Below are 70,892 nucleotides of genomic sequence, written 5' to 3'. Positions count from 1 at the left end.
ACAATATAGTTATAACTGTTTGAATAGTCTTCTTCTTAAACTCTAACTTTTATATAAGTTCTGAATCAGTTTCAGTTGATTGATTTTTTTCTCATTAAAAGTTCTATTTTTCTGCTTCTATACATGCCTGCTATTTTTAAAATTGCATCGTACATATTTACACTAAAAATGATTCGTTATTTATCTGAAATTTAAGTTTAGCTAGGAATCCTGTATTTCCCTGGCAGCCCTAGATCCCTGTGGCCTCTCCAAACTCTTCTCTTTGTCTCCTTGATTTGGGGAATCCTCTAGACTGTGCCTGAGTTCTCACTTACTGTGCTGCAACCTGACTCTGTCACAGCAGCAAGCTGGTGCCACTGTAGGACTCATGTTCTTTGTCCCCAGTCTCTCAGGGATGTCGTTGTATTGAAACCCAGTCTTTTGTATACTTTGTCCATTTTTTTGGTTGTTTCACCCAGGAGAGCAAGTCTGGTTCCTGTTACTCTGTCTTGGCTGAAGGTAGAAGTCTCTCTCCAGAGGTTATTATTATTAGCCAGAGGCCAAAACATGGTGCTGATGAGGGCCAAAGCTGTGTGTTTAGTCCCTTCATAGGAGAGTTTGTTGGCTTCACACCATAATTTTGTGCTATCAGCTACCTAGGAAAAGAGAATGCTTTGGATCACAAGTGGTACCTAGTGACTGTGAAGATGATTCAGCACAGTTGGGAAACTGGTTAGAAGTGCACATCTTCTAATAGGGAAATGGGGGGGGGGGGGCACGAGCTTATTACCAAATAAAAGGATAAATCAGCACACTGAATTATGTTACATTACTTGTCAGATTTTGAACCAAAAGATAGGTGTGGCTGAAGGTCAGTGCTCAAGGGATTGGATGCTAATAAGTTTGGAGGCAGGGTCAGGGAGAAAAGCCTGAGAGAGTCAGGGTAATCAAACTGGGGTCATAGAAAGGCTGTGAAAAATCTAAGCCCCCTGTTTCCCTGTCCAGCAATCAATTATGTTATTCCTAAAAGGGGCAGGGGATCTTCAGAAATAAGAAGAAAAGTATTTCCTCTCTTTTTTTCTTTGGTTTCTCTTGGTCTAGCCATATGCCGCTATCCTCTGGGCATGTCAGGAGGCCACATTCCAGATGAGGACATCACAGCTTCCAGTCAGTGGTCAGAATCCACAGCTGCCAAATACGGAAGGTGAGGATGGATACCCCAAGAAAGCCTAAATCCTGAGTTGGGTACATTTTCTGACTCAAGGGACTCGGGAAGAAGGGTGGTATTTAATGGGACCTGGGAGGTGTGAGAGAAGAACATCAAGTGGGCCTGTCCTGTTCTGTATGTTTTCAGAAAGAGAATTCAGGGCTGGGTGCCATGTGCTGGTCTGGCAACCCCATCCCAGTCACAGGGCCTTGCATGGCACTACCCACAACAGATGGGTTCATTGATATGCAGTGGATTTGCTTTACTCACCTTCTCACTGTGAGCAACTGCAGGAAGCTGGTGACAGTGGTAGGTAGGGGAAGATGAAGATGAGATGGGACACTGGGAACTAGGAGACTCAGTCCTCCTCTCAGTGGGTGTCTGTGAAACATCACTCACAGTGCAAAACATGAAGGCTTTCAGCATATGATGAGGCCTCCAATAAATTCTTCCCTTCTCTTAAGGGAAGAATTGGCCCTTATAGAAGGGCCATCCTCATCCATAAAGATTATGGTGGGTTCCTAGTGGCCTAAGCAGGGGTCCTCTAAAGCAATGAACTCCCTTGTCAAAAACTAGTCTGCTTGTTAGGGCATAATCCTCCTCTTCCTGGAATCTAATTCTTTTGGTGTAAAGTGTTGATTTCTGTTAAAATGGAATTACCCATAAGAAAAGCAACCTCAATAAACCTTCCCCATAATTTCTTGGTATGTGAAAGAGGAGAGTGATGGTTGGTGGGGTTGGAAGAGAACAGTGATGAGTAGGTGACATCTGTGAGAAAAGGGACATTTTAGGGAAGAGGGAAAGTGGTAAGAGGCTCCCAAAATAAACCTTATACTGATTTCACAATTTTGTTCACTGGTAGCTCAGCTTGGAGGTAATAAAATGAAAGCAGATTATTTACTGCTCCCCTGACACACTCCTGCCCCTCACTCTCATCATGGGTTCCCATGGCTTTTTGCTGGGCTGCCGTGCCCATCCCGTTGGTTAAAATTCCACTGCATTACATAACCCACACTGGGGATCTTATGATCCCTCCCTCCTCCTTCCTATAACTTGATATCCAAGCAAGGAGTGGCCACCCTTGTTATGCTGGGACTGAAAGTGGAAGGGGGTGGTAAAATGACTCATGGGGGAGTATAGGGTAGAAAGGGTTTCATTTCCCTTGAGGTCTTTAAATCAGGATGAGAAATAAAGACTAAATCTGATCTGAAGGTCTCTAGGCCCTGATGGTAAGCGTCTTTCTCAGTTTCATAGTGCCCCAGGGCCAGGGGACTGACCACAGGTGGTAGCAGTCAGGCTTGAGGGGAGACCCGAAGAATCTTTTTAAAGTGGGGCTGCAGCCTTTTCTCTCCCCTCAGGACAGGGCAGCTGCTTGCTGTGGATTGGTAAACAACCCTGGTTTCATGGTTTCTCTTTGTCTTCCCTACCCTGTGTCTCAAGGCTGGACTCAGAAGAAGGGGATGGAGCCTGGTGCCCTGAGATTCCGGTGGAACCCGATGACCTGAAGGAGTTCCTACAGATTGACTTGCACACCCTGCACTTTATTACTCTGGTGGGGACCCAAGGGCGCCATGCCGGGGGCCATGGCATTGAATTTGCCCCCATGTACAAGATCAATTACAGTCGGGATGGCACTCGCTGGATCTCTTGGCGGAATCGGCATGGGAAACAGGTAGGAAGAAGAGACATCCAGACCCTGAGATGTCCAGGACCATATTTTGACTTAGGCTAGAAGAGGAAGTACACAGGCTGTCTTGTAGGTATGTGCACACACAGACCTGGCATGCCCTTGTCCATGTGGGACCAAGGATGAGGGAGGGCAAGGTGGGAGGACCAGGAGGAATATCAAGGTTGCTGAGAAAACTGAAAGGATACATTCTGCTCCTTCAGTTCAAAAGAGAGGGTCCCTGAAAGGGTTGATGAGGGAGAGTCAGCATAACCTGATAGCATTTTCCCCCCCTTTCTCTTCTCTTTCCTCAGGTGCTGGATGGGAATAGTAACCCCTATGACATTTTCCTAAAGGACTTGGAGCCACCCATCGTGGCTAGATTTGTCCGCTTCATTCCAGTCACTGACCACTCCATGAATGTGTGCATGCGGGTGGAGCTCTATGGCTGTGTCTGGCTAGGTAGGTTTCCAGAGAGAGAGAAAGCTTATAGATCTTATTAAAAACCCCAACCCCTGGAAAATAAAGGCAAACAAGTCAGAAAGGTATGGGATTAGTCATCTCTGGAGTGAAGTGATTCCTCTAGGCTCGAGCCAAGAAAGGACATTGTTCCTTCACCAGCGTCCGGTGCTCTATACATTAAATGATGCAATCTGAGTCATTTCAGTGACTGCCACTGAGGAGTGCTCCTTGGCAGTGCTCCCTTTGTGCCCAGATTGAGTTCTGTGCAGATGCATTGAACAAGATTTCACCCATGAAGTCTTGTGTAGCTCCCTGGGATAGTTGGTCTAAGCAGTGGGTGCCTTTCCTTCCTAAGGCACTGACACACCTGTTTCCTTGGCAGATGGCTTGGTGTCTTACAGTGCTCCAGCGGGACAGCAGTTCGTACTCCCTGGAGGCTCCATCATTTACCTCAATGATTCTGTCTATGATGGAGCTGTTGGGTACAGGTAAATTCTGGGAAACTTTGGTTATCAGAATGGAAAAGTGGCCACTAGAAGAGAATAGCATTTTATTATGGTTTTGGATTAATAATTAATCAACTGGTCAACCAGCTGGTGTTTATTTAGACTCTGTATTAGGCATTGTGAGATAATTTAGATGAAGTAAAATAGGGACTCTTTATTTGCAAGGAACTGAGGTCTTAGTTTGGGAAGACAGGGGAAACAACAAATTACACAAAGTGAGAACTGAAATTGTGGTATAGTTCTAAGAATGGATATATATATATATATATATATATATATATATATATATATATCCTTAAAACAGGACATATGGTCTGACACAAATAATGGCCTACTTATAGAGATGAAAGACCAGAAGAACTGAAGTTATAAGTATACTAAATTGGACAGGTCAAGAGGTTCAAGAAGACTGTACCCCATAAATGGAAATGCTTTGGAAGTCATGAAAAGGAGACTCGTAAGGCTTATGATAGACAAGGAGAGTTTCTAGGATGATATGATTTAGAGCAGAGGACGTGGGCAGAAAAGTGCAGAGGAAGGGGAACAAGGCTGAGGACAGAAATGGTCTGACTGCAGCAGAAGCTCGAGCTGGGAGCAGCGAAGACGGCCAGTGTAGTCCTGAAATGGGCCTAGGGAGGGCCATGGTGGAGGAGTCGGACACAGTAATAGGGTTGGGTGAGAGATGTTCCTCCTATATCACTTCACTCTGAGCCTTGCCACTCTTATTCTAGTCCACTTTGACACTTTTCTCTCTCTTAGCTTGGTCTTTGTCTGCAAAGATTGCGCCTGGAAGAGAGATTAAGTCCAGACTAGAGAATGGAGATTTCTAGTGGTAGTCTCTGGAAGGGGAGTGAGGGATTCCAGGACGTCCATTGTTTTAGGTGTGAAGAATAAACTCCTGTCCTCCATGCCTCCCCCAACCCCCCGCAGCACCCCGGCAACTGCCATCCCCTCAGTGAAGACCTGACTCACCCAGTATTTGATTTCCAGCTACTTCCTTTCCATCTGCTTAGTCACTGTTGTTTTCTGTTCACTTAAACTGTATGGGCATCATTTCATTCAGCCACTCCCCAACTGACATTTACTCAAGGTATAGAGGACATTGAGATCAATTGAATCCATTTTAGATTCATAAATCTTTGCTAATCCACTCTTGCTACCTACAACGAATTTGGCCAGACTTGGTAGGGATTCAAAAATATAAGGAAGTCCTGGATCCTACCTTAAAGAAGCTCCCAGTTAGGAATGGGGACTAGGGCAGGAAAGTACAGCACTAGGAGTGAAAACACCTGGATTCATGGCATGAAAGTTATTTCCATTTGCTTAAGTTATAAAAATGTATAAGAAAAGCATTTTTTAAAGGTAAAGTGCTAAATACATGTAAATTTTATCTGATTTGGAAAACCAGCAAAGTTATGATGGAATAGCTGAAACTAAAGTGGGTCCCAAAGGATGGGTAGAACTTTCATAGGTAAAGAATCTTGAAATGGCATTTGAGGCAGAGTGCATAGCATAGGAACAAAAGAATCACACTTAAAGTTTGGGGAAATGTCGGCTAAAGATCAATCATTAAGTTAATCATCAGCGATACTTATATAGCAAAATAATAGATGAGAAGCATGACTGGGCAGATGATGTCGTATTTTGGAGGAACTTTAATGTCAGGGCCAGGAAGAGAGGAGGAGGGGGAGTTGTTTTTTCTTCATAAATATAACTATCACAGGACAAGTCATTGAAGATTTTTAAAGCTGGAGAAGGACAAGATTGGAACTGTGCTTTAAACAGATTAATCAAGCAGCTCACAAAGGTTAGATTTGAGTCAAAAGAGGAGGTGATGGGGGACATTTTCTAATTGTGAACTCTGTCCAATGAAAAGAATGAAGGACTAAGGCCAAAATGGTGACTTTGGGAATGGGAGGAGACATTCACATAGGGACCATTTGCAATCTGATTGGGTTTAAGTGTGAGACAGTTGGGTGAGGAAAAGAGGTAGATGAAACCTTGGGTGGGCATTTATTCATCAACAGTCATACTTTGGTACATATGGTCTCCTAGGCACTTTCACTGAGCCATTGGGTGTGAACGATTATAATGGGCAGAAATGGGAAACTTAGGTGAAAGATTTAGTTTAGAAAGGGGTGGTGATGGATCTAGTTTGGGATATAAATTTAAGGGAATAGCAGGACATTCAAATGGATAAATAAGGCACTGTTAACAGGGAAGGTAAAGAGGAACTGCAGAGATTTCAACACAGTCACTTTCCACTTGTTAACTGAGATAGTGAGGTTATCTCTATGGAGTGTGCCTGGGTGATGAGGTGTAAGCTACCTGATTCAGAATCTCGGGAATAGATAGTTTTAATAGTAAAAGTTACCTTTTTACAGAAGTAATACATGCTTGTTGTAGGAATTCTAACAATCTAAAGGATATGAAGTAAACCGGGAAAGTTTCTTTCCTTACCCATCCCCATTTGATTTAATTTTGACTAAAAGAAATTAATTTTTCATTTGTGGTGCTTTTCTTAAGTTTCATGGGGATTTTTTATTATGGGGACAATGGGAAATATATTTATTGCAAGTAAACTTATGTTCTCCTAGCCTTCTGATCTGTAGAGAGAAGAAAAAGATGGCAAATCCTTGGAAGGGAGATCCAGGCTCTGGTCACTGTGGATAAGGCCAGTCAAATTTTATAATTTGCCCAACATTTTTCAATGAATAAATAAATTTAAAAGTGCATCTGTAAGGCTGGCATAATCACTCAATTTTTCTTTTGTGAATCCACAACTTATACATAAACTCAAGGGGCACATGTATTATTGCTTGAGGGTGAGTATCCCAATCTCTTCATTTGAGAGACTCCTGACTTAACCGTTTGAACTTGGCAATGCAGAGCATGAGGACAGTGAAGTCACAGTGGATGAGTTCTTGCTCTGTCTCTCCATAAAAAGAAGGCCAAATAGAAACAGAAAGCTAAAAATAATAGCCAAATTAACATAAATACACAATCATCCCACATACCAATCAAGCAGAGCCTTACAATCAGAAGTGGAAAGCATGCCAATCTAGAAAACAAGACTAAATCCAATGCCTTAAACCCTCATGTAATTCATGTGTTCTATTCTATGAATCTGTATCCTACCAATTTAATTAAAATTACATATAAATTAGTATTTAAGTTTGGCATTGATGACTTTTCCCCCCTTTAGTTTGACATCAAATTGGAATGTTGGATGTGGGGTAGAAGAGGGCATGGCTGGCTTCTGTGGAATTGATTCACTGAAAAATGACAACATACAGTCAAAGGAGAGTCAGAAAAATTTCCAACAAGCTCTGGGACTATTTATTGAGTGATGGTCAAGTGCTACTACCTACTGTCGTGTTCATTCTATGCATCTATCCATCCATTCGCTCATTTACTTGTTAATGGATTAATTAATCAAATGCATTTGATAATACTGAGTTAGTATATAAAAACATTACATTCAGTCTACAAGAATAGGTAAGGATGCAATAGGTTATAGAAAGCTTTTCTTATAAAATGATAAAATATTGTTTAAAGCTTGGTTACTAAAGCAGTAAGCATTAAGTATTTTGTAAAATTCATTTATATGAAATTCTTTGTTCTCCATTGATGCAGGATAAATGCATTAATGCTATAAAATATACTGGATTTTTCATAATTCTTCAACCTTCAAGATAATCAACTCTTACAAAACCCAGGGTGAAGAAGCTGGGTATAAAAGCTCTTCCATGAATATGCAATTAATTCCTCTCTCCCTTTCCCTTCTCTTCCTTTGGCTTGAGCAGCATGACTGAAGGGTTGGGCCAGCTGACAGATGGGGTATCTGGCTTGGATGACTTCACTCAGACCCACGAATACCACGTGTGGCCGGGCTATGACTACGTGGGCTGGAGGAATGAAAGTGCTCCCAGTGGTTACATTGAGATCATGTTTGAATTTGACCGAATCAGGAATTTCACGACCATGAAGGTCAGTGGTGTTAGGTATGGTGGAACGTGTACAAAGAAGCCAAGATAATGGTGTAGTGAAAAGGCATGCTAGAAAGAACCTTGGGTGGTGTCAGCAGAACTGGATTCAAATTGTTATTTTGCCACTAATGAGCTACATGCATTTCCAAATCACTTCATCTCTGGGCTTCTTGCTTCATTTATTAATAAGGGGGTTAGACTGGGTCACTATTGCTCAATGTTTTCTGTTATTGTTCCAACATCAACGTCTACATACCATTAGGCACAGTGGGTCTAGTGTCTAGAGCCCACAATACTTTGAAGGCCTATGGAAATGTTTTAACTTCTTTTAATGTCAGGGGGAAAAAAAGAGATTTTAGGGTCAAACATAATTTTCATCTGTTTTAACGACACAATTTCAAAATACAATTTTAATTTTTTATGGAGGGAGGGGCTCACAAAAGCAAAAGTAAATAGAACCCATGGAAATCATTTTATGGCCCTGCCCAGTGCTCCTGAGGGACATGCTTTTATCAGTAAGGATGGCTCATTGCCACTCTAATTTTCAGTGGAAGAATTGAGTATTTTGTATCTTGTCCTTGAAATGACTTTCCACATCTACCCTGTTTCTTCTATTCCGTGGTCACTGAGATGTCATGACAGAAGGCTCCACACTCTTCTGTTTCCAGAGTTCTTTGTTTCCTATCTCTTGCAACAGCATATCTTCTGTCTGGTTGTCCTACCAGATTTCATGCTCCTCCAACCGGAACTCTAAGCTTGAGGAAAACTGGGGCTTAACAGTGGAAAGTCCTTTTGTCGAGTGTAAGGGAGACCCCTGAAGTTTTTGTGGTCCATGTATAACTCTTACTGGTTTATTGAGGAGCATGAGAGGACACCAGGATAAGGCCCAAGAGAGTGGGCATGTGAATTTGACCTCACACATGGACCCCTGTTCATCTGTTATTTCCCCTCTTCATAGACGGGTACAGAATATTAATGGCCAACAGATTGGTGATGCTGCCTCTGACTAAATCCTCTTGGGATGATTTGCCATTCAGTGGGGGGAAGACACCATTTATTTGCAAATGGAGATATGTAGGATGAGATGAGGACCCAGAAGAAGCAAATCTTTGATATCATTAAAATTTGTTACTCTTGGCACAAACTTGGAGTCAAAGAGGAAATCCATGTCTGTTATATTACCCTCATATGTTAATGTGATAATATCTCCTAACTGGTTTAATAGCTATTAGTTAAATGAGCAAACGTTTAGGTTGAGAACAGAAGGATCAACACGAGCCCATCTGCCCTTATATTGTTCAAGGATGGCTTCTTAGCAGTTGTAAAAATGTAAGTGTGTGCAGTTGTGTGTCTAACACTTATCCTTCAGAGGGTTTTCTGGAGGGGGGAGGGGAATACACATAGTGCTAAATATCTAGCTCCAGGGAAAATTTATTTCTATCGCTGAATAGTGAGATACCCACATGCATCTAAGAACAAATGTATCAATTCACAAAAATATATCATTGGGGTAATTTTTAGTCTCACAAATAATAAAATGTATTTTAAACTCTCCACAAAGTTTTAATATTTAGTCAATAGACCTTGATCTCCCTGAGTCCCCTGTAGCTCTGTCTAATTAGTTTATCACAGGTCAGAATTATTCAAAAGCGTATTCTGCAGTAAGCAGGTACCAGAATCTTCTCTATCTTAGAGTCTGTCCTCTTGAGGCCAAACAAGTCTCTAGTGTATTTTAATTTTTCTGAGACAAATAAAATACAAAAAATGACTTACAGGTTGCTAACATCTTCTAGAAAGTAGTTATTGGTTTCTAGGCAAATTACTGTCATTTCCCGTGCCCCTTAAATACAGTCAAAATATTCTATTGAAGTATATTACTGTCCTTTTAAAATGTATCGTATTTATTAAATAAATGTGTTAAGTCCACAGGGGAATGAAATTCTATACTATTTATTTGCATTCCAGGAGAATTCCCAAAACATCTGTAGGAGAGATTATTACCTCCCCGACAGGCTACTTATCCAACATTTTGCAGATTGCAAAAAAATCTGAAAAATCTATTGAAGCTGTAGATGGTATTTTTTTAAGATTCTTTTTTCTTAGCTTTGCTCCATTGACTTGCGCTCAGTAAACTGGAACAGCTAATTCATCCCAAGGAAGATACTAACAGATGTTTTCATCGTTAAAACATTTACAGGAAAATCCAAATGGAGAAGTCAAGGCGACTTGTTCCATTTCTGTGTGGTGTGGTATTGGTGAGGGCAATGGACTAGGAGTCTAGGGTTCTAGACTCCACTCTGTTTTTGACTGGCCACAGGCAGGTCATACCTACCTGAGCACTAGCTCATTAAGAAATAGAGAGTCTGAGTAGGTGATTTTATTCTATTCTTTCAGAGTATCTCTGCTCATTTCTTCGATCATAACATTTCTACAATCTTTGCTGCTGTTTCTTTAGCTAAACATAAATTCTGAACGGTAGTCCTCTAGTTGCCCTCCAGAACACAGAGGAGGGTATCAAAGACAGTCGAAGGCTTACAATGCAGGCAGGGCCTAACCAAGACATTAAAATGCAAATAGCAAATATCTTCCCAGAATGGCAATGAGACATTTCCAGCCTATGAAGTCTTTTAATTCAGGGGCTTGAGACCAGCACAGCTCCATTTTCCATGTACAACTGAGCCAGAGGAAATGTCAGTGAACAACCACGAGGGACCTGACCTAGTTACAAATATGCACATTCCATTTCTGAAGGATGTTGGGCACACCAAGGTGCTCCAGAGGAACTGTTGTGGGATCTTTGTTTCTTAGGACCCTTTTACAAGCCATACAGATATCCTGGTGAAAGTGTCAGGGCAGCGGGGAAGAGAATGCAAGCTACTTTCTGTAAGACCTTCTTTTCTCATCTCAGAAAATATCCCTGAGGAAGCTTCCATGTCCTCATCAGAATGGCATTACCTAAACTGAACTTCGTCAAGACAGATTATGAAGTCTTGCGTCTCTGGCTGAAAAATGCTAATACGCAGCCCTTGACATGAGATTTTTAAAGAGAGAGATGAAATCATTTTTGGAATGTGTACTATTTCAGGTGTCTCAGTTAAACCTGTTGGAAGGACTGGACTGGTTTAGAATGTGCCTGGGAAGAAGAAAGTTGGAGGGTGACCCCTTACCTCAGTTCAGAACAGTGTGTTTCTGAGTGAACAGCCAGTAAGTGCTAGGGAGGGTTAGAGACTTGGGAGTGTTAAGGGCAAGGAAGGCCCCTGAGAAGATGCTGGTCTGACCCTCACTTAACAGGTGAGGTGACAGGAAATGAGGTGGCCGGGGGCACACAGGTGCAGAGAGGTGACTGGGGAAGCCACACCGTTTTTAGGGGGCCAGACCAACGTCTCACAGCTGCTGTGAAGAGGATGGAAGGGCAAGTCCGAGAGACTGCAGAGCTAGTCACCAAGAGCGGAGCTCAGAGAAACGGGCAGATGGAGGATTTTACCAGATTAGGTTGCCCTGTGTCCCTGCACCACTTGTTGGTGTCAGCCTATCCCTCACATGCCTCCTTCTCTGCCAGGTCCACTGCAACAACATGTTTGCCAAAGGTGTGAAGATTTTTAAGGAGGTGCAGTGTTACTTCCGCTCAGAGGCCAACGAGTGGGAACCGAACGCTGTGTCCTTCCCCCTCGTCCTGGACGACGTCAACCCCAGTGCTCGCTTCGTCACGGTGCCCCTCCACCACCGCATGGCCAGCGCCATCAAGTGCCAATACCATTTTGCTGATACCTGGATGATGTTCAGTGAGATCACCTTCCAATCAGGTTGGGAGCTGGGGGGCCTCCTGCGCAGGTGGGAGTGGGGTGGCGTGGTGAAGGAGGTAGGTGCACCCTGGAGCTGCCCAGTTGGTGGGTGTCTGAAGAAGAGGGTTGCACAGTGGCTTCTCACTGGTGAATAGAGAAATCTGCATGACTAGAATATTTACTGGGCTCTCACATATTTATTTAAAAGGCATGTAAATTAAAGGATGAAAACATGAGAGCACAATGAGTTAAAACTGTATAAATTAAGCCAGTTAAGGGGAATCACACTATTAAAATATTTAAATGAAAATTTCCAAATATACACAAAAGTAGAGAACAATGAGCCTTACCAACCACTCTCAGCTTTCCAACTACTGATGTTGTGACTGTCTTTCATTATTTCTCCATTTTCACTATAATATTTTAAACAAATTTGAGACATTATTTGAGTTTATTACTAAAAATTTGAGAATACATCAAAGAAAATAGCATCTTCTTCATAAGCATCATGCCTTGCAAGCATAAAGCAATATAAAATCTAACAACATTTATTAATAATTAATTCCTTAATATTATCTAATAGGCTGTTCATGTTCAAGTATCCCTGATTGTCTAATATCCAAAGAGTTGGCTTGATCAAATTCAGATCCAAATAAGACCCTCTTTGGGGATTTCCTTTATTATATTCCTAAGTGTCTCTTTTAATATAAGACAGTCCTTTAAAAAAAACCAATCTGTTCTGGTTTGGCTGATTGCTTTTTGTGATGTCATTTTCTAGAGCTTGTATCTTTTGTCATTCCTGTAGATGGGCAGTTATATCTACATGCTAACTTGATTCAAGTTCAATACTTATTTCTGTAAAGAATTTTCATAGATAATGCTGTATCCTTTTAAAAAATTTTTTAACATATTTAATTTAGCTGTGTCCTTTGAACATCATCATAGATAATGCTATTGAACCTCATCGTGGGGATGTAGTGTTATATCCTCTCACCTTTTGTGATGCTAAGATTGATTTCTGGGCTCAGGTTATCACCACAAACTGGTGACAACTGCTTGAGTTATTTATTTTATTAGGGCTTGCTAAATAGTGATTTTCTAGCTCTTGCATTCCTTCTGCATTTATCAGCTGAATTTCTTCTGACTAGTAGAACTGTTCCTCATGCACTTGCTTACTCTGAGATAGAGTTCACATCGGAAGGGCAGGATACATGATTAAATTTTTTCTCTTCATCGATTTTCAGAGTTGATGCCCTAGCAATCTTCAGTAATGTCTAAATAGGTTTTTCATGTGTTTGCTTTTCATACTTGTTTTGCTTTTTAGTATCATTATGGACTCATTGCTTAAAAAAAAAATTCTGTATGTTTAATCAGTTGCAATTATTAATTCTTTCTGGTGCTCATACTGTCTTACATTTGATCAGAACACACACCTTTAAGCTGGCTCTGTGTTCTTTGGATCTGATCCTATAAGACTTTGATGAATATTTTATTTTCTGGAAGAACAAAATTACCCAAGTTCTTTTTGAACGTTTGTGTTCCAGAAATGAAGCCAACCATTTCCTTAAGAAGTCGTGGTTCCTTTTAGCAGAGAATGGTCCTTAGAGACCACAAATTGGGCAGTAAGGATTATACTGAGTGCTGGAAAGTTAAAAGGCATTTGGGGCATTGTCTATACCATTGCAGTGTAGATGGGGTACAAAACCCACACAATGATTTTTAGAAAGATGCTCAAAGTGATACCAACAATAAGTGACCAAGAAAGAGGTCAGTAGAGAGTGGCTTTTTAACAATCAAAAGAGTGAGCCTTGCACTGGACCTGGGCAAAAGTATAGGTGAAAAAAAAGGCAAAAGAGACTAGTATAAAGATAAAGCAGAAGACCCCATGTTTCCGATTTAACTTTTATTTTTTTTAATTTTTATTTATGTATTTGTTTATTTATTTATGAGAGAGAGAGGAAGATAAGCAGAGGGTAGGGAACAAGCAGACTCCATGTTCAACTGACTAAGCCACCCAGGTGCTCCTGATTTAATTTCTAAAAGAAGAAAATTAAATATGGTTTGCTCATAACATGTCCTGACAAGGAAATAGAACATCTGTTTAGAAAAACATGTTTGCTGCCTCAGTGTCTTCTGTTATAAAGATTTAATTTAAGAATAAATGGATTGATTATTTTATATGGAGCATTTATTAAGATCAGAGATTTAGATGTTCAAAATCAGTGTCATTACATTGTCTTAACTAGAAGACCACAGATTCTCATCCAGTCTCAGGGATCCTATTCCCTTGGCAGAGTAATTAGTATACTTACCTCGTTATATCCAATTGCCACTATGGACTACAGTTCTTGACTCCTTGGATCTCTTGAGTTTTAAATCTGATGTCATGATAATGTTCATTTCCACTGGAGCCTGAGAACCCAACACAGAAAATTACACGTGGATGTAAGCTACCTCCCAATCTGCATAATTTAGTTCTAAGAAGAAGAAAAACTAGGACTTATGGAGAACATGCCCCTTAAAGGGAAATGCATATTCTAATTCTTGACCTCCTTGGTTACACAAATCAAAGGGTGAAATGAGTTGCCAACGTCAATATAGCAAATACATTTTGGGGGTCTAGTTTTAGAACATGTATCAATAATCTACCTATAAGGGTGAAGTCTTGGTTTATAAATTAAAGGGCTGGGTCAATGAGCATAGTGAAAACAACTTAATTTCCTTGAAGGAAAGAACCTCTTAGCACTATGTCTGTCCCATGCCTGCATACCCATCATGTTCTCTCCATTTTACAGGTCTGACTTCCTGTGTATGTTTTATGCTAATGTGTGGTCCCAGCCCATTGAACCACCATTTCTTAAACTTTCTTATACCATCCCACCTTGTACCATTTAAACAAATACTTTACAGAAGAAGAATTGCCCTTACTGTCTAGATGAAGGGTGATTTTTTTTTTTTATTTAGAATATTCTATGAGTTCATTTTTAAGAAAGGCTGATGGCAACCCACTAGATTGATTTCACAGTGTTCTGGGTCACAATCTATGACCAGAAAAGCAATACTTAGTTGTCTTCTCCCCAGCTCTGACTCATGCTTGTTTTACAACAGATGCTGCAATGTACAACAACTCTGGAGCCCTGCCCACCTCACCTGTGGCACCCACAACCTATGGTATGTGTGATATCTAGTTATAGAAGTTAAAATTGAAGGGACCTTCTACAGGATGAAAAAAAGTGGGGATTTTGCAAGGATCCGACTGTGTGGGAGGCTTTATACCATGTGGCTTTGCATAAAGGGTGGTTCTGGAAAGGTAGGCTTCAAAGTAAACGGCCCAAACTCACTCTCCTTACTGCCAGCTCATGTGATTCTTCAGCTAAAGCAGAGTCTGGAGTTGTTCCAATTGTTTCATGGAATTTAGGCAGCTTAGAATGGAAACAAGGAAAGGGACATTTTCTAGGTAAGACCCATAGTGGGGATCTCAATGAATGGATGGAAGCCCATTAAATGAAATGGTATTCTCTCTAATTGGAGATATATGCAGAAGTGTACCCTGTACTTCAGATGGTCACTGGCCATATGAGTCAGCAATCTGGGAAACACACAATATTAAGTGTCTCCAAAGGAGATTCCTCACCTATTTATCATGAGGTGTGATTGTGAGCCAGTAGACCTAGGCTGTGGAATAAAGGAGCAAAATTTGGGCATGAATGGAAAACCTCTCCATTATCCAGTCTGATACACGAGGAGAAGGAGGCATGTACAGTGGAGGAGCAAAGGCATACAAGAGTAGCAAGACCAAAACTAAGCAGAAGTTATTAAGGTGGCATCTTGTGGAATTATCTTGGAAGGAAAATGTTCTACCTTTCTGTCTCTAGTTCAGTCTGTCATGCTTTCCTTGCCCCATGAGATGATGGTGTTCTCCCTCTTTCTCTTCCTGGTCACAGATCCAATGCTTAAAGTCGATGACAGCAACACACGGATCCTGATTGGCTGCTTGGTGGCCATCATCTTCATCCTCCTGGCCATCATTGTCATCATCCTCTGGAGGCAGTTCTGGCAGAAAATGCTGGAGAAGGTGAGGAAGTGCAGAACAGTCATGGTATAGGAAGCCACTTCACCCTCGCCTAAGCTACTGTTACCCAAGGAGAAAAAGGCAAATATAAGACCTTGTAAATACTTAGAGTGTTAACTGAGGCCACCAAGAAGCATGGGAGTGGTGAAGCTTGGTGCTAAAGGGAGTCAGAATAGAATAAGCTAAGCCCATTTTCTCATGTTTAGAATGGGGATTTTGGAAGCTCCCTAGAAAACTCAGAAAACTATTCCTAATCCATTCAATCTCAACTCAAACATCTCGCTTGAAGGTTTTGATCCACTTTGGAGGATCAAAGTTCATCTTTGCACTTTGGAGAGGAGTGCATGCATCTGTATTTTTTGAAAAAATTAACAGATGAACAACTCATACATATCTGATAATGCTGTTCCTTCTCTTCTGTTACTATTTGCATGGGTGTGTGTGTGTGTGTGTGTGCGCGCACATACACGCACAGAAAAACATTCAACCTCATCAATATCCAAGCCAACTTTTTCATAGTCCTATTTCTACTTCTTTATGTATTTGGAGTTATGATTATGCATCTTTCTGGGCCCCTCCTCAGATTTGCTTTGTCCAGTCTAACTTACCTGAGTAATATTTACACATTTGTCTAACATTTGACAACCTGCAAGGCCTTTTTTCACATGTATTATTTTACTTGGACCGTATTGAATAACAGTGAGCTGGGCCCAGTGGTTGTATTTAATGCTTTTTCTGTTGAGAAAATGTCACTTGTGCAAGGTCATACAACTGGTATCCTATTTTCTATGCTCATTCCAATTGTCAGTCTTGAAATTTGTAAACTTTTTTTCCTTCCAATATATATCTATTCCACCAAAGATAGAGTATGTATGACTTTTCTTGGCTTCTTAAGCTAGATAGCAATTCTCTGGGCACTTCTGCTAAGTATCTGATGATCTTGGGGTCTGCTGATGGTTGAGTGTTTCTAGAGTTGACCATGGAGATCTGCACTGATCGATGAGTTCAAATGGATGTGGGACTGAGAGGTTTTAGAAACTCTGAACTGTGAGGCTGTTCAAAACCTTTCTTCTAGAATGCTGGAGCACACTGGGTATCTAAATTCAGGGTGAGGGACAACGAAGAGTGCTGGTGGTAGTAGAAGCTGGTGGACTGAAGGTTCATGGGATGGCTTGAAGCTGATGTGTGTCTTACTGAGTATCTTGTTATGACTCCATTTTAATTGGGAAGAGGGAATCTGTGTTATTTATTCTACGACTGTTTTTCTCTTCATTGGAGCCAGAATTTGCCATACTTCTCTGGGTCTTTCTTCAGAGTCTGATTAGAATATTTCCATGGGCTGGAAGAGGAGTGTTGGATTGGAGACCCTTCAAATAAAAGGGAGGGCAACAATTTTGCCTTGAAATACTTAACTTGGTCCTTCAAGAAATTCTTTCTACCCTGCATATCCTAGTAATAAAACTCCAGATGCTCTGGAATGGCACAAGATTTTTTCCCCAGGGACAGATGTGTGTGTGTGTGTGTGTGTGTGTGTGTGTGTGTGTAAAACCCTTAAGCGTATCTATATGTTTCAAGAAACATTACTCAGAATAGCTTTAGAGTAATCAATATTTGTAGGATCATTTTGGTAGTGTCCTTAACATTTTTCCTTTGCGAGAGTTAACCCATATTTATTGAGTACCTACAATGTGCTGGGTTCCATGCTCAGTATTGGGGGTATTACTGCAACAAAGGACTTTTCAGTCCAGAGAACAAAGTAGATATCTAGGTCTCTCCATTGAGCATTCGAAGTGTGTTTGTTGGAGTGGGATATTTTACACGTTCAAATCCAAGTAGTCACATGTATTCAGATTCTGGCATTTTCCTCTGGAAGGAGCAGGTATGTCACATTGGATAGGATGCCAGAACAATTTGTTATTTTATTCTTTTTCTTCCTTTATTAGGTATAATTCACCTCATTATTTCCAGGGATTTCCTTTCCCATTTTTATAGCCATTTTATTTTTGATTAGTAAAAATGCTGGATCGAGGGCATATTACCCTAACCTGCAGTGCCAGACTATTGATCCACCATGTAACAGTGAATTTGTTGAATGAATGAGCATTTTAATGTGTCTACACAAGATCAAACCAATTAAGGGATAAGTCTGCCAAAGCCTATTATTTAATAGAACGTTGAAAACTCTGCAAGATTGAGAAGATCTTTCATTGGTAACTGATAGGTTCTCATAGTGTCAGGTAAATAATGCTTATATTGCTTCAATAAAAGTTAATTAATATTGGCAACATGGAAGTTAGGGGCGTCAATTTCTGCCTTGAAGCAATCTATGAAGGATTATTCTAAGTTTCTATGACCCAGGCATTTGGGGAGCCAGACTACACCCCTGTCACTCGCGACACTTGCCGAGTTGAAGAGTAATAGAGAGGCATTCCACCCAAGTGGAAGGCCTGGGTCTCAGAAGAGGAGGAAACCCCATCCCCTTTGTGCCAATATGCCTTCCCCATCCTTCTCGTTCAGGCTTCCCGGAGGATGCTAGATGATGAAATGACAGTCAGCCTCTCCCTGCCCAGCGAGTCCAGCATGTTCAACAATAACCGCTCCTCGTCGCCAAGTGAGCAGGAGTCCAATTCCACTTATGATCGCATCTTTCCCCTTCGCCCTGACTACCAGGAGCCATCGCGGTTGATACGAAAACTCCCAGAGTTTGCTCCAGGGGAAGAAGAGTCAGGTGAGGATGACATCGTGGCAGAGAATGAGGGAGATGTCTTGACAGGCATTATGAAGGCGTGACACTTGACTCCTACTCAACCAAATCTGGTTTTTGTCACGAGCAGTCCACGTTTCCCTGAGAAGTCCACGCTCTCTTTCTAGATTGATCTGCTATTGCTCCTACCTCAATCTGAGTGCTAAGGTGTTTAATCACATAGTCGGTGTTTAAAGGGACTCTCAGGTCAGAAGAGAAAGAAAATAAATAAAGGGTGTCACTAAAGTGCTATGCCAGACTGGTCCAGCTAGTCTGGTATCCTCATTGTCCATAAGAAGAAGCTGAGGAGGCCCAGATAGGCCACTCACCCAATACCAAACATCATTAGTGGTAGATTCAGGACTAGCATTTCACCTGGAGAAAAGAAACTAATGAAACTAAAGACATCCTAGAATTCCCAATTTTCTGGCCCTCAAGAGTTTATCTAATTTTTGTTTATTTCTCTTTGGTGGAAATTTATTTGACTAATACAAGATCTCTTACAACAGCAAATATTTCTTGCCTTTCTTCAGGAAAAGTACTGCTTTGGTAAAACAGGGACAACTGATTCACTTCCAGTGGTTTTCTTTTTCTTTTTTTTTTTTTTAACATGCTGCAGAATGACATCAGAAGGGATTCTGGGGTCATCACTGAGGCTCAGAGCAGCTTTTCCATAAGGTCAGCAACTGACGAGTGATGCAAGTCAGTAAAAGAACTTGTGTTCAGGGGAGAGTCAGTTGGAGGAGCAGACAGGACAGAGTGGGAGCGCATAAGCTTTTCAAGGGGTCTTTCCAAAGGAAGCGAGGAAGCTCACATGTATTCATGGCTCAGTGGAAAGCAAACATTGAAGAAGCACACTGAACTCAGGGAGTTGTAGGAAGATAGCAAGATAGCAAGAATAAACTAATTTATTTTAGGCTAGACTAAAGTAATTTACCTGTTTTCTAAAGTCTTAAAACATTTCCCCCCTCATATTTTAATTTTTTGTAAGAAAAGGTGTGCTTTAAACTAGATCGTCAGAACGTTGTCTAATCTCTAAAGTAGGTTGTTAAACCAATGATAGTATCTTAAAGAAACATGTGATGAAGTCTTCCAACTTTAATACTACTGCCCTTATGTAACACGAACTGTCCTCTAGTTTCACCATGATCCCCTCAAATTAGTCAAGGAGGTGGTTAATGATCACACAGTTTGAGAAGAAGAGAGAAAATGATGTTCCACATTCTGAAGGCCACAAGAAAGAGTCTCTAGGGGAACCCTTCTCTGAGTGAGAATGGCGTGGAGTAGCATAGGCTGTCTTTGGGGCATGTCCTAGCCTTCCTCTCAGATTTTCTTCCTGGAAGGATCTCCAAAGATGGCCCTTGGAGTCAGACTCACTGCAGGTGTCTTCCCAGGCTGCAGTGGCATTGTGAAGCCTGCCCAGCCTAGCGGGCCGGAGGGAGCGCCCCACTACGCAGAGGCTGACATCGTGAACCTGCAGGGGGTGACCGGAGGCAACACCTACTCAGTGCCTGCTGTCACCATGGACCTGCTTTCAGGGAAGGATGTGGCCGTGGAAGAGTTCCCCAGGAAACTCCTGACATTCAAGGAGAAGCTGGGAGAAGGCCAGTTCGGGGAGGTAAGTTGAATCTCCTCGTGGGGTCTTTAGTTCTTGGTATCCCAAAGATAGTAGTTGAATAAAAATGGCCAGGAGAGCAGGAAAGTACCCCTTCCAAAGTGGATTTGTACCAGAATGTCTCCTTCCCTCATCTGTCCTTGCCTTGTCCTCTAGAAGGCTGGAACTGGGTCCACCTCGCTCTTGTGAAAGAACTCACAAAGGTTCCTGGGTCTTCTGACTTCTGTATAGGAGTTTTTAAAGCCAGCAAGTCACTAGACTTCAGATATCATGAAAAACACTCAGTATTTTCAATTTTTTTTTTTTACAATAAGTTACAGAGAGGGTGGGGACAAGTAAGATGTGATCATCTTTGATAAACTGTCCAAGAACATCCCGCTACTTGATAGCCACTTTGTTTTCCTCCTTTCCATGGGAGTTACGTGTAAAGTGGTCAAAAACAACCTCGCCCCTGACTTGAGTCCCAGACTCAGCCACGAGGGGATGAATTGCCAATTGAGATAAGGAGGAGCACTCTTCCCGGTCACCCTCTGAGCGATGCATGTCATAGTGACTTTGCACTCTTACGTCAGTCACGTGAACCTTCTGAGAATCCAAAGCCATGATTTAAGTGGCAACAGGAGCCCTTTAACGGTGCCATCTGAACTCCAGATGAAATAGAAGAACGTGTTCTCGGTTTTCAGTGTGGGTGGCACACTTTGCCCTTGCATGGGTTTGGTGTTGGTGGAAGGGTTCATGGCATCTTTTCGTGATGTCATTCCGTTCCCGGGGTTGAAAACACATGCTCATTATTCTGTTACTCATACGTAGGGGTTACTTGTAGTCCTAACGCCACACTAAGGGACTACCTTAGAGAAGAAATTGCCATCTGTTTCATATGAACCACTAACTAAACTTCCTTGAATCAAAATGGGAGCATTTATGCTGAGCAACATTTTATAGTGGACTCTACTGGAATAAAACGCTATGTTGTAGATTTGTTCACATATTTAATGTTCCAATCAATGTATATATCTTTTATAAAGTAGTAACATGTCATACTAGCTGGGTTTTACCCCCTGTTTGTCTCGGCTATTTGAAGTAAAGGTATGCTATATGTATCTTAACAGTTTTTGATGATTTTGCTTGAGTTGTAAGAGTTAGTTTATCTCCCGAAAATGCCCAGCAAGAGTACTGAGCCATCTTCAGGAGAAACGATGATGCTGAGACTAGATGACTTTTGTCTAGGTTCATCTCTGTGAAGTGGAGGGGATGGAAAAATTCAAAGACAAAGATTTTGCCCTAGATGTCAGTGCCAACCAGCCTGTCCTGGTGGCCGTGAAAATGCTCCGAGCAGATGCCAACAAGAATGCCAGGTCTGTGGTCCGCATTTTGAATTTTCCTTTATGTATTTCACCTTCAGGATCAGGAACAGTCCTGGAAACCTGTGAGCAACTTTTTTCTTTTGAGATGGGAAGGTCTGTGAGCTGCCTCACCTTTCGCTCTTGTGCTCTCATTTCCTGATGGGCCTGTAGTCCTCATCTGTCTTCACTATCTCTGGCAAACGCAGATGTCCGCTTTCCATTGAATTAGCTACATGTTGACTTCCAAATTCCCTTTGTACAGAGCTGTACTTCCCAACACACACAACAGCCCGAATATGTGCTCCTTTGACCATGACACACAGACGTTCTCCTGAATGTCTTTACCGCCTCCTTGGCTGACTTCGTTGTTCACACACAACTTTCTTGCTAAGTCTCCTCTGTTGTCCTTTATTTGCGTCTCTATTTACTTTCTTATTCCTTTTTTTTTCTCTTTTGCTCTTATGCTCCTTTTCCTCAATGCCCAGCAACCCCCAAAATGAAGCTACCTCTACTTGGCAAAGTATCCATGGACCTCAAAGCAAAAGGATCCTACAGTCTTTTAGCAGTGCCCCAAACTGGCTAATAGTCTCTTGGATCCTTTACTACGTAAATTGCAGTTTCCAGCCACACTCTGTTGTCTAACAGCCTTTCCATTCCAGTAATGGTGAGTTAATCCTCACCCAGAGAAGCATGCTGGTTGAAAGCTGGTTGTCTCTGTCTCAGAAAAGTTTGTACATCGGGGTAACTTATGTATTTCCCCATTTGTGTTGACTTGATTTGTCTCACTGATATTCAGAGTGAAAGAAAGCTTACTATCCCTCTTCCCCAAATTATTGGAAATTCCAAGAATGGTGGTAGTTTCCACTGTCTTGCAGAGGACAGGATGTGGAATGAAGAAGAAAGAAAGTTGAGAGAACAGAACTGGAATTTTAACTGTGAGAACCTCAATCTTAAAGACTTTAGTATGCATGAAAAATGACGTCCTCTGACTCCTTTAGAGAGTGGACACAGAATTGAAGAGAGTGGCAAGAAGAGAAAACATAGGATATAACAAAGCCTTTGCCCATTATTTTGGTTGGTGAAGTTTGGTGTCACTTCACCTATGCTTACTGCAATTTAGCTGTGAAGGATGACCTAGACTCTGGGCTCCCAAAACTGTGGAAATCCCTGATTTTGAGTAGAGGGGGGAATGAAAGAGGGGGCATATCACATCAGGAATGCATTGATTTCAAGGGTTTTATATTGATACAGTATGACTCCCAGTTCAGGGTTGCTAGAAAACTCACAGGAGATTACTAACTGATCTGCTCTGATAGTTTTAAGAATGTGGGCTAGTGGTCTTACTTACAAATATTGTTCTTGGGAAGGTGAGAGCCCATTTTTTTGACTGAAGGGAGTGGTCACTAGGTACTCAAATGGCTCCAGTCTTGACCAAGTGAGTACTGTTTTTGAAATGATACCATACTGCCACCGTGAGCTTTGAAAAGCTCTGCTTTGACCAGACTGCTCAGAGTGTGTTGTGATGGACTGCTGGTATGTCCTGTACTATGAACAGTCAGTATGAGAAAAATAAAGATGCATGAGATAAGGGGCCCCTGGGTGGCTCAGTGGACTAAAGCCTCTGCCTTCGGCTCAGGTCCTGATCCCAGGGTGCTGGGATAGAGCCCCGCATTGGGCTCTCTGCTCAGCAGGGAGCCTGCTTCCTACTTTCTCTCTGCCTGCCTCTGCCTACTTGTGATCTCTATCTGTCAAATAAATTTTTAAAATATCTTAAAAAAAAGGATGCACCAGATAAAACCAGAGGATGATTATTCACTTTATAAAAGATTTATTTGCTCTATTAGTAGAGAGGAGTCCATGGCTTTTAAAAAGGTAAATACCCCAGTGCACTTAAGATAGCATATCCAGGGAAAAGTTTCATTTTGCAGACTTGTTTTTAGCAGCATATATTTGATTCAGCAAATGGTAATCACTTTCTATATGGTGGTCCTTTTGTTGGATTCTAGGGATGCATATGTGAGCAGGTCATGGTTCATGTTCTCAAAAAGATTGCAGTTGAATAAGGGTGCATCCTATTCCAGGGTATGTAGAATAAGATAGTTTCTAGGTATCAACTTCTCTGTCCTCTCAAAGGTTATCCAAAGGGAAACAAGCCTCGGGATAATGGGTAGGACTAGGCTTTGCTGTGTCTTCTTCCCCCTCTTTTCTCTAACCCTGGCAACCTCTGGGTTTACCTATGTCTGTGTCCTTTAAGGAATGATTTTCTTAAGGAGATAAAGATCATGTCCCGGCTCAAGGACCCAAACATTATCCGCCTCTTAGCCGTCTGCATCACCGACGACCCTCTATGCATGATCACTGAGTACATGGAGAATGGAGATCTCAATCAGTTTCTTTCCCGCCACGAGCCCCCCAGTTCTGCCTCCAGCAATGCACCCACTGTCAGGTAAATATGCCAAGTCTCCTAGCTCTACCCTGTGTTTGTGGCACTAAACTGGGCTTTGAAGACAGGGAGCCTCAAACATTCAAGTTTGTCAGTATTCTGGCCTGGTGGGGAATAATGGCACCACTGTCCTCTGGGGGAAAGCACAAAGATTCACTGAGAACAGAGAAGGGATGTTGAGGTCAAAACTCCAGTTCATTGGTACCACCTGTAGAACGTATGCCTCTCATGGCTTTCTCTTCCCATAGGCCACTTTCCTCTTTTTTATTCCTCAGTTATGCCAACCTAAAGTTTATGGCTACACAGATTGCCTCCGGCATGAAGTACCTTTCCTCCCTTAATTTTGTCCACCGAGATCTGGCCACACGAAACTGCTTAGTGGGTAAGAACTATACCATCAAGATAGCTGACTTTGGAATGAGCAGAAACCTGTACAGCGGTGATTACTACCGAATCCAGGGCCGGGCAGTGCTCCCCATCCGCTGGATGTCTTGGGAGAGTATCTTGCTGGTGAGTCCATCACTTTTTTTTTTTTTTAAGATGTTATTAATTTATTTGAGAGAAAGAGCAGAACTAGAGAGAGGAAGCATGAATTGGGGGGAGGGGAAGAAGGAGAGGGAGATGCAGACTCCCTGCTGAGCAGGGAGCCGGACACGGGGCTTGATCACAGGACCCTGAGGTCATGACCTCAGCCAAAGGCAGACGCCTAACCGACTGAGCCACCCAGGTGTCCTAGAGTTCCTCACATTTTTAAGCACTACCTCAGCAACTGACATGTAGGCTGGTGCACGTGGCACATAGAGACAAATGTGAGACAGTAGGAAGCAAAGAATAGACGTTGATACTTTCTGACTTGAGATGATTCACTTTGGTGAGTTAATTACTATTTCTTTTTTTAATTACTATTTCTTAACACTTGCCTATTTCTGCTGATAAAATGTAACATGCTTACTATAGAAAATTTGGGGAAAAGATTAAAAACATACCTATCATCATAAGGGATTTAGTATCATTTTTTTCTCTATATATCTTTTTGACATACCAATTGGTCTTCATTAATTTATTAAAAAAACCTTATCACTTAAAGAAATATTATCCACAAAAAATATTTTTCTTCTGTATTAACTTCATAACTATATTTCTAATGAATTATTTAGACTGATGTCTATGTGTTTATTTTAATGAGTATTACTATTTATTTTTTATTTTAAGTTCATCATTCTTTCTTTTATAATTATTATTCAACTCTTGGTATTCTGGACCAAGAGTGCATGATTTTTTTCCAGATGTCTCTCTTGGAGGTATTTTTTCTGACCTTGCATATTTGAGACACTTTATTGTTGGTTTTATACCACTTAGCTGATTTGTGGAATTATTAGACTTTAAACATTTACTTCCTACAATGACGTGTACCTGTAATTTTGTCTTTTGTCATTTAACATGGCAGAGAAAAGCCCAAGAGCAATCTAGCTTTGTTCATTTATAGTTAATCTGTGTATTTCTTGTTCATATTCTTAAGGGATTCATTAATTAACAAAGTGAAAAAATATATATAGTTATCCCCTTTCTCTCAGTAAGATAACCATTATTAATATTTTGGCATATTTCCTTTGTGGGTTGTTTTCTATACATATGTTTGTGTGTGTGTGTATATGTCTATGTATGTGTGCATATGTACATACATGTATGTGTGTGTATATGTGTATATGTGTGTGTTTATGTGTGTATATACAGTAGTCTCCCCCTTATTTGTGGGGGATATGTTCCAGGACCCCCAGTGGACACCTGAAACTGAAGACTTTTTTCCCCATATATACATATCTATGATAAAGGTGTAATATATATATTTTAATGTTTTAATATAGAAATCAGGCGCAGCAAGGGATTAAAAACAGTAGCTAGTAATAAAATAGAACAATTATAACATAATGTCCAAAGTTACATAAATATGGTTTCTCTCTCCAAAATATTGTCGTGTACTCACCCTTCCTCTTGTGACACTGTAAGATGACTCAATGCCCACGTGACGAGATAAAGTGGGTGCATTGTGCAGATGTCGTGATGGGGGGTGAAGCTACTGCTGACCTTCTGATGGCACATCAGGAGGACACTGCTCTGCTTCTGGGTTGCTGTTGAATGTGGGGGACCGAAATCATGGAAAGGGGAACTGCAGATACGGAGGACTGCTGGGCACCAACAATTACGTTACAGAACTGGGGCAGCACTGTGCGCATATAATTCTATATCGTTAGTATTTCCTATGTCATTAAATTTTTTCAAAACACATGATTTTAGTGGCCGCATCATATCCCATTGGGTGGCCCTGCCCAGTAATTTATTAACGTCTCTGTAATTTGATACATAAGCGCATTCCAGTTTCCCACTATTACGCCTGATGCTGTGATATATCCCAGTTTACGTGAGTCCTCACAAGGATCTTTATCATCTGTGTATGTGAATCAGTACTTCACCCATTTCTAATGTCATCAGTGGGCATTGCTCCCTTTAGAGATATTCTATAGTGTTGGAAAAGCAGATCAACATGAGAGCCATAGGATCCTGTTCCAAATCTTAGTTTTTCCGTTACTCATGGCCTTGTTCTCCAGATTTTAGTAAACCTCCCTTGTCTCACTTTCCTGATCTGAAAAACTAAGGATAAGTAACATCATGGACTTGAGCATTGTATTTATGGAACAGGAAACGTGCACGATTTTACACGTGCTGATGGCACCTGACTCCCATTGCTGTCACGTGTGGGTCTCCCCTTCAAGATGGTGACTTTTACTGATCTGGGGAGCCAGAGCCCTGGATTCTTCAAGAGACCTCTCCCAGCCCTTAAACTAGGTTCCTCTGTCTCTAACATAAAAATGATCGATTTCCCATTCATCTATTGCCATTCCCACAGGCATTTTCCCACGGTCATTTTCCCACAGGCATTGAAGTTTGAGCTTCTGACACTCAGTGGGAGAGTCAGATAGCTGACTCTGGGGTCTCATCTGCAGGAGAAGCAGACCTAAGAGACCAGGAGGGCAAGAGAGCAGCCTCCATAGCTTGATGTCAAAACAATTTGACTTTGTCCTTTTAGATTCTCCATATACATCATGGCAGTTTCAGTGTTCTGTGACCCGGGTAGTGGACGGGGTACCCAGGTCCTACGGATCTTACCTGCTGTTGTCACGTACACGCCACTCCTGTGCCCTCTCCTTTTCCTTGTGTAAACAGGGCAAATTCACGACAGCGAGCGACGTGTGGGCCTTTGGGGTGACTCTGTGGGAGACGTTCACCTTTTGCCAGGAGCAGCCCTATTCCCAGCTGTCAGATGAGCAGGTCATCGAGAATACTGGAGAGTTCTTCCGGGACCAAGGGAGGCAGGTGAGAACTGCTGGGGTTGGCCAGGTATGGGTTTGGGTGCTCTGGAAGGTGAGAGGAAGAAAGCCCTGCCTTAGCAGGTTAGCCTAAGTTGGAAGGTAAGTCACCTGGGTGGCAGCCTTTGGTCACTAATGATCCAGATGATGCGAAAGACTGAGAATTACCCCTGCCCCTGCCCCACCAGCCATACACTCAACCTTATCCACACAGCAACCCATGATCATTGGACAACACAAGGGGTTACTTACGCCAGGTTCTTTCCCAGCTCCAAGATAGCAGGAAATAAGATTCTCTTTCTCACGTTTGCTCTGTTTCTTGATCTAGACTGTGCAGTTTTCCCTCCTATAAGTTTAAAAGTGAATAAGGGATTTAGGGATTTATTTACTGGCAGGCGTTAACAATTCGGTTTGGACTAAATATTTAGCCACGTTTCTAGACGTATATGCCCAGAGACCATCAGGTGCCTGGACCGTGGCTTCTCAGAACTTGGGAAAAGCTAGATTCGCACGCTGACAAGGATACCATTTCCCGGCCAGGATACTCTACGATTTCTTTGGCTGGCTTGGTTTGTAAGATCCCTGTGAGATGCAGGACCTAAGGCTAGCTGATGCAGTTGGAGCACTGAATCTCCCCAGAGTGGCCTGGCCACAGCACCCTCAAGCACGGCAGCTCAATCTAATGGCCAGGGATGGGGAGAAGGCTCTTGTGCAAAATAAAATTTTGATTCTCTGAAGGCTTAAATACATCAAAGCAAGCAACAGATAAGGGAGTGACAAGCAGTAAGACAATATGCAGGTTGGAAATAAGAGGAAGAGATCCTGGAATTTCATTTTATCTTGACACTCTAGAGATTTTGGGAAGAGGGGATCCAAATGATCTTTGTTAGTTATAAAAATAATTGCTTTCTTACCATGACAAAGGGCAAATTTACTCCTGTGTGCAGAGATAAGTGAGTGGACTGAGGGATAAGATGGTTTTTTCGCTGGACAAATCTGTCATGACCCCAGGTTGACCTAGTTTTGTTTTAATTTCTAACAATCTCCAGTATTTTATGTTTCTTATTTAGTTTTGAATACTCAGCTTAAAAGGGCCCACTGTTTTATCTTCACTAAAGACTAGTAGTGAACCAAATATATTTTCACCGACCACCAAACGGTCGAATAGCAAAGTTAAGTATTTGATTGAGGCCTCCGTCAAAATCAAGTATTACCATTATATGCTGAGTAAACTTCTCACCTATAGGTGTAAGTTTAAATTGTCAATAAAAATTTATTAAACTGAATACATTAATTATGAAACATAATTTATCAAATTTATACTTGATTACCTTTTACAACATTTAATTACTTTAAGTTTTATTACTAACATTTCAGGATTCACATTTTGAACGTTTGACATTTTGAACGTTTGACAGGGACAGTCATTTCTCAATCCTATCAGCTGCGAGGTGGGCTCTGTGGTCAGCAGACTCCTCTCCACGGTCCGGTCTGGGGGAGGGGGTCACAGAGAACATGACAGTAGGAGCGACACAGGTACATCCCAGGACCTGGATACACTGCAGTGTCTGTGTCTGGCCGGGGTCCTCTTCCAGGGGAGGAGCTGAGACAACCAACACACTTGCCACCCCCACCCCACCATGACTGGCTCGGCCAAGATCAACCTCAACACGCGTGGGTCATAAGCAGAGGGTTTCATAGTCTAACCACATGCTTTCCAGCCTGAGTCCTCATTCTGCTTCAGGTTCATCTTTGGCATGATGGTCGGGACCTCAGAGTGGTCCATCAGGAGATCCTGGTCCAGACAATGAGGCACAAGGGAAGGGGACAGGGACCCAGCTGGGAGTGGGAAAGACAGACATCACACCTGTTTCAGTGATCAAGCTCAAGCACTGGGGGAGGCAGATAACACCACCGTGCAGCTACACTTCCTTTTTGCCCTTCTTAACACTCTGGGGTTTTGTGGACTTTTGTTTTCCAAGACGTACCTCCCGCAGCCTGCCGTGTGCCCAGACTCTGTGTACAAGCTGATGCTCAGCTGCTGGAGAAGAGATACCAAGCACCGTCCGTCGTTCCAGGAAATCCACCTTCTGCTCCTTCAGCAAGGGGACGAATGATGCGCTCACTGCCTGGCCACATCCCGATGGCCCGGGTCCTTCTCGCGAGACCGGCCACTCGCTCACCCACGCCTAAGCCACTCCATCTGGACATTGAATGGGCTCGGGAGATGGAGGCTTGTTGGCTTCTCTCTCTCTGTCCCTGGGCTCCCTTCACTCCACTCCCTCACTCTCTACCCCTGACCCATATTTACTCTTTTTTTTTTTTTTTACATTAAAAAACTAAAAAAAGAAAAAAAAAGCCTAGGGCAGATAAAATCTAGTAAAGAAATCTTACTTAATATACCAAAGTGTTGGATAGTGGGCTAGACAATTTAGATAATTTATAAAGGTTAAATATGCTATGTTTATAAATGTGCAGATGCTACAATGTTTTTCCCATGTCACCTTTTAAAACGTATTTTCAGAATGAAAAACTTGAAGAATACTAATGTCTTAGGAAACATGATGAGGCTTAGGGAAAACACTCGGTAAGAGTGGAGAATCGGATGGAATGGTTGGTATTCAGCAACTGGTCATGGATTTCTTGGTTTCCTAATTTGGCCCTCTGGACATGTCTACCCTCTGCGTTTCTCTCCCTGTCAAAGCAGATGATATGTGCTTGAAAAACCCCTGCTTCTCGGAGTGGGTGTTTTGTTTACTCATGGGCAGGGGTCAAGGGTAAGGTCTACGTGGTCTATTTGCAAAGACAATACAAAGGATGTGCATAAGAGATAATGTCCGTCCAAGGCTGTATGAAGGGGAATTGTCACTTGCCAAAAAAGTACCTCATGCACGGAAGGATTCTTGAACAGAGAATGGACATGGGAAAAGAGGTCTGTGGGGGACAGGCAATAGGTATACTATTCACCTGTGATTTCTGCAGAAGGTCCTCTTCTCGTTCAGATGTTTCCAGGTGTGTGTTTCGCCGAAACCCTGGTTTTGAATCCATAAAGCCTGGTGTTTTGATGTCTGAATCACGGGCCCTTAGGTTCATCTTCTGTAAGTCTTCCAGCTCTTTTGGCAGATGTATCCCCTAGAGGACCCCTCTCTGAAGGCCACGTATTGTAGGGAATAGATCTGCGTGTTTGCAGAATGTTGACCAAAGAGGGCCGAGGAGGGAAAGTTACAAGCAGATAGACTTCCACTCCTTATTCGAGAAAGCCTAGTCCTCAGAACACACAGGGCAGTCGGGCCACCTCCAGAGGGCGGGGGACGGGGATGGGGGAGTCCGTTGTCCCTGAAGAGCTTCAGATGTAGGCTTTCAAACACAAGGTCATATGAGATGGTATTTAATGTCTTTGTCTCCCTAAGAGTCCTTGATTTTAGAGAGACACGGGGTGAGCACAAGAGAGAAGTCATTCCCTGTTCCTGCTTCGTACACACTCGGGGTTGGTGTGGGCAGCAGAAGAGAATTGTGAAGGTCTGGGTTCAGAACTCGTGGAGACTGATACGTTGTCGAATGAGTCCCCTCAGAACAGATTGGGAGCTCTGTGCTCCACAACGGCTCAGATTTTAATGGGAAGCCAGAAAGGAGACCTCTCCGCTCCTGCTGAGGAGAAATCAGAAAAACTTACAGAATAAACTTCCCCAGCTCAGAAGAAGTAGTCTTGAGTTGTCCTTCCTTGGGTCTGCTGCTGGAGCCCTCACCTGGTCCCCCTTGTGCACAGTCGCTCAGGGACTTGACTATTCTCCCTTGGTCAGCCTTCAGCAGCGCTCCAGGCTACCGCAGAAGTGAACTTCCCAAATCCGCAGATGCTCTTGTGACCCTGGCATATACCTGCGCCCTATCGCTGTCCTTTGACTCTGGGCTTCAGCCTCTCCCAGGACTAATTCTGTGGAGATTGTAGGTTTGGGAGTCAGGAGAGCGTTAGTTTGGAAATTGGTCCTACTCTGCCCCAGGCCAAGTGTGTCACCTTGGATAAGTCACTTCACCTTTCTGGACGCCCATTTCCCTCGCTGTAAAATGAGGACATTGGATTAGAGGGTCTTAAAGCCTCTCCCATCCTGAAATGTGCAGGGGTGGTTGGATAACTGGATGGACAGTTGATACAGATTCCCTTATCTGGTCCTCTCCTGCTCTGAAAATCGTGGTCAGCGGAAGGAGTCGTGCAGGGAACTTACTATAGCAGTAACGGTCATGGCTGCCATGGGTACAGTGCTCTGAAGTGTCATCAGGTGTTTCCACAGACCCAGTCTCAGTTCATATGTGCGGGGCCAGACATCTCCTTATCCCCTCTGTTCTGACCAGGACAACTTCATGTATTAGAGAGCTCTCTAAAGAAACAGAACCAATAGGATATCTATACCTAGATATACAGAATTTATTATAAGGGACTGGCCCACATGGTTATGGGGCTTCAGGGTCTCACCATCTGCCTCCTGCAAGCTGGAGACCCGGGAAAGGTTTTGAGAAACAGAGGGCCGGAGATGTTCTAGCTCAGCGGTCAGGCAGAGAGCATGAATTCCCCCTTCCTCCATCTTTTTTCATCTACTTCCCCCTGCTCTCAGAAGATTTGATGAGCCCCCCGCAACACACACACACATGCACGCACGCACACACGCACGCACTGGCACGCGCGGGAGAGGGCAATGTGTTTCACTCAGTGCACCCATTCAAATGCTAACATCGTCTGGGAACACCCTCACAGACCCATCCAGAAGTAGTGTTTCATCTGGGCACCCCCTGCCCCTGTCCCAGAGATACATAAACATAATCATCTCACTGCAGTAGAATCAAAGGGCCTTGAAATCAGGACTGGCAGCCTATTCTCCATCCTCCTGCTTCTGGGAGGGCTCCATGAACACGGTGCCCACGATGTCATGTGTGGCAAGAGAAGACAACATAATTTCCCCATCTTTGCCTCATCTCTCTGCTTCTTTCTTTTTCCCTTTCTGCCTCAACTCACCGCATTCCATCATCCCGTTAAAAAAAAAAATCATATTGAAAATCAACTTAGTGTGTCTGGATTTTCCTGGCCTTGAGTCACAGAGTGATCTGTTTCAAGTGGCTGGCAAGGAAGTGTTGTCCCGTACAGTGACCCTCTCCTGGGAAGAGGATGCACATTTTCCGGCTTTGAGCCTCCTCTGTCACAGACACAGGTCTTGCGTCTAGCCTGGTCAGACCCACAGAGCCTCGCTGCACAGACCCAAGAGACCCAACAGAGGACACGGTGAAGGATTAGTACCTTGAATTTAGAAGTAGCTCCAACCTCGACGAGAAGAATGTAGCTGGGAAGCTTTAGAAAGGGACACAGAAAAAGGGACAGCCAACCACGGGGCCCTGCTACTGTGTAGTGAGTTGTCCTCTTCATGACACACGTGAAATAGTTTATGTCCAGATTGTGTTTGTGGAATGGCGGATTTAAATTTATACTTTTGCGGTGAATGGGCTGACCACTAGGTCCACATCTTGATGTGCCGTCTGGACACAGATGTGATTAGGCGAGATCTGGAGTGGGAAGGGGCACTGGGTAGAGAATGTGGTTTTTGTGCTGTGGAAAGGTCACTTGCAAGTGCAAGAGACAGTGTAACAATGAGCATTGTATGGACGTGGCGTCAAAAATGAAGCAGTGAAAGTGCACGTGGCTGAGTGGGGGAGGCGGGGGGAGGGTGACCCGAGAGGAGGCAACACAAAAAGAGGTAAGGGAGGGTACAGGACACAGGGCAGGGCAAGGCAGGGCAGGGAGGAGCAGGTGGCACAGGCAGGAGTCTGCGCTGAAGCAGGAGCACGCATCTCTGAAGAGAGGTCCGAGGGAGGGCAGAAAAGCAAGTGTCTTGAAATAAAGGGTAACTACAATAGAGAAAGGAATTCTGGATGATAGAGATTATGGAAGTATTTATTAAGAAATGAAAAGGCAGGTGCCGCGTATGGAAAGGAAGGGAGCTTTTCAGAGTCTTCAGGAAGAGCAAGTCCTAACAGAAACACGTAAGCAACCATCAGGGAAGGGTCTTCTAGGTTCGGAGGGGGTCCCAGGCTGAAGTTAGGCAAGACTAAGTCTTGTTTGATATCTGTGCAAAGAGGTACGTGCCACGTTGGAACCATGTGTTTTTCTAGTCCCATCCAGACTTCCCACAAGAAAGCCATGATGTGGGGCTAAGCCATGTGTTTTGAGTAATGGGGAACAGAAGAAGGGGTGTGTCGGCAAGAGGGGGAGAGGAAGATGTTCCAAGGAAATATTCTAAAATGGAACAGCATCTGTTTTGCCCAAAACCGAAAAAAAAAAAAATGAAGAAACTTACAGTTAGGGCTTAGATTACTCCAACATATGGCTATTAATCTTTGATCCGAGCTTGAATTTATATACCTGCCATCTTGTTCTCTTCAGCAAGACCTCTGACTTCTGGCTGAGCATATGGTAGGTCTCTAAATATTTCTGGAAGTTGCAGATCCTGATCTATGCTGGGAAATCCTTCTGAATTGAAATTTAACATTTTTATAGAAACAGACGAATGTCTTTTCCACTTGGTAAGTGTCTTGGAATGCTGAATCAACATGGAAAGAGACCAGAATGGTTAACGGTGATCGGATTGCTGGCATTTTGAGTTCCCTGGCACAATTAGCTGTATTGCTTGGTGGCAGACAAGTGGTGGGTAATTATTTACTTGCCATATCTTCCTTTTTTTAATTTGTTATTTTGAAATACTTTTAAGACTCACAAGAAGTTGGGAAAATAGAGTAGTTTTATCCTAACACCAGGCTTTCCCCCATTGATAACATCTTCCATAACCATTGTCTATTTTCAAACCCAGAAGGTTCACATTTATAATGCTATTAGCCAGACTACAGACCTTATGCAGATTTCACTGTTCTTTTTTTTTTTTTTTTTTAAACATGTATTTATTTAGTTTCTGGACACTTCATCCCTTTCTGATTTGGAACCTGGCCTTGCTTGGATGCATCAGGAAAAACACTATCTGGATACGATTCTACAAAATTCTAAAGAGAATATAACAAATTGTCTGTAACTTTATCACCAAGCAATATCCTGCCTAGACTGCTTCCACATTTTCTGACTAGTTTGGCTATTTAGCAACTGGAACAATCCAGGAACAACTTAGAAGGATTTGGAAACACAGGGGCAGTGAGATCTGCATGGATCTTGCTGACAAGAGAATCAGATGGTTCTCTGCGGTTCCTATAAGTGAGTAGGGTTTGTAATGGTGTCAGGCAGGGGACTTAGGGTTAAAACCAGTATTTTGGTCAAGAGCTGGGTGGCACTTGGTTAATGGCATCAAGGCCGGCTTGTGGAAGGAATAGATACAATGGCATAGAGTCCTTTAGTGTGTGATGAGACACAAAGGTCAGAATGGTAGAGACGTTTCATTTGCCTGAATATCAGTTCTTAAGTGGAATAACAGCTATATTGGACCAAATTAAATGTAAACACAGAAATGACCTGAGGGTAGGGACTTGAAACAGCTGTGAGTTTTGTGATGGTATCTTTCACCTGCCCTATTTGTGGGTCACAGGACGGTTACTGGGTTCACACTGCTTTCTGCATGTCCTGTCAAGTTCCAAGCACGTAGTGAGCACTCAACAAATATTCATGGAGTGTTGTTTTTGGAATAAATAAAAGAAACTGAAACTTGTCACCCAGCATAACTGGGGTGAATTTAGGGAGAACTGCTTTGCTATAATGCAGAGAGTTTATTTTTCAATGAAGAAGGAGAGAAAAGTTGCCAGGCTCATACCTGGTGCAGTACATACTCCATTCGTGTATTTTCTGAGGATGAAATAGATCTATGGAGATCTGTATCATTCTTTGGAGTTGTTAGATCTGTATCATTCTTTGGAGTCCTTAGGCAGCAGCAAGGCAGTTCTCTCAAGGCACCCCATCAAGAGCAGGGAGGGACTCTGGCCCCAAACACAGCCCATTTTGAAACAAGCTTTCTGGTTTCTTGAGCAAACACCTGTCAAGAACCCTTAAAGGGGAAGGATCAGAGTCCCAAGCCAGCTTAACCCACATCTCCAAAAGCATATGAGGGAGGAATTTGCAAAGAGACTCAAGGGAAAGCACAATGCAATGAGGCAATCACCTGTTTTCTTGAAAAGAGGCTTAGAAATGGTTGGAATTGGGTAGGATTCCTGCAAACACACCCAAGAGTTTGTAACCCAGCCTATTCATTTTATGTCCTTTACTACTCATGATATCCTGTTCTTCTACCCTGTTGTCTGCTATCTTTTTCTGAGGACTGAGTTTCTGAACCAGCATGGCTCACTCTTCCTGTGAGGAAGGAATCTCTGGGCCTTGTTTTGTAGGCTTTTGGAGGACAATGTGTCTTATCAAGGGGTAGAGCAAACCGATTGATCTCTGCTTGAAACTATCATAGTCATCCCAAAATAGAATACGTAAAAGTTCTCTGTATTAGAAAAAGAAACAAGATACCCATTGTATATTTTCTTTTCTTTATTTATTCTCTGTACGTCTGTCAGATGATAAATTGTAAATAACAATGATTAAAGAAATATGCTACTGATGGGTCCTTCTTTCTGTATCAACAGCACCAGTTCTGGGCTTGGTTATCTTACAGTCTTTCTGGACACCTGAAGGGGCCCCGGGACAGAGCCAGAGAAGTGTGCTGTGTGCGTGTTGGGCATGCCTGTTTGTGGGGGGACATCCGACAGAGGGTTACATACACAGCCCTCTCGCAATTGCTTGACTGTCTATTGGAGGAAAAGCATCTTGGTCTCTGGCACATCCAAACATACTAGAGATTGGGATTCTGGGTTGTCACATTAGTTCTGGAGAAGCCAGTCCAGAATTAATTGCAGATGCTTTATTGTTGTTGCTATGAAGCGGTCTTGTTTGACACATAGAAATCCCTTCTAAATCCACATGTCATCTGGCTCAAGACCACACAAGCATACAAAAAGCAACAAGAACTCTGAACAGCCAGAATACAGACTTGGTCTTCATAAAAGAAATTCAGATGAACCACCCTCTTCCCCAAAGAAAAAAGAACGTGTTTCTTACTTGGTCTCTGAAGAATATATTTATACTTTTATTTTTCTGAATGATTACATATTTTTTCAGCAACAGCTAGGAGAGATAAGAGAATGGATACAAATTCTCAGAGAATACTCAGAGGGCAAAAATAATTCACGAAGGCACACTCTGATCCGCAGAGTGTTTGGTTTGATTCTGGGGCTAAGGGCCAGGGATTCACATATCCATGCGATGGGAGTGGGGTTGGAGGCAAAGAAGAAAAAAGTAAACAGGAACAGCAGAGATACTCAGAGATACAATTATATTGTCAACACTGTTGTCAAGCTTTAAAGGAAGGTATGTGTGATATGTATTCGTACACCATATGGCATCTATAGGCTATGCATTTATCTGAGCATATAATTTGTTACTGATTTATTGCTACTTAGAATTTTATGTTCATTTTGTATTTGAAAAAGAAGTATACACACTTACCTTCCGGTCCTTGAGAGGCACCCAGTAACTCCTTATGTATAAGCAACATATCTTTCTCTTCCTATTGAGTGAAATGAGTAAAATTCCTCTGTCAGAGTAGGTTTGGGCCAGACTGAAGGACTAGTGATTTGAAGAGGAGAAGGATGAAAGATACCCACGAGAAAAGCTACGTGGCCCCTTGGCAGCTGTTCTTTTGCCCCTGTTTTTAAACCAGAGACAAGTCCATTCTGGAGAAGTTTCTAAAGATGCCGAGTAGAGCTCTGTCCCAGGTGTTAAAGCTACCTTTGCTCATCTCTGTCTACCTAAGGACTGTTTCAGGCACCAGCAAAGGAACCAGAGATGGGTTTCTGCAGTTAGAGTAGAGGCAAACTTACTTTATAAGGTAATAAGTAGTCAAAGGTAGGAGTGCTCCATTTACGATTCTGTTCTAGGGGCCAAGGTTTACTGGGGATAAATGGAATGTCGCCTACTAGGTTCTTCTGGTTTCCAGGAAAACAGCCCATGAACAGTATAAACTCAAGATGACTAGTTTGATTTGATGAAAGCCATACTTACTCACCTATCACTGAACTATATATTATAACCATTACTGAGGTGTCCTACATCTGATTAGATATTTTTAAAATATAAAATTTAATGCCAACTGTTTTAATAGATTTCTGTTCTCCTGGTTTCTCTGGCACCTCTAGTGGTTCACCCATCCTGGGAAGGTTACAGAAACTTGAAAGGTCCAACTGAATAGAAAGAGGGAAGCAAGGAACAAGGCTTTCTCACTTGGACTGGATGGATATCACACTAGTAGGAGATGGAAGCTCTGGTCGTCCTGTCTTCACTTAACTCACAGTGGGTCCTGTACTGGCTGGCATCCCCAAATTGTGGGGATGCTGAATCTCCAGAGCCTGGGCCCTCCCCCTTCTCTGGAGGAATGAGTTTTTCACAGGACAACCCCACAACTCTATTCCTTCTACATGCCACTTCTGAGCCCTAGGACATCTTAAAAGGAAACTTTGGGTCTAAACTTAAAGATTGGGGTTAATTTTATTCTAGGACTCCCAGAAAATATTGTTAAAATATGGTCTCTTTAGAATATTTGAAAATAGCAGAAGGGTAGGAGCTGAGTTCCACCCAGATAACAATAGAGATGTTTGAATGATTTAGGAATCTAATATTCAAACAATTGGATTTATTTTTTGGATATAATTTTATTGGTATAAGATAAAGTATTACTAAACTAGTTGATATTGTTCCTGGACAGAGAACCAGTTTTGAACTCAGCTTCGGCTGCTTGCCCCTGGAAATCAACACTCGAGAGACAAGTGATGGTGGGAAAGCAAAGGAAGCTTTATTCAGGAAGCTGGCAACCTGGGAAGGCAGTGGAGTAGCTTCTCAAAGACCATCTTCCCCAATTGGGTCAAGGTGGAAAGTTTTAAAGAAGGCATGGGATAAGGGGTGGGGTGGCTGCATGGGGGAGAAGCAGGTGCCCAGGTGCTTAGTCGTCTGTTGACATGACCCTGAACAGACATGCTGGCTGGTATCTGTGGTAGCTGTTTCTAAATGTAGTCAGACCTTATATTCTGGGAAAGTTTACTTCTTCACTCCTTAAGGCCAGTGGTCTGCAAACCTAAGGAAAGTAGGTTATTCTGTTGCAAACCAAGGGTGCAAGCAAGGAGTGCATAAACTTGAAGCAAGTTGGAGTGCCCTTACAGTATCAATTAACCAAGACCTCTATGATTTCAAAAGCCAGTATAAATTATATCAGTCTCACATTGCTCATGGATCATTGCTGTGCATAAATAATTGAAACTTTGAAAGAGGCCAGGAAGTAGATTAAAGCATGTTCCCCAGAGTTAGGCACATGAGGTGTGGAGTTACTTAGTGTGAACCTAGACTAGTGATGGTCACCTTGTTACCAATACAAGGTACATACAGAAACCTAGAGTAAGCCTCAGAAACTTTCATAGCAGTTTGGCAGAATATTCTTTTATGTGTTGTATCTAATAATAAATATTGAGGACTTGTATTTTGTATACTTCGCTTTTTATTTCATTTTTCTAAAATGCATTGTTACTGTATTTTCCAAAAGTATCCATCTGGGATGTCTTGGAAAAACAAAACGGGTCCTTTACCACCACTGAGTTGGAGGAACACTGAAGTAGGAGCTTACAGGATGCGGCTCACAATGTCCTATGAAGTTCTTAGATACTCTGATTCATACCACACTCCAAATTTTGAAAATTGGTATTTCATGCAAGATTCTACATAAAATTTTTAATGAAAGCAATGTTCATTTCTCCAAAGATGATTTTTTTAAGGAGAAAGAGCAGGTCTGGGATCAGAAGCTGGTCTGTAAAGGGGCACAGTGCCTGCAGCTACACTTCCTAAAAGAAGCGAAAAGCAAAGTAGATGATAATACCCAAACTTGAATTCCTAGACCCAAAACTTGCCGCTAAAATTAAGGCGTTCTTGCGCAACTATCCTGAGGCCTTCCTGCAACAGAGTGGCAGGCTGATAGCCCCTGCGTGTCACGACTCTGCACCCAAGTCCTTCCGGGGACCCCGCGGGTCTGAAGGAGCGTGGCCGGTCCTCCCGCACTCGGGCGCCGCCTAGGGACGAGAAGAGTCCGGATTGGCTCGGGCCCGACTCCGCCCCTCGGCCTACCTCACCCCACCCTCGGCCCCCCCCTCTCCGGGAGCGCACTGCGTGCGGCGATTGGAGGGCCCGGCGCGGAGTCGATGACGCAAGGAGGCGGGTCCGCCGGGCTCTGATTGGGCCGCGGCGGCGTGGGCGTGGCCGCGGCGGACGGCCGGATTGCTCCGCTCGGGCGGCGGTGGCGGTTCCCGGCGGCGCGGCGCGGCGGTGGGAGGGAGACCATGCGGAAGGTGGTGCTGGTCACCGGGGCCAGCAGGTGAGGCGACTTCGGCGGCCGCGGCGGCGGGTCGGGGGTCGCGGGGAGCAGGAAGAGCAGGGCCGGACCACCGCCGGCGCCCGTCCCCGGGAGGGCGCGTCCCCGGCCTTGCCCCGCGGGGCCTCGCGCGAGCCCCGGTCCCTGTGTCCCCGGGTCCCCGCCGCGCCCGATGCGGGCGTCCGGCGGCCCGAGCCGCTCAGTGGCCCGAGCCGCTCAGTGACCCGTGCTGGAATTAAACGTGACGGCGGAAAGGCAAGCGGGAGCGTCGCGGGGGTCCCGCTGGGATCCGGGACCAGGGCGCTTCCCACGCGGACCCCGCCTCCGCCGGCTGGTCCGTGTGGACCTCAGTGCCCCGCGCTTAGCGTCGCGGCCACGCTGTGCTCCGGGCGCCGTATCTGTGCAGGACTTTGCGCCCCGGACAAGTTTCAACACCCAGGAGCGGTGGGGCGGGCTGGGGGTGGGGGGCGGAGTTGTCCACCCAGGACGCAGCTAGACACCCAGACTCGCTCTTAAAAAGTCACCCTCTACCTGGCGAGACGTGGCAGGAGCGCAGACAGCCGTTCCCCCGTTCCTAGTTATTCCAGGGCTGCCCCTGTGGACCCTTGGCCTCTTCTGTCCCCTGCTCTGACTTCTCATCTGCACTTCTCTTTCGTTCTTGCTTTTTTTTTTTTTTTAAAGATTTTGTTTATTTATTTGACAGACAGAGATCACAAGTAGGCAGAGAGAGAGAGAGAGAGAGGAGGAAGCAGGCTCCCCGCTGAGCAGATGGCCCGATGTGGGGCTCGATCGCAGGACCCCGAGACCATGACCTGAGCCGAAAGCAGAGGCTTTAACCCAGGCGCCCCTCATCCGCACTTCTTGAAGAGTGGGGAGGATGACACCAACCAGGCCTCTCTTCTGCCTGTTGCAGTGGGCGGTTTTGAGGGATGAAGGCAGAAGACATGTCAAACGTCATCTAAAATCGCCCCCTTTCAGTGACCTAGTCACATCTGTCTTAGCCCAGCCAGTGTGGCAGGGGTATGTGAGTGCCCTCACTGGTCGACAAGGTACTTCCTAAGCTGGACTCTTGTCAACGAGTCACATATGGTGATATTATGCACTTGGATATTTATTGGAAAGACCTGCTATTATCCAGTGAGAAAGCATAAATGTAAATACTTTTGGTGCTGTGCTGGCAAGGCCCAGGCTTTGGTTGCACTCAGCCCTGCCTATCGGAGTGGTGTCCTCACTTACTGTGCAGTTTCGCAAGTAGTTTATCTGTCTTTGACTTGTGCCCTCATCCTCCTGCTCTTTCCTGGGGCCCATCTCATGTTTCCTCTTCTTACCTGCTGCTTAGTCATGTGAAGTTTGTTCTCTTCCTGCGGGTTATTCGATCATAGTGGTTGAGAGGGACTTGGCTCATGCTGTGTTACTGAAAGATCCATCCGTTCCTGATTGGGAAGTTTGCAAGCTCTGGATGGTGGCAGTGATGCCAATGGGTAGTAGAGCCCTTGTCCTTGAGGGACAGAGACAGCAAAGCAAAACAGGCACACGGGAAACGGCTAGAGCTAGAACTAGCTCTTCTCAGCTCTCGCTGGTGATATACTGACTCCCTTTCACCAGTGTCCTAGCCAGTACAGAATGCAAACCGCCGGATGAAAAGTCAGCTCCCATGTGCAGTGTGCTTAATTGTGTGTTCGAGCTTTTGCAAAATAGGAGAAAGGCAAACTGGGCAGCATCCTGAGCGAGTAACTGACTATTCAGGTTTGGGGTGGGGGGGGCGGGTGTCCCTTCTTCTTTGCAATTTTTGAGTCTTTTTTCCTCTGCTGGGGCTCCTCATGGGAGCTTATCTGGGTAGAGGCAGTTTTCTGAACCAGAGAGCAATGCCTCCTATGTGGCACCATCTGAACGAACGCATGTTCGGTCTCCAAATTGTCCTGGCAGTGGCGTTGGCCTCGCACTCTGCAAGCGGCTGCTGGAGGAGGACGATGAGCTGCACGTGTGTCTGGCGTGCAGGAACGTGGGCAAGGCGGAGGCTGTCCGCGGGGCGCTGCTGGCCTCTCACCCCGCCGCCGAGGTCAGCGTCGTGCAGGTGGATGTCTGCAGCCTCCAGTCAGTCCTCCGGGCCACCGGGGAGCTCAAGCAAAGGTACGCTTCTGGGTGACAGGTTTTCTCGCGTGATTGCATGAGACGGCCGTGAACAGAATGAGAAGGAAGAAAACCTAAAAAGGCACAGGTGCAGTGTAAGACATTATGCTGGCGAGATCCGTACAGAGTGACCTGTGGTGTCTCAGGAGCACATTTTCAGGCTCAGTCATAATCGTGATTATTTCATGAGGATGAATTTGAGTACACCTTGATGTATGGCTAGTTGTGTGGACATTCTGGTAACTCCTTTCTCAATACAGTTTCTGCATCTCTCCTCCATGTAACAACTTCGTTAAGTTGGACAGGTGCCTAAGAATGTTATAGGACTTGATGTTGGTTGAGTTGGTCTGAGAACCCACATCTGCACCCTGTTTCTTCAGAGATTTCCATACCCACCCCCCAGGCCCATAAAGATTTGTTCACATCTACATGATAATTGGCATGTAATAGGCGGTTGAGAAATACTTGGTATAGGAAGGAATAGAGTCCTTGGATGTACAACTCCGTGGAAAGTGTACACAGAATTGCATATAGGTGCAGAATGCATTTTTTTTCCCTGGGAAAAGAGGGCATGCTTTATTTTTATTTATAAATTCTAGGAGGAATTTATGATCCAAAAAGGTGGGGAGCCCCATACTAGTCCATATTCAGCCTTAAAGATATGCAGAATAATTGATTTTTAAACTTTTTAAAAAAATATTTTGTTTATTTATTTGAGAGACAGAGAGAGCATGAGGGGGAGAGGGTCAGAGGGAGAAGCATATCCCTGCAGAGCAGGCAACCCAATGTGGGACTCAGTCCTGGGATTCCAGGATCATGACCCGAGCCGAAGGCAGTCGCCCAACCAACTGAGCCACCCAGGTACCCCTTCAAACATTTTTGTCATTGAGGTCCTTAAGAAAGGAGAGCTGCTTTATTTCCTTGGACAGTAAAAGGAAGTACAGTAGAAACACAGAAGGCCTTTTTGGTAAAGGCATTTGCTGAAGACTACGGCTCTGTGTTTTATGTTTGGGGGTTGCTAGCCTGTTTGCATTTCCCTGTTGCGAATGCACAAGTTACAGAGTGAAGGTAAAGCTGGTTTTCTTCATCCTGCTCTTCTAGTTTCAGCCTTAACCTCTTGTGAAATGTCCTTTCTCCTAGAATTTTCTGCCACAACATCTTTCTGAAAAACTGAGGAGGTTTTCTGGTTCCATATGCCCTGCTCTTCCATAACCTTGAGTTTTCAAGCCTTTGAAGCTGCAAAAGAAATGTCCTTACTGAGTTAGAGACCCTGGAGTCAGTACAGCAGTTTTGGGCTCAATCAGGCTTCGGGCATTCCTTTCCCCAAACCTTCTCGACCAGTTCTTTGCTTTGTAAGGATTTAGCTATATTTCCTCATTTAGCAGGAAAGAACCTTTCATCCTCAGTGAAGATAGCTCATTCCAGGCCTACAGACAAATGAAAAAATGTTCCACGTCCCTCGGCATCAGGGAGATACAAATGAAAATCTCAGTGAGAGCCCACCCCACAATGTCAGAATGGCTAAAATCAACAGTCAGGAAAAGACGGGTGTTGACGAGGATGAGGAGGAAAAAAATCTCCACTGTTGATGGGAATGCAAGTTGGTGCAGCCCCTCTGGAAAACAGTACAGAGGTTCCTCAAAGAGTTGACAATACGACCCAGGATAGCACTACTGGGTATTTACCCCAAAGATACCACTGCAGTGATCCAAAGGGGCACGTGCACCCCAGTTATCATCATGCACTGAAATAAAGTTCTCAGACAAGGATCTAAGGGAATGTGCAGGACTGCCGCTGGGAGAGAGAGCAGCCGCTGGCTTCTGTGCTTGGCTTTTGTTCTGTTTTTTATTAGAACAGCAAGGACAGATGTGGCACCCTCTGAACGAATGCATGTTCTGTCTCCGAAGTGTGGGAAAGGGGTGGAAAGGAGCAGCGGTCATCCTGAAGATGCACCTTTCCCTGCACGTAGGCACGCAGGGAGGCAGGCATGGGGAAGGAGCAGCAGGATGTTTGCGCTAGCTCTCTCCGGAGGCAGCAAGGGATTGAGGTTAATGGTATTTCATAGCTCATGACCTGTGTCCTGCCCCAGGAGATCATGGGATCCTGGTCATACCGGGCTGTTGAGTTCAGTAGCCCAAGACCAGGAACGGCCCTGATGGCTTCAGTTGCTTCCACAGTCACCCCTGAAGGCTGAGAATACATTTTCTAAGAATAATTCCACACAAATGTTTATAGCAGTGATGTCTGCAATAGCCGAACTTGGAAAGAGCCCAGATGTCCACAGACAGATGAATCGATAAAGAGGACGTGTGCATGTATAGATCTACACACACGCGCGTGCGCGCGCACACACACACACACACACACACACACACACAGGAATACTATTCAGCCATCAAAAAGAATGAAATCTTGCCATCTGCAATGGTATGGATGAAGCCAGAGGGTATTATGTGAGCAAAATACATCAGAGAAAGACAAATACCTTATGATCTCACTCATATGCGGAATTTAAGAAACAAAATAGTGTCATGGGGAAGGGAGGAAAACACAAAACAAGATGAAATCGGAGAGGGAGGCAAACTGGAAGAGACTCAACAGAAGGAACAATCTGAGGGTTGCTGGATGGGTGGAGGGATGGGGTAACTGGGTGATGGACATTAAGGAGGGCACGGGATGGACCATGCGGTGTTATATAAGACTGAGGAATCACTGACTTCTGCTTCTGCAACTAAGAATACACTACATGTTAATTAATTAAATTAAAAAAAGAAATAAAGAAGAGCCCTTTCCAGTACAACGACTTTCAAGATTTTTGGTTGTAACATTCATAGTATTAACTCTTCTCAGTTGCCTTCAAAGTTCCAAGATATTTGTCATCACAAACTTAGTAACTTTGTATTTAGTATATTAGGTCACTTAGCAGGGACTTGAGGCAGCAGGGCTGTGACGTGGGAGGGCGCACGGAGGTGCGGGGCCCCTGCTGGAAGGAGCTTTGATTTAACTTCAAAACCCATTGCAGTTCCCCAGATTCTGTTTGAAGCCACTGTCAAGGAAAGAGTACTCAAATATTTACTGTGGCTGGAGAAACACCATTGAGAAAGAAGTGGTGTGACCCTCATGTGTCATGTGTCCCCTCCGGAAAGCATCTTCTGTCCTTCGTGGGTTTTCTTTGTTTCATTTGCTCTAGAGAAGATGAACAATCTTGTCTTGGTGTTTTCCTTGCAGGTTTCAGAGATTAGACTATGTCTATCTGAATGCTGGGATCATGCCCAACCCACAGCTAAACATCAAAGCACTTTTCTCCAGCCTCTTTTCAAGGTAATGTCCATTTTCTAGATGAACCGAGTGGAAGAAATCAGTGGTTTTGCCCTTGGTAGGTGAGGTGAAGGGACTGAGGGCCGGTGGAGAAGACACAGACAGGAAGTATTGCATCCGTGTTGTGTTGGAGGGGAGGGGTGCCGCAGGTCCTGGGTCTCAGGTCGCTCTAGGTCTCCAGGACATCCCAAGTGGCCAGATGCCTCGGAAGGTCCATGTCTGATCTGCCGGGACGTGACCAGTAACAGGAACATTTCAGAGCTGGGCAGAGTTGTCAGTGAGATTGTTGGAGCAGTCGGCTTGTCCAGCTCTGCAGCAGGGGCGCTGGCCCACAGGTGGGGACAGTGCGCAGAACTGAAGGTCTCCCCTGGGAGGTTCTCAAGTAACACAGTAACACAATAACAGTGTTCTCACACAGTATTGTGTTCTCACACAGTAACACAGTGACTGCCAAGAATGTCTGCCCACAACCTACGGTGAGAAATAAATCTTATCTTCACCTTAGTATACATAGATATTTGCTCTCTTCCTACGGTGCTACTTTTGTTTTACTTTTCTTCCATTACACCCCCCCCCCACACACACACACAGATCTTGACCGACTCAGTGGATCTCACGACAAATCACAAGTTTATGTGTTGTGTTTGGTGCTTTAAGAATTCCCAGTAAAAAAAAAAAAAAAAAAAAAAAACAACCTGTGTGACCTGGGCAGCTAACCATCCATTTGCACAGAGTCTGGTGTGGCTATTACTTCCCCAGAGCAGTTCACCTGCAACCTGATGCCAAGAAAAGGTGAAACGAGTTTTAGCAGCAGGTTTTTTTGAGTCAGGGCCCAGTGGGTGCTGTGAGTTACAATGTAAGCACTTCCCTGAATTGGGGGAAAGGAAGAGTTTTTGCATCTTATTTATATCCGCACATGAACACAGTCTGAGAAATGGGTGTTTTTGTAGGAGCAAGGAAATGCAGTTTCGGGGCAGGGCAGGGCAGCAGGGAGTGTTTTCCAGTATCTTCAGTTAAAGATGCTTTTAAAAGGCATACAATTGTCTTCTCCTGTTTCAGAAAAGTGATTCATATATTCTCCACAGCTGAAGGGCTGCTGACCCAGGAGGACAGAGTCACTGCCGACGGGCTCCAAGAGGTGTTCGAAACCAACGTCTTTGGCCACTTTATTCTGGTAACAAGACTTTGGGCTCAAGATGCTCTCGTTATTACTATAATCCTAAAAGCTTGCGTGGCCACATCCCAGGCCTGTTTGTTAAGCCCATCGATCATGGCTCGCATAAAATCCTGGAGTATTGAAATAGGGTTGTTACGGCACTCTATGAAAACATGGCTTCCGTGCTCGCTTCGGCAGCACATATACTAAAATTGGAACGATACAGAGAAGATTAGCCTGGCCCCTGCGCAAGGATGACACGCAAATTCGTGAAGCGTTCCATATTTTGGTATTTGACCAGAGTGCACTTTCAACCGAGGCTAAAGAAGAAATGTACAAACTGTATCCTAATGCCCGGAGGGCTCACCTTAAAACAGGAGGCAATTTCCCATACCTGTGCAGAAGTGCAGAGGTGAATCTTTATGTACAGATCCATTTGCTGCAATTCCACGGAACCAAATACGCAGCCATTGACCCGTCAATGGTCAGCGCCGAGGAACTGGAGGTGCAGAAAGGCAGCCTTAGCCTCAGTCAGGAGGAGCAGTAGCTGCGGCGTCACCTGTTGATGACGAGCGGTCCAGAGAGTTCTTGTACAATCAGCGGTGTGAGTGCCTGCTGGGCAGCCACCCCGTTCCGTGGTCAGGTTCGCCGGTGATCACTGTGTTTGGAAGTAGGACTGTTTGTCATCTTTGTGACAGGCGGCAGCTCTTCTGAGCCAGTGTAACTGTTTTGTTTTTTTTAGCTTTTGAATTTGAGGAAGTACTTTTGAAGACTCCCATTTTAAGAATTGTGAAAATTTTGCTACCAAAAGTCTTCTCACCACCATGTTCTTAAGGGAATGTTAATTTCTGAGGTTTGGGGTTTTGTGAGGTTATTTTTTTCTTTTTCCTTTTACTTTCTTTCCTCCTCTCTTTCTTTTTATGTTATTTGCTGTAAATGCTGCACATCCAGATTGTGTATTGGAAGGACATTGGTTATTTTTATGCTTTCTTGGTCATAACCATTATCACAAGTGCCAAGGCTCTCAGTCACCCTACCGTTTGCTCTCCTGCAAAATCAACTACTTCTAATTTCCGGTTAAGCAGATCATTTTCAGTTTTATCTGTTGTCTTTCTAGCCATTACAGTCATTTGGAATAAAAATTCAATTTCAAAAAAAAAAAAAAAAAGAAAACATGGCTTCCCTAAAGCATTCGATTGATATATCATCTTTCTTTTGACATCAACTTAGAGAGCAGAGACAAAGTGAGAAAGAAACACACAGGGGCCTTCAGAAACAATGTACAGAAGTGAGGAAGTGTGCCGGTCCTGTTCGGAACGTTCTTCGAAACTGGGCTTGGTGCTAGATAGGATAGGGGGTGGGCAGGCCTCTATTAAGCAAGAATCCACAATTCGTCTCTTACTGTTTTGATCTCTGATTCTTCAGCATCTGTACCGTGTGTTATAGTTCTAGGCACACGTGTAAATGTGAGTGAGAGATGTGACACTTGTTCTCGCCTGTTCTGCACTCTTGCTCGGGCATAATCCCCAAGGACAGCTCTACTATCTAGAGGAAGTAGTGCCCAACTGTGTCGCTGGTGGCCTGTCATTCCCTGGTGTTGGGGGAACTCCGAGGCTGGGTGTGTCTGGTGCCTGCCTCTTTACCCCCATTCTTCTTCACCTTCAGCCTCATTCCCCTCGGTGCTGGAACTCTTCGAGCTCTCGCCTGTATTTACGGTAAATGAAGATGTAGGCAAATGTTGGGAAATTATGGACCCACGAAAAGAAATGAGATAAATGTTTTGCACTTACGTGGAACAGCCTCTTGTATTTTATTATGAAGAAGGAATAGCAGGGTGCTGTATGTGTAGCATGATCTCATTTGCGGAAACAGAAGATCTGTCTTCACGTAGTGTGTGTAAATGTACATAATATTTCTAGAATGTTATAGATGAAATGAGGAGCACTGGTTGACTTGATGAAGTAGGTTCCAGGATATCAGGGATGAGGGGGAGCTTTGCGTGTCGTTCTACAACCATTAGTGCTATTTATTTAGTGTGACATGGTGTCACTTTTTCAATGACAAAAGTTCATTAAAATGTAGAGTTAAAATGGGATTGAATTCTTGTCTGGTCTTTATACCTTTACACAGATCCATTATCTAATATTGCCTCTATCTTTTTATAATACTCATTCTTTGCCTTCTTTTTGAATTATTCATTGTTAATACTAGAAGATCATTATTACTAGTCTATTAATTTTGTGACAACCTAGTGTTTAAAAATTAAGTTGTTCAGAAAAAAAAAAATTAAGTTGTTTAGAAGATCAGGTGTTTGAGTCATCTGGGTTGGGGGAATAGCAGAGGAGAGCCATGGCCATGGGCACAACGATCGCAGGTGTCCTGATGACATGGCCTATCCTTGTGTATCCTTGTAGAAGGAGGCATATCAGCAGGGATTTTGGAATGGATTTATCAAGTAAAATCATCAGAAGGCTTAGAATGCTTCCCACTGTCTTCATATTAGGTTTAAGAATCTTACCACTTCCTATGGAACACAAGCTTAGATTCTAGGTTCAGGTTTAAATGCATTGGATAAACAGATCATCCCTCCCCAATTTGGTTACGTGTAACATGACCAAACTTTGAGGGCTGTTATAAAGAGTAGAGGTGGTTTTGTGATGTTCTAAGCACAGTGTAGTATTATAGTCCAGGAACCAGGTAACTGCTTTAATCTCATGTGTATCAGTTATATCTTGATTGCATTTGACTGACTTGTTCACTGCAAATGTGGAGCACATCTGGGAACTTTCCTAGATTTTTCTTTAATACAGTTTTTGTTTTAGCATAGCTTTAGATTGACAGAATTTTGGCAAAGCTAGTACAGAGAGCTCTGTGTTCCCCCCCACCCCCATTCTCTCTACCACACTATTTATGGCAGTCGGAGAACCAACACTGATACTTATTAATGGAAGTCCGAACTTTATTCAGCTTTCTTCCGTTCTGCCTGATGTCCCCTTGTCAGTTCTATGACCCCTCCTGGGATACCGCAGTACACACAGTGGTGATCTCCTCCGGCTGCCCTTGGCTGGGACGGTTTCTCAGACTTCCCTTGTTTCTCATGATCTTGATGGTTTAGAGGATTCTGGCTGAGCTCTTTGTCCTCAGTTGGGATTTGTCCAAAATGCTTCTCAGGGTGAGACTTGAGTGTTCTGTTTGTGGGAGGAAGACCACGAGGTGATGTACCGTTCTGGTCACCTCACATTCCCGGTGTGAGCTGTCACTGTGACGTTCTCTTTGATCACCTGGTGAGGTAGTGTTTGTCAGGTTTTTCATCGTAGTCTCTCTTTTTGTTTTTCTCTCCCTTAACTTATTGTATTCTTTGGAAGAGATGGACTATGTGTAGCTCTCCCTGAAGGGGTTGTGTTTGATGCCCTGAAGGGTTGATTAGCTGCATAAATTATTTAGAATTTTCCTGCAAGAGAGATTGTCTGTTCTCCATCTACGGCTTTACCCCACCATTTCTTGGTCAAGTATACCTCAATACAGCAGCAAAAATCATGTATTTTATTCCTCTGGGCTTGTGGATGTGTATTTTCTACTTTGAGATGGAAATACTACTTTATTTTCTTGCCCAGAATATTTCAGTTTGCCATTGGGCCTCTTTGTGATGGATCCTGCATATCTCTGTTGATAGCCTCATTGGTGTGCTTTTCTGTTTTGAGCGTATCCTTTCTGGCACTAGAAGATGGTTCAGAGTCATTGGATATATTCCTGCTCCAGTCATAGAATCAACTATCTCCCTAAGGAGATCTGGTTCTGCTTTTTTTTTTTTTCTTTTTTCTTTAAGATATATTTATTTTAGGGAGAGAGAGAGCTTGAACGGGGGAGGAAAAGAGGGAGAGAATCCTCAAGCAGACTCCCTGCCAAGCGTGGAACCTGACGTGGGGCTCCATCCCAGGACCTGAGGTCACAACCTGAGCCTAAATCAAGGGTCAGACACTTAACTGACTGAGCCACGCAGGCGCTCCAAGATCTGGCTCCTCTTACTAGACAATGATGTTAGAAACCAAGATCTGGTGCTTGCTGCTGATGCTGGAGCAGTGGCTTCCGGCCTGACAGAGCAGGGGGATACACGTGCATGGTAACCCACGGGCACCTGAGTACCTGTACGTATTTTTATATGTGACCATTTGTATCTTCATGAAGCTAAATGTCTGTTCATACTGTCTCTAACTGGTCTCTGCGGGGGTGGCTGTAGCCTCCCCTGTCGTGTGTCTGGAGTCGCCCCTCCAGCAGTGACACTCCCGGTCACAGTGGTGTCCCAGCTGTCCTGCTGTGCTCCTCCAGTAGACCTCAATCCGTTTGGTGGTTCCTTTTTATCTCACTCAGATTCGGGAACTGGAACCCCTCCTCTGTCACAGCGACCATCCTTCCCGGCTCATCTGGACGTCATCTCGCAATGCAAGGAGGTCTAATTTCCACCTTGAGGACATCCAGCACCGCCGAGGCCAGGAGCCCTACAGCTCCTCCAAGTACGCCATTGACCTGTTGAGTGTGGCGCTGAACCGGAACTTCAACCCGCGGGTGAGGCCCGGCTCGGTGAGACGGGGGCAGCCGGGCGGTGGTTTCCCAAGTACGGCTGATTTCCTGTAACAGGGCTGGCGTTCTGTAAAGTGTTGTCCTTTAGAAGATGTGGTGTCGTTTCTTGAGCAGCAAGATTTCTTCTTACTGTGCAGACAAGAGAAGACGTATAATCACAGTTGGTGTGCATAAAAGTTTTTGGGCAGAGATAATTAGCTCCTGACCTTTAGGTACATGGGGGTTCCTTCACCATTCTGTATCTCTTCAAGAGCTATAACTTATGGACAACACCACCGACAATGCCAGTACTTACTGTTAAGCACATACTATGTCTGAGGGGCTGTACCCCTTACGTGTGTGTCATTCAGTGCCTTTCCTGTTACGGTGAGTGTAGGTCTGAGTATTCCTATTTTCATGTGGAGACACCACACTTTGGAGAGGTTGGGTGGCTTACCCAGAGGTCACACAACTAGGTAATAGTGAGTTGAGCCCGTGACTGTCTGACCGTGGCTTGGAATCTTCCCCCTAAACCATACTGTGTCCCACTGTATGTCACAGACTGTCAGTCGTTACAAAGCCCTCTGGATAGTGGCGATCTTTGGTGAGATGCAGAGCTCTCTCTGAGGACTCCGGGTGTCGGGGGTCTGTCTTTGGAGAAGGCAGCCCTTGCAGGTCATGCCAGCTTCCTGTGGCCTCTGGTCTGGAGCCTGCTGTTCTCTGGATGTCTCTCTTGCTCAGGTCTGAGACCTTCACTGAAAATCTCCAGTCTTTCTTACCGCATATTCCTTTGTTGCTTTAACTCTGCTGTTTGAGTGTGGGACTGGAGAAATTTAATTCCACTAATATTTACCAAAGAGCTACCATGTTTAGGGCACTGGGCCAGGCTTAGGACTGAGGAGAAAGGAGAAAAAAAAAAGATGACCAAGAAGCTGTCTGCCCTTGCGGGAACTTCTCTGGTGATACGTCAGACACAGAGCCTCCTGTGATGGTCCTGACTGGGTTTATCCTGGAGTGGACGTCTTACCAGATAGAACTCTCTCTCCTGGAACCCTGTCTCTTAGGGGAGAGGATGGCCTAAGAACAGAAGCTGAGAGCATCTCCTAGAACTGGATTTGAATCCTTGGACAGATTATTTCATCTCCCAATGCCTCAGTTTCCTCATCTGAAAAATAGGGATAAAAATAGTGCCTGCTTCACAGATTTGTTGGGAGGGTTGAAGAGGGAGATGGTGTGAAGCACTCACAGTAGCTCTCAGCGGCAGAATGTGTTGTGTGTGTGTGTGTGTGTGTGCATGCGCACGTGTTCGCACGCACATATGTGTGCGTATGTGAGTGAATGAGTGGGGGGAATGTCTGGACGTGGCACATGTTGGGTTGTGGGTGTGTGCTGTGGGTGTGCATGTGGTATGTGCATGTGTGTGGGTGTCTTGTGTGGACGGAAGGTGTGTGGTCTATGCTGTGCCTGTGTGTGTTTATGTTGGCTGTCGTTGTTGTTATGTTTATTATTACTATTATTGTTTTTATTTGAGTTCAGTGTGTTGGTCCAGTGGTCAGCCTCCTTCTGAGGTTCTTGAGATGTTTCAAAAGTTGTCACAACTGCTTGTTCTCTGGAAGTTTCCTTTTGGGGACAAGGTCAGAGTGGATTAGCATCTCTTCTCATAAAATGCTTTGGGATTTCACTTAGGTTTTTAATTGTCAGAAGCTTTGGGACTTCATCTTTTACAAAAAAAAAAGATTTAGCTAATACTGCTGCTTCCTAAAATCTGTATGATTGGTTTTCAGCCCACGGCTTTTTCTCCTCGGCTTTTAGGAAGAGAGAACCACGTTCTCTTGAAGTGAAGGCTTGTGTCCCTGGAAATGCTGCCGGTGCATGCGGGCCACCTGCTAGAGTTTAATCAGCGCCCCTCGTCCACGTCTCATAGCAGCACTCAGGTTGCCTGTAACCGCTGAGCCTTGTGACGTGTGGGGGGACCGGGTTCTCAGATGAGGCTGCCTCCTTGTTTATTTCTTGTGTCACTCAACATCAGGATGTCACAGGTGTCAGAGACCCTGGATTTCAGGTCACAGATGTCTTCACTTAGGATTGCAGAGTCCCTGACTTCCTAGCTGGCCCCAGAATAAGCAAGTCCCCGGAGCTGTCACTGGGGGAAAATGTGCTACTCTCTTGGGGAGAAGTTTTGGTCTCTGATGAGTCCAGGCTCTTAACTCTTTTCAGGGGACCTTTGGTAAATCAAGGGGACCCCCTGGGATTGGGTAATCTGTCAGGTTCTACGGCACCTCTGCAGCGCTAGATAAAAGAAGAGAAATGCTCCAGCTTCCGCTCAGGGTGCTCTCTGCCCACTGAACTGCTGTGTTGCACTGGGGCACAGTGAAAAAGAAAATTGAAAGTAATAAAAAGCAGAGTTAAAATGGTCAATGGCTACATAAGGTGAAAGGTAGTAAAAACTGAATTAAGTCAACTAGTAGAACCAATCCCTGTGCTCCCAGGTCGAGTAAAGCCCACCCAGGCCCCTCCTGGCAGCACAGGCTCTGTGTTAACTGGGCTCCCTTTCAAGGGCAGATCTTTCTAGATTGGCAGGTCCTGGGCTAAGGTCCTGATGCAGAACTGCAGGTGTGGGGGAGGGGCTTCGTGGAAGCATAAGCAGCCCTTCATTCACCTCTCCTGGCAGGAGTGTGCGGTTTCTGTACCTGCAGGGGGGCAGACACAAGCTTTAGGTTTAGCTGTCTGTTCCCTACCAGACCAGAAACTTCTGGAAGGCAGAGACTGTATCGTGGATGTCTTTTTTTATCTGAAGTGCTTATCATGACCGATGAGCTGCTCTTCCATTAAGCCAATCCCCGGCAAACTCCGGTAACCAGATGCGCCTTTCCTCCTCCAGCCTGAAGCTGGGTTGCTCTTTATTCTGTGAGTTTCTGGAGAGCAGAGACCGCGTCTTACTCATCGTTGCATCCTGTGCGCCCTCCTCCCGAGTCCTCCAGACATGAATCCTCTGAAACGGTTTGCCCAGATTCAGGGGCAGCTCAGAGCATCAGTCTCCGTGTCCCAGCTTCCCGGCTCGTTTGCAGATCTCCCTTACTCGCAAGGCCCTGGACGGGCTGCGTCCGTAGTCGCTGAATCTGAATCTTACTCCGCTCCTCCCTGTGCTGCCAGGGTCTGTATTCCAGCGTGGTGTGCCCAGGGACAATGGTGACCAATTTGACCTGTGGAATCCTCCCTCCCTTTTTGTGGACTCTGCTGCTGCCCATCATATGGCTGGTAAGTGACGACTCTTTGTCTACTTCAGCTCTTTGATGGGGACCAAACAGATGGGCTTAAGGGTTGGGAAATGACTTAAGAATTAGTTGAACCATCTATACTATGGAGTGTGATGCCTTGTCAGCAAGGATGAGTACCCAACTTTTATATCAACATGGACGGGACTGGGGGAGACGATGCTGAGTGAAATAAGTCAAGCAGAGAGAGTCAATTATCATATGGTTTCACTTACTTGTGGAGCATAAGGAATAACACAGAGGACACGGGGAGATGGAGAGGAGAAGGGAGTTGGGGGAAATTGGAGGGGAGACGAACCATGAGGGACTGTGGACTCTGAGAAACAAACTGAGGATTTCGAAAGGGCGGGGGGTGGGAGGTTGGGTGAGCCAGGCGGTGGGTATCATGGAGGGCACGGATTGCATGGAGCACTGGGTGTGGTGCATAAACAGTGAATTCTGGAACACTGGAAAGAAATTTTTAAAAAAAGAAATTTTTAAAAATTAATTAATTAATTTTTTTAAAAAAAGAATTAGTTGAACCAGAAGGTGGCAGAGTTTCATTTCATTTGAGGTTTTTGACGCTCCTCAGTGTGTAAGCTCTGCTTCAAACAACCTCAGTCCTCGCTGCCTCACTGTCCGAGTGTCTGCTTCTCTGCAGGGGCCTGTGTCTCTGATCACGCCCTGAAGCTCCCGAGAGTTCTAGGGTGACGTCACTTTGAGAAACCCGGGTTAAGTGATATTAAACTGGATTTCTCCGAGCTCTCAATGTGGTCAGATGTGTTAAAAGTCCCCAGGAAGGGGATGGTTGTGCATTGTGTGGCCACGGAACTGTGTTCTTGCGTGTTTATGTTGCATTTCTTGGAGGACCAGTATCCCTTCAGCACATCTTAGGAAATGCTGCTTGTAGGAAATGTTTCTCTCTTGCCCTGGGGAGCCCTGGGGGGAAAAATGCCCCTCCGTTCTGACAGGGGTAAGTAAAAGAGGAGAAGGAATTATGCCTTCACGTTAAAAAGTGGTTGGCTCAGAGTGGTGGAGATTAAGTGATACTTCTTTTTTAGACTTTTTTCTCTACTTTTAGTACTTAAAAAATGTCCTGTGATAAGAAATGCAGGTTATCTTTTTTAATATATAAATGAATAATGCTTCTGTTCTACCCTGCCACAGAATGACGCTTCTTTTCTTTTTCCTTAGATTCGCTTTTTTGCAAATGCTTTCACTTTGACGCCAGAGAATGGAACGGAAGCCCTGGTACGTTGGCTAGAGCTGCCGTCACTTGTACGGTTGCTTAGCGGATGTGAACTGAAGTTCACTGGGAGTGGAAGCTGACTCAACAGAGGAGACCAGCTCTGTAATAATCAAGGTCCTGTTCTGGACTACAGGGGACCAGGAGCCCAAGGACAGAGTATGAGGAGTGAAATTTAAAAGTAGTATGTATCATAGTGCTGGATACCGTGTGGTATGGACAGCATTTCTGCCAAAGCTAGATGCACATCAGCTAAGCACAGAGCCCCTACTGCAGGCAAAGCAAGATGGTAGCCAGGCCAGCGGTTCCTATGGAGAAGGTGCATCTTGTAGGCCAAGAAGACAGGTGACACAGTCCAACTCCATTTCCTTATATGAAGATTTCTCTTTCCTCTGTTTATATATTAGAGAATCAAGCTGTTACTTTATTAGAAAGGCAGTGCATGTTCTTAAGTCCCACGTGGCAAACAGATTACATGGGTTTCCTCATCAGTGGCAGACATTACTAATTATGCAAACGATGTCTCTGATGATTCGTCAACCCAGGGCCCCAAAGTCACCTTCTGCTCATGGATCAGAATTGTCACATCAGAGGAAACTTATTTGTCCTGTGTCACTCTAGTGCTTATAGGGAGTAGGCTCTTAAATCTTGGCTGAATTGAAATTAACCAAGGAAAACATTGAGGGAATGGGTTGGCACTCTTATTTTGGTAAACGTTACAGAAATAAATGTGTTTGTCATAGGAACACAAATGGATTGTCAAAGCAAGTACTTTTAAACGTTTTAATTAGTCCTTCATGTATTTGCCAAAGCATTAGAAATAGCACGTGTCCTTCAGAGATTATGGACTCGAACATCTCAGATACTGAAAACCAGGTGTGGCGGTCAAGTATGTATTGAGTACTGGTGGTGTGACGAGGAGTTATTAGAAGACAAGATCTCCAGTTACTAAGGAGCGTAGGGTCATGTTTCGGGGGGAAAATAAAAAGGAATGTAGAAGGTAGGCAAGAAAATAAGTCATTTTGTCATCGGGTGGTGAGTCGTCGGAGTGATCCGAAAGGAGGGCCACTGGAAGCCGAGCTGGTGGGAGCAGGCTTTGCTCACTAAGTAGGCCTTGATCTGGGCTCTCAAGGATGAACCGGATCTGGATGGGACAGCGTGACCCATGTCACAGTTTAAAAAATTTGTGACCCTGCTGTAAGCTCCTAAAATGTGGATGAATGCCTCCGACTGCCACTTAGTAATGGTTGTAGACCCTGGAAGATATGGCCCCATGAGGGTTTGGGCCTAGCGCACATGTGGTAGGAAGCCTCTGCGGCCCTGGTCCTCAGGCTCTTTCTGTGGACTCAGCTGGAGTGGCTGAAGGCACTGTGGTTCAGCATGTGGACTCTGGAGCTGGACTGGTTCTCTTCAAATCCCACTTCTCCAGCTTCCGGCTATGAAGTACTTGTTTAAGCCTGTTATTATCTGTAAAACAGGAATTATGGGAAAACATTAGAGGAGGCTTACCATAAAGGATTTTGTGTATTTCAGAATTTAAAATTTTAAAGAAAACAATGTAAATGAAAGCAGTATAGTGCTGGCATGTGACTCGACAGATGAGTGGAACAGAAGAGAAAGTTCAGGACAGGCCCGCAGCACACAGGGGTCTGGTGTAAGATAGTGGTGGCCTTCCGGATTAGTGGGGAGAGGGCTACTCAGCAAATGCTGCTGAAAAAGAGAAGAGGATCTTTCTTTAGATCACACACCCAAATAAAACTCTAGATAAATTAAAAGATTTACACATAAAAGTTAAAATATACAATGACTAGAAGGAAACATGGGGACATGTTTAAATAGTTTAAGAACGTGGGTGCTTAGCTACTCCCAGAACTGCAAGAAAAAATACTGAATATATTTTTTAAAGATTTTATTTATTTACTTATTTTTAAAGATTTTATTTATTTATTTGACACGGAGAGAGAGATCACAAGTAGGCAGAGAGGCAGGCAGAGAGAGAGAGGAGGAAGCAGGCTCCCCACTGAGCAGAGAGCCCGATGTGGGTCTTGATCCCAGGACCCTGGGATCATGACCTGAGCCCAAGGCAGAGGCTTTAACCCACTGAGCCACCCAGGCACCCCTTTAAGATTTTACTTATTAGAGAGAGAGAGAGCACGCATAAGCAGGGTAAGGGCGTAGGCAGAGAGGGAGGGAGAAGCAGTCTCCCCACTGAGCAGGGAGCCCGACCTAGGACTGTATCCCAGGACCCTGAGATCATGACTTGAGCCAAAAGCAGACTCTTAACTGACTGAGTCACCTATGTGGCCCTGAACATTTTGATTACATGAAGATAATAAAATTTTGCATGACCAGAATCCTCACTATATAAATACACTCCAAAGACTAACCATGATGTGGAAGAAGAGTAGCTGCCACTCGTATCCTAGGAAAGGGTTCGTTTTCATACGAGTTAAGGAGCTTCAGCTAATCGAGAAAAACAGTCTTTTGGAACAGTGGGCAAAGGGTATGAACAGAGAGTCTTTAAAAAAAGGCACTCAACCTCACTCATGCTAAGAGACATGGAAATCAAAACTGTAACGAAAGACTGTTTTTCAGCTGTTTAGCAGAGATGAGGAGGTTCGGCACACAGGGTTGTGGCAGGACCGTTGGGAGCGAGCATTCTCCTGCACTGCCTCGGGGAGGGTGGACTGATGTAGCCTGTGTCTGGGACCATTTAGCGATGTCATTCAAGGTGACACGTGCCCAGCCCCTTGACCCAGCAATTCCATCTTTGGTGTTTGTCTTACAGATGTAGTCAGATTCACATGAGGTGACGGATGGATGCATCATTTACTGCAGTGTGGTTTGTGAAAGCAAAGACTAGAAACAACTTGTATGTCCGTCATTGGAAATTGATTGCATAAATGATGGTCCATCCACAAGATGCAATATACTGGGCTTCTTTAGCAATGAGTGAAACAGCCCTCTATTTGCTGACTCGAACCTATCTTGAAGGTCCTCTTGTTCAAGAGAAAAATGCAAAGTATGCAATAATGTGTATATTTTGCTGCCATTTGAGTAGGAGAAGAGGACATATATGTTTTTAAAGACACAGATTTTCTTCAGAAGAATATGTTAAGATACCAGCAAGAGTGCTTGCTTCCGGAGAGGACCGGTGGGTGGCTGGAACATCGGGGCGACAGGGAGACTCGCCTTTTTCCACGTACGTCCTCTGAACAGGGCGTGTTCAGGCTTACCTAATCAAATGAAAGATTATGTCAGTGACCTGTACTTACTGTGGCGTGGACCAAGCAGCAGCTCTGAAAAAGCTAGTCAGTGCTGTGCACTCTGATTTGGGGATTAAGGGGAGAGAGCTTAAACATGAGGGTTTTTCTGCTTTAAATAAGCGTTCAAAGGGTACTACGAAGCAGGTTACCCTGGTGGTTCACGAAGACGTCAGCGATAGCTGGTGCTGGTCAGGAGAATGTGTAGAGCTCGGTAAGGTGCTGGTTGGCGATCCCCACCAGCCTCACTCACCTGGGGCTGAAGAAGAAAAAATCATTGACATCCTCTTCCTTTCCAGGTATGGCTTTTCCACCAAAAGCCGGAGTCTCTCAACCCTCTGACCAAGTATCTGAGCGCCACCACTGGCTTTGGAAGCAATTACGTAACGACCCAGAAGGTAAGCGTGTTTGCACGATCGCGTGGAGGCGGTTCACTGCTCTGCCGCTGAACTGGTCCCCGGGTCCCGGCTGCCCTCTCTGGTCTCCCTCTCTGGTCGCTGCCATCACACCAGCCTGTTTTCATCCTGGTCTGCTCTGTCCTACCTCCGCGCCGCGCGTGTCTTCTGTCCACCCGAACGGCTCTGACCCTTCTGCTTTCTACCCGCTGATTGCTTCCTGGGCCTCAGACGTCCGCTTGTATCCCGGCCTTCTGTGACCCGTCAGGCCGTCCGGAGCCTCCATCGTAGGCTTTCTTGACATCTCGTAACTCTTCTGTGTAGGATTCACTCAGTGTTGGACTCCTGTGTCCGAGTATAAGCTCTATGAGGGGGAGGATTTTACCCCTTCCCTTGTGCGTTGCCTCGCACACGGTGGGTGCACAAGAAGCGGGTTGCCAAGTGGATGACGTAGGAAGTGTCTTTCTGGGTGAAGTTCACATCCCTTTGAGTGTTCATTTCTGCTTGTGACGATTATTAGCTCCAATCGATTGGTATTTTCAAGAGACAAGGGATGAAGTATGGAAAAATGAATCCTTGGTGCTGTGGTTTTTAGACTCAGTATAGCCTTCTTAAAAGAAGCTAAATGTGGAGTTACATATAAGAAAATGAGAAAGTTTATTTGGAACTTATAAAGCTATATTTCTTGTATTTTTGTCATGAGTTAAGATTTATTTCAGCCTCCTGTTTTCCATTGCCTAGTTTATGTGGGAGACATTGCCATAAAATAAAATTAGATTGAGACAAATAAATTCTCTCAATGTCAGGTAATCAGCAGTGGTCTTGTCTGTGTCAGTAGCTTGAGGTCTAAGGGGAACAATTATCTTGCTTCCCATGGTGTCTCTTTACTAAAAAGGAACCTATGAACCTCCAGTGTTCTCCAGAATATGTTCTGTGAGATTCTGGTTCCTTGAGAAGATTGGCAAAGAGCTGTTTATTGGCCAAGTAAATTTGAGAAATGCTTCATATTTGACTCCCCATTTTCAGAGACTTCACAAAACACATTTGTTCACAGAAAGCTCTGAGAAGGTGCCGTAGTTCACGGTGTGAGCGTGCATGCGTGTGTGCAGTCTCATCCTACCATTTTCAATTTTTTCTTCACTACATGATTTTTTTCCCTTCACATTTTTTGTAATACTGAATAACAACGCAGAGAACACACCTTGGGAACTCTGCTATAAATTAATAAGCTTCCTTTTAAAAGGGCCCTCAGAGTTTGTTGAACATACTGTCAATCTCAAGAGACTGACTTGTTTATCATAGGGAGAAAATGCTTCATTCTATAAACTAAAATATTGCATTAGCATTTTATGGAAATGGGTTGAAGAAAGCGTTTTAAAAACTTTGATTCAGGGGCACCTGGGTGGCTCAGTGGGTTAAGCCTCTGCCTTCGGCTCAGGTCATGATCTCAGGGTCCTGGGATCGAGTCCCGCATCGGGCTCTCTGCTCAGCGGGGAGCCTGCTTCCTCCTCTCTCTCTGCCTGCCTCTCTGCCTACTTGTGATCTCTCTCTGTGTCAAATAAATAAATAAAATAAAAAAAAAACAAAAAACAAAAAAAACTTTGATTCATTTGGGCAAGTCACCTTTCTCTTCTGTTCTAAGGTGGGGTTGAACGAGATTTCTAATATCTCCTCTAGTCCCAGTATGGGAATATTCTGATGAGATTTATAATAAACCTAAGTGTCAGTTAAAAATGCTAAAAAAAATCTTAATTTTCAGCCTTTCAGCCTTGTGAAGAAGAGCTTTTTTTCTTTTTTTTTTTTTTACGTTTAGGCTCTGTTGACCAGAAAAGAGATACTGCTTTTTTTATAGGGCTTGAGAGTTTGCATTTACATACAGTGTGTGAGTTAAAATTAGATTTTCTACATGAAACAGAAGGGTGTGAACTAGCAGCAGACTAAACTGGATGGGAGCTCAGGTTTCCTGAGGGTAAAAACAGTTTGAAGAGAGGTCGCCTCAGGCTGGTGGGACAGCTCCCCAAGTTGCCAGGCACCAGGGTCCTTCAGTCACCCCTCTTCCTCCCTGGCGTGTGAGCCTCATTCTGGTGCCTCAGGAGAGCAGGATGGAAGGAGAGGAAAGAAGAGGGTGCCCAGGCCTTCCAAGCGGACTCGCGGCAGGACCACCCACTTCCACGCAGATCTCACTGGCCAGAGCAGAGTGACTTCCCGTGGAGCCTGGCAACGTGGGCTTTAATCTGGAGGCGGGTGAACCTGGCTAACGCTTGGCTCTTTATGAAAGAAGGTGGCCATTAAGTGGACGGCAGTTCAATTTCAAAAAATCTTTTTTCCCTTTGGTCCTTACATCTCAGTGGGCTGGGGTCCCCTGTGCCTGGACACGCAGGTGTCGGGGGGAGAGCGAAGCCCGCAGTCTTCCAGGCTTGCCGTGTAAGGGCAGCCTGCAGAGCTTTGCCAAGGCGGGAATTTGGACTGAACACGTCCTCAGGATCTGAGGCAGGGACCCAGCCTGACCTACCAGGCCTGTTCGTTTTCTTTTCTTACTTTTTTTTTTCGTTCTCTCATGTACGTTGAGTGCCTTTGTTTTACACAAATGCCATTTGTTTTATTTTTTGCTTTCTGTTCATCCCTATCTTTGCTTCTTTTCCAGATGGACCTAGATGAAGACACTGCTGAAAAATTTTACCAAAACTTACTGGAACTGGAAAAGCAAGTTAGGGTCACCATTCAAAAAAACAAATAATCAGAGCTGACGATGGCACCCCCTGAAACACCGCATACCTACCGTGAGCTCTGGGTTTCCGTTGAGTTGGGTGATGTGTCTGTGTGGCAATCGCTGAGCTGTTTCAGGATTATCTCTAAGGCTGTTTATGTGTGCACGTGTGTGTATACATGAGGAAAAGATTGATAAGTAAAATATGAGTTAGATGTTCTCCAAAATGGTGTCACATCAAACTTGTGCTCGAGTCACCCAACCAAGCAACCGACTAGAGCCCAAGCTCCGCTTGGTGGGATGAGGTGTGGTCTCGAGTGGTTGTGACAGAGGCACTCACCGGTCCGCCTTTTGGCCTTCCCGAGCAGGAGGAAGTACTGTCCACTCACTGAGAGGTCATCTGAGCTTTGTTTCTTTTCTTATGGACAGTTTTCTTACATCTTATACCTAATTTCTTCTTCCATGTGCTGCTTCTAGAAATCCTGAGATTGTGGGGCATCTGGGTGGTTCAGTCAGTTAGGCATCCGACTCTTGATTTCGGCTCAGGCCATGATCTCAGGGTGAGAGATTGAGCCCTGAGTTGGCCTCCATGCTCAGAGTGGGGTCTGCTTGGGATTCTCTCTCACCCTCTCTCCCTCCCGCACTCACATACACATGCTCGGTCTCTCTCACTTAGATAAATAAAATCTTTTAAAATCTGAGATTGTTAGAATCCTAACAGTCCTAATACGGATACCCATGTAGTTAATTGCAGGAACAAAAGTGTGTGTGTTTGGGCACTTGAATTATTTCTTCTCTTGGAAGTGTCTTTCATGGGTGTCGAGGTAGTCTGTGTTAATATTGGGCCTGACTTTTAACACCGTTGACAGATTTGTTCATTGCTAACCAACCTGTTTTTCATGATTATATTTTAATGTATGCAAACATGCAGCAAAAAATTATTTAATCAGATTTTTCAAAAAACTTTTTCTAATTGAATAATTGCAGGTGGGATATTTGCTGGTATCAACAATGGTTGCAAGTGGTTTGCATATGAAGACAAAAATGCTAAAATGTCCAGACGTTTTTACCCTACCTATAACCACTATCCCTGGAAGATAGTAAAGTGAGCAAAATTTTGAATGACTAATAAAAATGAAAATTTATGCAAAAATATAGTTTCTACACATTCTAAATATGAATTTTTGGTTACTGTTTCTCTTATTTTGTTCGTAAAGATATTTTTAATAAAGTTAAGCATCCTGTATGTGAACACGAGGGCTAACGCTTCTGCACACTCCCCGCTGTCTCTAAGAAGGAAGAGTAGGGCTGGAGAGCCGAGAGCAGTGCTCTTGGGATCGCTGGGCTGTGCTCTTGCGATCGCTCACACTGCGATTGTGCGAGAAGTGCATACTTGTGAATCTCAGGTTCCTCCTCTGTGAAGTGAAGTGGTTCTCTTTGTGCTTCCTCCGCTCGGGGGTGTGGAGGAACGTTAAAGGCAATAATATGTATAGTGCATAACGAGCATCTTTGAGGATGATGACGATACAGTTCTTCTCGGAGATGGAGAAGCCAAAATGTTGTGGTTCCGATGATGGGGTATAAGGCGCTTGGCGACACTGACCTAATCTGACTGAAAGTGGGTTCGGTTTTCTGAGTATAGGATCTGCACTGAGGAGGCAGCATCTGGACAAGCAAGAAGGCACCAGGGACAAGTGAGGGCACTGGGATGGGGAGGACACTGGATAAATCTGGGTCTCGTTATTAACTAACTTGATAACTTACGGCAAATTACTTCAATTTGTACCTTGATTTAGTTACAAAAATACTGTGACCAGTGCTCATCTTGAAGATCTGTAAGACTGTGTTCTAGTAGATATGTAGTCAGTACAAACTTAATTACTTCTGTTCTGTAGTAAGTGCACAAAAGGAGACTTGAAGAGGGAACTAAATCCTGGTATCGTGCCATTTGTGATGTGTCAGGTTGGTGCTCTGTGTATTTTCTGACCCATTTTATCAAATTTCCTTGAAATGGAGAACAAATCACAGTCGCCCATCCCTTTGCCCCTCCCAAAGTACGTACACCAAGTGGCATATGTCAACAGTTGGTTCTTGTCATTAAATCATCCCAAGTTCCAGTTTTTATACCTGAATTTGGCTACTAGGTTGAAGATTCGCCTACTAGGAGTTGGGCTCCAGGAGATGCCCGAGTTTTGTCTTATAAATGGCTAATCTGATTTCTTTGGGCTGCTGCACATATTCTTTTTTTTTTAAGATTTTATGTATTTATTGGACAGAGAGAGAGATCACAAGTAGGCAGAGAGGCAGGCAAAGAGAGAGGGGAAAGCGGCTCCCTACTGAGCAGAGAGCCCAATGTGGGACTTGATCCCGGGACTCCAGGATCGTGACCTGAGCCGAAGGCAGACCCTTAACCCACTGAGCCACCCAGGTGCCGCATGCTGCACGTATTCTTATTTCCATGATGGAAATATCATTCTACAGATATGTTTCAGGCACTGGCTCTAAGCCCAGCACTCTTGGGTTTTGAGGATAGAGAGTGGACATGTTAAGATAGAATGGGACGTTTCAAAGTGCATTTATTAGGTGTTCCAGAAAGAAGGAATTGAGAAATGTGAAAAAGGCATGATTTGAAGAGATAAAACCGAGCATTTGTCGGTGTCGATGGCAGCCGTGATCATCAGGTTGAGGAAACATGACAAGTCTCAAACACAAGCTCAGATATGGGGAAACTGCAGAGAGCCCGAGAAGCTGACTTGCCAGTCAGAGGAAAGAGATCACTAATGGGAGTTCTTGAGACTAACTGCAGGTTTCTTCCTGTGTTACCTTTGAGAAGACAAGAAAAAAGTAAGTGTAGAGTGAAGTCGAACCCATCTGAGCCGTAACTTCAGAGTGAAGCTGAAATAAACTTTTGAGACAAAGTTCCAAGTTTATCTCTAACCCTCACTGACAGAGGTTACCTCTAACATTCCTTTTTTGAAAAAGATTCCTTGGGGGTGCCTGGGTGGCTTTGTGGGGTAAAACCTCTGCCTTCGGCTCAGGTCATGATCCCAGGATCCTGGGATGGAGCCCCACATCGGGCTGTCTGCTCAGCAGGGAGCCTGCTTCCTCCTCTCTCTCTACCTGCCTCTCTGCCTACTTGTGATCGTTAAATGAATAAATAAAATCTTAAAAAAAAAAAGAAGAAGAAGAAAACTGGAAGAGATATTTGAATAAGAAAATTGAAACCTGCAAGGGAGGAGTGAGATACAAAAGGAATAAGGACCAAAGATATTTGCAAATATGTAGATAAGCCTTAAACTCTGACTTTATAAAATAATAATAAAAACGGCTGGTTTCAGAAGGAGAAAAGGCAAAGTGTCAGCAGGTAAGCTGGGGGAGTTGACTAAAGATATTCAAGACTCAGGGCGCCTGGGTGGCTCAGTCGGTTAGGCAGCTGCCTCTTGGTTTTGGCTCAGGTCATGATCTCAGGGTCCTGGGATCGAGCCCCGCATCAGGCTCCCTGCTCAGCGGGGGGCCCGCCTGAGATTCTCTCCCCATCGTCTCTGCCCCTTCCCCTACTCATGCACGCTCTTTCTCTGTCTCTCAAAGAATCAACAAATAAATCTTTAAAAAGGATATTCAAGATAACACTCAGAAGAAAAAGATTTTGGTGAACTTTTTTTTTTTAAGATTTTATTTATTTGAGAGAGAGAGTGAGCACAAACAAGGAGACGGAGAAACAGACCCCCCGCTGAGCAGGGAGCCTGACTCAGTTTTGATCCTAGGACTCTGATATCATGATGTGAGCCAAAGGCAGATGATTAACCATCTGAGCCAGGTGCCCCTTTGGTAAACTTTAGGCGTTAATATGTTTAAGGTACCTATTAGACTTTTTTTTTTTTTTTTAAATTTATTTGTTTGACAGATTACAAGTAGACAGGCAGGCAGAGAAAGAGAGAGAGAGGAGGAAGCAAGCTCCCCGCTGAGCAGGGAGCCCGACGCGGGACTCGATCCCAGGACCCTGGGACCATGACCTGAGCCGAAGGCAGAGGCTTTAACACACTGAGCCACCCAGGTGCCCCCCTATTAGACTTTTAACGGCAACCTTATGGTACACAAATAGGATATACAATTTCCAAATCAAAAGCGGTTTTAAAAAAAGGAATAAACAAGGTATCCAAAAAGAATGGAATAGGGGAGAAGGGGAAGATACTCAGAAAAAAGAATTAGCAAATTAGATCTTTAAAATATAAACAGGTCAAAATGAATATAATTGGGATAAACATTGAAGATATTAAAAGATATTAAAGATATTAAAAAATTAATTACCAGAGTGGGTTGAAAATTTTTTTTTTACAATGACAACTTCTAAAACATGAGAGTATATAAGGTTGAAAGTAGGAAGTTGAGAGAATGTATGCCCAGCAAATCTAATGAAAGCTAGTGACGCATTTGCATAGGGATACAAATACCAGAAAAATAAGACTTTGAAGTGAAAGCATTTTTAAGGACTAAGTGAGTTCTTGCCAAATGATGAGATAAAGCACCATGAAGGTATTGTAATTATAAAACTGTGTGTGCCTTTAATGCTTCAAATGTAAAAGGCAGAAGTTTACAGAATTACAGGAGAAGTTGGCAATTTCACAATTTTAATAACTTCCATAGACCTCACTTAATGGGTTTTTAATCATACAAAAATTTCAGTAGGCATATAGAAGGTAAGATCACAGTGAGCTTGTTCTGATGAATATGTATAAGGAACTCACCATTGCAGAGAACCTTATTATTTTCAAATCCACATGGGACAGTATAAGAACTAATCAAATATTAAGACCTCAAAGTAAGTCTCCACAAATATTCAAAAATGTATATTATACGGACCGTGTTCTGTAATCACAGTGCATTGATACGGTAACAAAAAAAGAATAAAGAAACCCGCTTTAGGGGCGCCTGGGTGGCTCAGTGGGTTAAGCCGCTGCCTTCAGCTCAGGTCATGATCTCGGGGTCCTGGGATCGAGTCCCGCATCGGGCTCTCTCTGCTCAGCAGGGAGCCTGCTTCCTCCTCTCTCTCTCTGCCTCTCTGCCCACTTGTGATTTCTCTCTGTCAAATAAATAAATAAAATCTTTAAAAAAAAAAAAAAAAGAAAGAAACCCGCTTTAAAACTCATGGGTCAAGGAAGAATTCATATTGGAATTTAGAAAATATGTGATTAAACAATGAAAATTCTACATGCTGATGAATAAAACTCATCTAAGAATTACTAAGAGAGAGACTTATAGATGAATAGGTTATAAAAAGACTGAAAATTAATGACTTCATTCTTAAGAAGTTAGAGGGGAAATACACAAATTGTAAGAAAGCAGAAGGAAGGAAAAGATAAAAGCAGAAGATAATGAATTAACAATACAGTGAAGAAGAATAATTAAATGAGAGTTGATTCTTTGAAAAGAAAAATAGGGAAATTTCTGATGAGATGACTATATGAAAAGAGAATAGGTACTAATAAAAATGTAGGACCAGAAGGGGGACGTAACTACAGAAGTAGAGATTTTTTAAATGGGAGCAAACTAAGAAACTGTTCATACCTTTTTGGCAAAACGTTTATGAGAAAACAAATGTACTTTACCAAAATGGACACAAGCAGAAGCGGAAAACCTGAGTGACTTCCAACCATTGAAGAAATAGCATTAAGAACATGCTTTTCTTCTTTGCGGTTACAAGAGGACTGTCCAAAGATCCTTGTGATTATGGGACTGTCTGTATCTTGGTGGTGGTAGCAGATACACAAACCTGTAAGTGTGATAAATTGTATAGAACAAAATAAACACAACCTTACAAAGACGTACAAGAAAACTGAGGAAATCTGGAGAAGATTTATCACTGTTGCTGGCCTCCTGATGGTTACCTTGTGTTATAGTTTTGCAAAATGTTACCCATGGAGGAAGCTAGAGAAAAGGCACATGGAATCTTTCTGATTTCTTACTCCTGTGTGTGAATCTACAATAATTTCAGTAAAAATTTCAATGAAAAAATATGTATCATCCCCCCATGCCAGATAGGATTCCTGACAAATTCCTCCAAACATCAAAAAAACAAATCTTCTCAGTTGTATACAGACTCTTCCAGATCTTTGAAAAGGAGGGCCTATTATGAAGATCATCTTATGAAGCCAGCATCTTTACTAAAACCAGATAAACACAAGACCTTAAAGGAAAATTGTGAACTAAATTCACTTGACATAGATACAAAGATGTTGTAACTAAATGTAGCGATATGTTAATAAACAAAACTAAGCATGACCAAGCTGTGTTTATTCTAGGACTACAGGTCAGCACCAGAAGAGCCAATGATGTTATTCACCAGAGAGAGCTTGAGCGGAGGGAGGGGAAGATGGAGAGGGAGAGAATCGCCAAGCAGACTCCCCGCTGAACACAGAGCCCCCCGTGGGCTTGATCCCAGGATATTGAGATCATGACCTGAGCTAGATCATGACCTGAATTGAAACCAAGAGTTGGACACTTAACCCATTGAGCCACCCAGGCACCCCTGTAATTCATTATGTTAAAAGAATAAGAAGGAAAAGTAATATGCTTCTCTTGGTAGATCCAGAAATAGATTTAATAACACTCAACACTCATGCTATGATAAAAACATCTCAAGTAATCCATGATACAAGGGAAGTTCTGTAACTCGATACAGCTAGCAAATACCGTATTACCACAGTCAGTGAAGATTGAGAGCATTTTTTTAAAAGACAGTCACAAAGTGCGGATGTCTCCTATTCTTGTTTCTTTTGTTTCTTTTCAACAATGTACTAGAAGTTTGAACCAGAGGGTAAAACAAGACAAAGAAATACTGTGTAAGGATCAGAGAACAAGAAACAGAATAGCTATTATTTGCAGATGAGGGAAATGTGTAAAGGATCAACCAAAGAGAGATACAAGTTAATTAAAAAAAAAAAAAGTCAATTGCATTCCTGTACTTCAAAAAGAAATAGTTAAATGACCATTAACAAGAGAATAGATGGTTCTACAATAAAGTACTGTAGAGTAATTTAAAACTAATGACCTAGAGATATTTGTATCAATAGGGATAAATCTAAAAATATAGAATATTGAATAAAGGCAAACTTCAGAAAGATGTATGCAGTTTGGTTCCGCTCATCAGTTAGGAATACATTCATATGTATGAAAAGTAAACATTACATCAACTTAAGGATGCTGGTCACTCCTGAATGGGAGGCAAGAGAAAGCCGTGGATGAACAACCCGTGGGGTTCTGCCTTGGTTTCTGTAACATTTTATTTCCCAAGCTAGGTTGTGTGCACGTACATATAGTTCAGCTTAGATAGTGTGTTTTGTTGGTCTTCTCTCTTGTTCCTGTGGGGTTGTGCGGGGTAGAGAGGGTAATTGAAATTGTTAGTTGATGTGTTTGCTTATTTTGTATTTTACCTTCCCAGGGGGCTCCTTTCCAATCTCCTCATCTAGAATTTCATCACGCCTATCGGGTTTCCTCATCTCCCCCCCTTTTTTTTCTTTTTTACCACTCAACTACCATCTTTAGTATGCATTTAACTTGTCTTGTTTATTTCTTTTTAACACCATCAAAATGTAAGCTTCAAAAGGGGTCGAACATTGGGAGATTTTTTTATTCTTGTTCATTACTGCATCTCCAACACTAAATCAATGCCGGGCACATAGTAGCCTCTTGATAAATACTCGTTGCTTACATATATGTATGAACAATTGATTGAACAAAAGTTTATTTGAATAAAAATATCTTGCTCTTTGAAAGTTCTTTAGGATGAAAGTTTTATAGCCTTAATCAACCCTTTTATTGTAGCCATATTAAAAAGGAAGCAGCAGCTAGATGACAGTGCACACTCTGGTTTGGAATGGTGTTGGGAGTACCAGGCCAGAGTTAATTGGCTGAGGCTCTGTCTGCTGTTACTGTTCTCTTAGAAATCGCCTTGCGCTAATACAGATAATTACTTCTCAAGGAAAAGACTTAAAAAGTACTAAGAACAACCTGAATGTAGAATGAGTCTTATTCCTAGTAATGAAACTCCACAAAAAAAAAAAAAAAAAAAAAAATTCCATGTTTTTTATTTGGCACCTGAAAACCTGAGTTATTTCCATTATCTGATGTCACATGTTTTTATAGTTATGAAATAGAGACAAGGGTTGGTTGATGATGGAAAGTAACATACTGGATTAGAGTGAGCCCGTCTCACCATTCCTTGGGGTTATTGCTTGCTATCTAATTTGACTCCGGCTTCAAGGACAGGGATTCTGGGAGGTTTTATGGAGGATTTGCAGTGGGAAAGAAAAGTCCCAGAGACTCAAGAAACACATATTTTTGTTACTGTTTTTGTTGTTGTTAGTGATTCATAAACAGCTTTAATGTGGATAGGTGTCCTAGGTTCAGCTTTAGATAGAGGCGGTGCATAGATTTCTTTCTTCCTTTGGCCAGGAAGTACTTCTCTCCCATTCTTTTCTGTTTAACAACTGGAACGATGCTATATTTTCTATGTCTTTGGTTGCAAAATGATTTCCATTTGTAACTACCATTTACATTCTGTTGTTGAAAAGAAAGCATATTAGCAAGCACACGTTTTCTCACTTCTGAGATTTTTAGAAAGGAAAAATGATTTTTTTTATTTGTGGCCCATGAGTAAGAATATAAAGTATTTAAAAAAATAAATAAATAAAAAATAATACCAACAATCCTATCACACGCATTAGTTCTGAGCCAGGCTGCATGTATGAGGACTTGAAAAGGACAGACAGGAGAGATGGGGGGTAGGGATAGACAGGGTAGGAGGGAAGAAAAGGAAAAGAGACAGTAGTTGATTTCAAGGCTGTACTTCTTCCCCTCCCCTGCTTACTACTGGAGGTTAAGCTCATTCCAGAGAGATTTACAGAGAAGGGAATATTCTCTGTTATAAAGAGCTAAGGATAAGTCATTTTATTCTTAGCCATCTACGACAATTCAGGCACTTGAAGGGAATCAGAGCTAGATTTTATTTTATTTTTTTTAAAAGATTTAGTTTATTTTTTTGACAGAGAGAGAGAGATCACAAGTAGGCAGAGAGGCAGGCAGAGAGGGAGGAGGAAGCAGGCTCCCTGCTGAGCAGAGGGCCCGATGTGGGGCTCAATCCCAGGACCCTGAGACCATGACCTGAGCTGAAGGCAGAGGCTTAACCCACGGAGCCACCCAGGCGCCCCTCAGAGCTAGATTTTAAAGCTCCTAGTAGAAATGGCTGAGAAAAACAGCACATCACCAGCCAGAGA

The 70,892-nt window shown here is 43.7% G+C and overlaps 2 protein-coding genes and 1 non-coding gene across 10 annotated transcripts in view; all 3 read left to right on the top strand.

Annotated features, from left to right (window-relative positions):
• Positions 1-35,748, top strand: part of DDR2 (discoidin domain receptor tyrosine kinase 2) — a 149,314-nt gene extending 113,566 nt beyond the window's left edge. For 3 of the 4 annotated variants that reach the window (XM_059413424.1, XM_059413425.1, XM_059413423.1), the window contains 15 exons: positions 1,081-1,183; positions 2,627-2,858; positions 3,167-3,314; positions 3,697-3,802; positions 7,627-7,810; positions 11,369-11,612; positions 14,700-14,762; positions 15,536-15,666; positions 18,181-18,391; positions 19,801-20,024; positions 21,249-21,376; positions 23,619-23,810; positions 24,083-24,317; positions 27,030-27,179; positions 29,155-35,748. In XM_059413424.1, the coding sequence (XP_059269407.1) occupies positions 1,081-1,183; positions 2,627-2,858; positions 3,167-3,314; positions 3,697-3,802; positions 7,627-7,810; positions 11,369-11,612; positions 14,700-14,762; positions 15,536-15,666; positions 18,181-18,391; positions 19,801-20,024; positions 21,249-21,376; positions 23,619-23,810; positions 24,083-24,317; positions 27,030-27,179; positions 29,155-29,289 (2,486 nt within the window). In that variant the 3' untranslated portion in view covers positions 29,290-35,748. Of the gene's footprint in view, positions 1-1,080; positions 1,184-2,355; positions 2,416-2,626; positions 2,859-3,166; positions 3,315-3,696; positions 3,803-7,626; positions 7,811-11,368; positions 11,613-14,699; positions 14,763-15,535; positions 15,667-18,180; positions 18,392-19,800; positions 20,025-21,248; positions 21,377-23,618; positions 23,811-24,082; positions 24,318-27,029; positions 27,180-29,154 lie in introns of those variants that run through there. The other variant, XM_059413426.1, reaches the window with a different exon arrangement.
• A 3,733-nt stretch (positions 35,749-39,481) lies between these two features.
• Positions 39,482-68,732, top strand: HSD17B7 (hydroxysteroid 17-beta dehydrogenase 7). Of its 5 annotated transcripts, none has more exons than XM_059413420.1 (10): positions 39,482-39,597; positions 41,521-41,724; positions 44,953-45,045; positions 46,102-46,216; positions 50,567-50,776; positions 53,909-54,013; positions 55,204-55,260; positions 58,818-58,916; positions 61,558-61,693; positions 67,920-68,732. In XM_059413420.1, the coding sequence occupies exons 1-9, from the start codon at positions 39,563-39,565 to the stop codon at positions 61,648-61,650; spliced, it is 1,011 nt and encodes a 336-aa protein (XP_059269403.1). In that variant the 5' UTR covers positions 39,482-39,562; the 3' UTR covers positions 61,651-61,693; positions 67,920-68,732. The 5 variants fall into 5 exon arrangements, with proteins under 5 accessions (XP_059269403.1, XP_059269402.1, XP_059269404.1 ...); XM_059413419.1 differs by lacking the exon at positions 67,920-68,732 and adding an exon at positions 62,608-62,801; XM_059413421.1 differs by lacking the exon at positions 67,920-68,732 and having other exon boundaries at positions 50,567-50,761; positions 61,558-62,801.
• On the top strand, positions 46,381-46,487 carry LOC132026372 (U6 spliceosomal RNA). Its single transcript, XR_009406883.1, has one exon. It is a non-coding gene; the product is annotated as a U6 spliceosomal RNA (small nuclear RNA).
• Positions 68,733-70,892: the final 2,160 nt, after the last annotated feature.

This window comes from Mustela nigripes, chromosome 10, assembly GCF_022355385.1.
Source record: "Mustela nigripes isolate SB6536 chromosome 10, MUSNIG.SB6536, whole genome shotgun sequence".
Lineage (NCBI taxonomy): Eukaryota > Metazoa > Chordata > Mammalia > Carnivora > Mustelidae > Mustela > Mustela nigripes.
Note: the sequence above shows the minus strand (reverse complement) of the source record. Positions and strands in the feature narration are given on the sequence as shown.

Coding starts and splice junctions, on each gene's coding strand:
- HSD17B7 (XM_059413420.1), top strand. CDS start 39,563: ATGCGGAAGGTGGTGCTGGTCACCGGGGCCAGCAG. Junction 46,217..50,566: donor TCTTTGGCCACTTTATTCTG/GTAACAAGACTT, acceptor TATCTCACTCAG/ATTCGGGAACTGGAACCCCT. Junction 54,014..55,203: donor TGCTGCCCATCATATGGCTG/GTAAGTGACGAC, acceptor CTTTTTCCTTAG/ATTCGCTTTTTTGCAAATGC.